At 41.9% G+C, this 60,000-nt stretch overlaps 1 protein-coding gene across 2 annotated transcripts; it reads left to right on the forward strand.

The window, feature by feature from the left end:
• Positions 1-10,665: 10,665 nt before the first annotated feature.
• b3gnt2b (UDP-GlcNAc:betaGal beta-1,3-N-acetylglucosaminyltransferase 2b) lies at positions 10,666-49,918 on the forward strand. 2 transcript variants are annotated; one of them, XM_079512436.1, is made up of 4 exons: positions 10,666-11,139; positions 15,806-15,882; positions 30,548-30,694; positions 43,231-49,918. In XM_079512436.1, exon 4 carries the CDS (start codon positions 43,266-43,268, stop codon positions 44,460-44,462), a length of 1,197 nt encoding a protein of 398 aa, XP_079368562.1. In that variant the 5' UTR covers positions 10,666-11,139; positions 15,806-15,882; positions 30,548-30,694; positions 43,231-43,265; the 3' UTR covers positions 44,463-49,918. The 2 variants fall into 2 exon arrangements, with proteins under 2 accessions (XP_079368562.1, XP_079368563.1); XM_079512437.1 differs by lacking the exon at positions 15,806-15,882.
• Positions 49,919-60,000: the final 10,082 nt, after the last annotated feature.

The raw sequence follows: 60,000 nt of genomic DNA on the forward strand, positions 1-60,000 counted from the left end.
CTCAGTCTGTGTCTCATAGGAGAGCTGTGGGCAGTTCAGAAACCCATCCAACAGTGAAATCATCAATGGGGAATCCAAGCTAATAGAAACTGCTGGCTTTTTATTCCTGAAAAGTTGCAATGCGAAAATGGAAGCCATCGTTCTAACGATAATAAAAATCTAGAAATCTAAAAATCTTGTTTAAAACCAAATTGAAATGTTATCTATAGGCCTATATGGATGAAATTCAGCTTGGTTGCTAAAAGTTGCTAAAAGTTATACATGTTAATGGTATGGTCACATATTATGCTATAATTACTCAAATTGCTCAACGTGCAACTTTTAGCAACCAAGCTTAATCTCATCTGCTAAGCCTATAGATGACATTTGAATCATAACATTTTATACTAACCAACTTTTTAGTTTTTTACCGAATGGGTTCCCTTGTGTGACTTTTCTCAGGGCAGACACCTGAACAGTGTTGTTTGTGCCAAGTTTGGTCCCTTGGGCCCAGGCGGTGGCGTAACCGTCTGGGCACCCGACTGGTAATCCAGTCGCAGTGTGCCGCGGGTTCGACTCCCGAGCCCGACACGGCCTTTACTGCATGTCTTCCCCCATCTCTCTCCCGTTTCCTGTCAGCCTACTGTCTGTCCCTTAAAAAAAAAAAGGCGTAAGCCGCAAAAAAATATCTTAAAAAAAATAAAAAATAAATAAAAGTTTGGTCCCTTGGGGCCCCTGGTTTGACTATTGTCATGGCATACCCATGTACGTCTTAAAAAAGGATTATTACAGTCTCTTATCGTCCATATTTCTATACAGTCTATGGCAAAAACGTGAAGCAGTCTGTTATAGTGCCACCATGAGACCAATTTAAAGCATTTGGGGTGGAGGGGCAGTTCCAGCATGGCGCCATGCAGTTCCAGCATGGTGTAGAATGTAGATAACCTCTATTATGTTCTCATTGCTGGATTGCAAAAGTTGAGGCATTCTGTCGAAAATGTATCTATCACATGAGTCTATTTATCTTGCCAATGTCATCTATGAAGTAATAACAGAATGTCCTGCTCTACCCACCTGGAACTGTACGACCCGTAACACAATGAAAGTTAATAATAGAAATGTAACAAATGACTTGTAACAATTACAAAATGTACTGTGATGCCCAACATGACCCACCTGTTCACCGAAAAATAAAAATAAAAACAAAGTTTAAAAAAAAAAGAATGTCCTGCTCAACTTCTCTCTCCAATGTCCAATCCATTGGTGCAATTACCTGGACAGCTGAATGTATGCCTTGTCATTTTGACAGGTGGTCATTAGAGTAGCAGACTTGTGACCACACCATCAACTTTGAAAACATTGACATCCATCAATTTGTTTTACTTATGAACATACCGGTAACTACAATTATGTTCATTATATAAATTGTCAAATAGCATATATTGAATGAAACAAAATGAGAATGAACTGTACTATCTCCCTCGCTGATCTGTCTTTCACTTCCTGTTCTTACACACACACACACACACACACACACACACACACACACACACACACACACACACACACACACACACACACACACACACACACACACACACACACACACACACACACACACACATTGTTGTGAGGTTTCGTTGTTTGGAAAAAGAAAACTACTTTTATAAAGTATGCATATCAGAAAACGTAATCATTTTCAACTGATAGTGAGTGACTCAATGTCTTTGTCATTCAAAATCAAAAGACTTTTACAGACTATGATTCCAATTTAATACTTTGACAAAAGGGGGGAGGGGGGGGGGACTGATCCTTATAAATGTTGATGCAGTTTATATCAACACGTATCCTTAACAGGCATACATATTCATTATTACTGTTTACAGACTGTGCATACATTCATATGGTGTATATCCATTGATGTCAGACATATTCATTTATTCATTGTTGATGGACTGTTAATAAACAATGCATACATCCCTCCATACACCTATTGTAAATAGACTATATATATTATCTACACACTCTTTGGCTGTGCAGTATATTCATTTATATATTCACTGGAAACTATTATTGTATGTATGTTCAGGAACCCAGCGCCGATATCTAAGTCTATCTATATTATTTTATAATCGTTTATCTTTGGTGTGGCCTTTATTCTTTCTCACCTGTACCTGTGTAACGCCCGGGAATCGAACCCCGGTCTCCCATGTGGCAAGCCAACATCCTAACCCATTTTGGGCGGGAACCCCTTTTGGTGTTTTAACTAAGCATTATGTTATACTTTAGCTATTGAAAAATAGCAGATCTACAAGCTCATAGTCATATAGCGCGCCACCGAGTGGCGTGCTACGAGCTTGTATGTCTGCTATTTTTGAAAAATCGTAAAAATGAGGCACAAATCTTTGAATATATATTCTTTCAGAGCAAACTTTTTTTTTTCATTTCGACATCAGGCCTAAATGGATTGAGGTGAATTCCCCCAGCCAGGGGAGATATCAGGCTTTTGTTCATCTGGCAGAGGCTCAGAGCCACTACTGCTACTCTTATCTTATCTTTTTTTTTATATTTATTTTATTTGGAAAAAGCAGTACAATAACAGCATTTCTATGCATACATAGGACACAAGTGCAGTTCCCAGGATTTTCTTTTTCACCCCTCTTCCCTCCCTCCCCCATCCAAGTGACTCCATCTCCAGTGTCTCTGTAACATCCTTGCTTTCTTCAGGACTACATATGGCATCAAGTCAACACTTAACAGGGGCAAAGGGCAATATCGCTTCAGAGTGAACATTTCAGAAGGAGGAAAAGAAGAAAGAGTGGGCAGACAAAAGAAAAAGACAAAGACAAAAAAACAACAACAACCAAGAAACGAAAGTATTTACAATATTGCTGAGGGGGACAAAAACAAAACAGCTTTGGACTTCGACCATGAGAAGAGGAAGGGTGTCTTAAAAACATTTTCTACAAAGATCATAAAGCAGGCTATTAGGACCAGTGAGATCACACAAAGTCAGCTCTCAGAGGGGCAATGTGTACTATCCAGTTGTTCCAAATTTGGTATCTTATCTTATCTTATCTTATCTTATCTTATCTTATCTTATCTTATCTTGTGGAATTAATTGAGCTGAAAAGTAAGTACACAATCTCAACTTCGCACAGTTCAGTCCTCAGTGTTAATGTATCCAATTGAAACTCTCAGAGGTATACCGTACACGTCCATTTGGCATTTGGTTACGTTTACTCTCAGAGTTAAATTAATGCTCTTGATTTGACAGTATTATGTGGATCTGATCCCGTCTATGGTCAGATGACCTTGTGATCTGCCAACACTAATAAGTGCAGAGGAGGGCTTGCTTTGATTGTAGAGGATAAATAGACAGGCGGACAGAGTTGGGTGGACAGAAGACCAAGTCACCAGATTCGCGGACGTCGCTACCAGGATCTGGGCAAAGAGCTACAAAGCCTCCATTGTTACATCACGCGGAACTTAAAAGCGACAATTGACACAGAGAATTTCAAAACCTCATTTCATTCAGCTTGAGACATTTGCAGAGAAAGATTCCCTAAACTAATGTGTACTGTGCTTACATTTTAAAGTGTTGCTGATATTGAGCACCCTTTTATAAGCCTTTGTGTCTTCGGAATGTCCATGTCTGACATTGCCACTTCCCTCAAGGTCACAGACATGTGTATGTGTGTGTGTGTGTGTGTGTGTGTGTGTGTGTGTGTGTGTGTGTGTGTGTGTGTGTGTGTGTGTGTGTGTGTGTGTGTGTGTGTGTGTGTGTGCGTGCGTGCGTGCGTGCGTGCGTGCGTGCGTGCGTGCGTGCGTGCGTGCGTGCGTGCGTGCGTGCGTGCGTGTGTCAGACAGGAACTTCCTATCATAAACATGGATTCTCTGGACAGTCCACCTCTCTTTACGACTGCCTTTGTTCAAAAGAGAATTATTGTCTTTTGAGTAGAAACAGTAAAACAGGGTCGGCCGACTGGAACACATTTGTTGTTCTGGTTTGTTTAAAAAACCTCAGATAAGATTACACATGAACCCTGCTGGAGCAAACATTTGACTAAAATTGCAGATCTACAAGATCATGATCTTTATCTTAGGACATTGATATTGAATAGCTGTTTGCCTGTTTTGAATTGTCAGACATTAATACTAAAACATAGTATTAGAGGTTTGTCTGGCTTTCAACTGCAACCTTCGTGAAATTAGTTTCATTTCTCTGGTTTCAGGAAATGGGCCCAGACAATTTATCATGATGTCACGACTCACAACTCTCCTCGTGTCACGACTTCTCAGCATCCTATTTTAGGAACCCGAAAGTGAAGGAAATGACTGCTCTTGTCATCCAAGCCCCTGTGTTTAGAATTTCGTTTTGAGTAATGTCATAGTGCCCTGGGTTTAACATTTTACTTTGTTATCATATGTTTCCACAATAATGAAAGTTATTTTGTACACAGAAGGGGGAGTTTGAGCATCCAATTAAATGCACACTTGCACGAACGCACGCACACACGAACGCACGCACGCACGCACGCACGCACGCACGCACGCACGCACGCACGCACGCACGCACGCACGCACGCACACACTTAACATACACACCTTGAAGACCCTAACAGGAGCCCTCGTACAAGGTTTCTTCGACTATGCATGCACCTCTTGGTACCACAGCACCTCAAGCACCCTTAAAACAAGGCTCCAGGCCCAGGCGGTGGCGTAACCGTCTGGGCACCCGACTGGTAATCCAGTCGCAGTGTGCCGCGGGTTCGACTCCCGAGCCCGACACGGCCTTTACTGCATGTCTTCCCCCATCTCTCTCCCGTTTCCTGTCAGCCTACTGTATGTCCCTTCAAACACCAATAAAAGGCGTAAGCCGCAAAAAATATCTTAAAAAAATAAAAAATAAAACAAGGCTCCAGACTTCCCAAAACAAACTGGTCAGGCTACTACTTGGCCTCACATCCCGAACCCACCTCACCCCTGCCCACTTTGACAGGCTGCAATGGATTAGGGTTGATGACAGAGTACAGCATCTTGCAATGGGTCTGGTCCACAATATTTAATACACCACCAAGATACCCATGTGTACCTGTCTAAAATACTTCCTTAATGTCAGCGAAGTCCACATCCACACCAGAGGGAGTTCAACAAACCATGTGCAACCCAGATTTGGCACAAACAAATTAATTTAGCTCCTATGCCACCAAAATGTGGAACGCCCTACCAACAGTCAGCTTCTAGCACCCAGACACACTACCTCACTGGTTCCCAAACACTGGGTCGGGAACCATTTGTGCGTCGCGGACAGATTTGTATGCGTCCCTTTATTTTTTCCTACATTTTCTAAAAAATATTTCCAAAAAAGCTAAGAAGAAAGCAAAGAAAAATCTAAGAAATTCCATAAATTAGAAAAGAAATGTTTAAGAAGTAATGAAAATAATCTACAAGCTCGCAACACGGTCGCGAAGCGATGCGGTGTGAGCTTGTAGATCTGCTATTTTCAATAGTTTGGGTCCCGGGGAGACATCAAATTTCTCTTTTGGGTCACGGGCTAAAAAGTAGCTAAAAATAGCTGGTGTATGTGGGAATCAAACTTGCGACTATATCCATTATCCACGTACAGGACAGTAGACTACCTCTAACCATCACAAACACTTCCCCAACCCACCAATTTCTATAAATTGAGTTCATATTTTATACACCTATTAACTTTTATCTGTTATTTTATAATCTCCATTATATCTGCACTGCGTCCATATAATGCACCAGGATTATAGTGTGTATGCATGCTGTTTTATGGTGACATAATGCTCAGATGCCATTTTCCACTGCATGACTACCATCTGCTTCTGTCAGTCAAGTCTCTATTGAGTCCTCTGTATAGGTTGTGCGTGCGTGCGTGCGTGCGTGCGTGCGTGCGTGCGTGCGTATATGTATACCTTTTGATGGCAAAAGCTGCTTGTCCCATTGGTATGGGGACCAACTGCGAGGAGGAACTACAGTATATTTATTCTGCATTACTGCATCCTCTGCTATAGTCCATGTTTTTCTTTTCTTTCAAAATCTTTTTATTTCCGTTTTATAACAGTATAGTATGGGTGTCATCAAGTCACAGGTTCATAGAGAAAATAAAAATAAAATATCAGATTTTAGTATCAGTGACTGAGGTAAACAAACGTAGAGATCGTGGGCAGACATAATGAAAAGACTGTTATTGTGCAAAACATGCCCCTTCAAGACAAAAGAAAAAATTTTTCTCCCCTTCAAGTCCCAATTTAGTATAGCCAATTCCCAATTCCCCAGCCTCTCTACAAGTACTCCATCTCTGCTAACCCCCACAATCAGTCATTGGGATATAGTCCATGTTTTTAATGGACTATAATGGACTATACCGGCATGCCACACGGCACGTGTGGCATGCCGGTATACCGGTTAAGCCACTCCTCACCAGCATTACTCAATAGTACTCATGCATTTTATAACCTGTTGAAATCCAGTCTGAAAATGTCCTCCTAGCTGTGACCTACCTACTAAGAAAAAATACATAAAAAACATTTGGCGAGAGAGAAAAAAGAAAAACCAGAAACGGTGTTTCCCTATCAGATTTCTCACTGTCTGAATAAAGAAGATATCCCAGGCGGAAGGCCTGGAAGAAACTAAACTAAAGGGAGGCTCTCAGATTTTGTGTATAGCTACATCAAATGCTAGGTTTCCCTACACCTCATACTTTGGATGAATATCTTATTTTTTCTAAATGGACCACACAAGAAAACATAAAAGTTAGCCAGGGTCACATTAATGAACTGCTTCATTATTTCATTTCACCATGATTTGTCCTATATACTGATGAAGGCCGTAGTAGCCTAGCATAGTTACAATAACTTTTGTCCAATATTGATGAAAGCCATCTAAAACATGTGTGACCGTTGAACTAAGACACTGGGGAGCCCTCATTATATGTCAATCCTCTTGAACAGCTCACATCACCGCTCCCTGCCATATCCGATATCAGCAAAGCCAAGTAGACTTTTTGTCCCTCCCCTGCATCATGTGATGTAGGCAAACAACTCAATACCTCCAGGGGCAGTTGGGTGGCGAATGAGGCTACCTGTGCCAGCATGATCTCTGCAGACACCCTTGAGTGATTGCATACAAGGCCCACAACGCTTCACTGGCCATCTGAGACATCGAGAGGTGAGGGTTGGGAAGGAGAAGGGACGACACCTGAGCCCTGGCTCATCGTCTGTGCCTTCACACCCCGACGTGGGGAGATTGTCACCTAATCTCCTCCTCATATCCGTCTTGTTAGTGTGGTTAGCCAGGGTTTAGCACGGTCAGGTCATTGGTCTAGTGACAATCGGATCAGTGTCTTATCAATGCAAAGCAATGACCACACTGCAGGCTGTGGTCGTAATGGAGCTATATGAAGCATGAGTTCAAGTCCGTTGCTCTCCCCAGGTTGGCGGAGGGTGTGTAGAGCCCAGGATCACATTAGATAATTGACACAGGGGTGAAAAATGGGTTACAAAATCGTGGGATAAAAATTATAAAAGTAATGGAGCTATATTGCAGAGCACGTCACAGTACGGTTACAGAGATTAATAATGGGGGTAAGGTACTTGTTCAACCATTTTGTTCATACTGCTCATGATACTGGCACATAGCTAACCACAGCATCATGTGTCACTCTATACTCCAGTGATTCTCAATCGTTTTCATTTCAATGACCCCCAGTTTGATGGCTATCAGGTAAAAATAAGATGGTGGCCTGACGGCCCGGGTATCGAAGGAGACTCGAGGCTATCTTCACCCTCCCAATGACCTATTGTGGGCGTTAGCAGAGATGGAGTACTCGTAGAGAGCCTGGGGAACTGGGAATTGGCTTAATTATCAATTGGGATATAAAGGGGAGATTTATTTTCCTCTTTTGTCTGGGAGGGACGTGGTGTGCTCAGCAGCATAGTCCTTTTATCATTTGCCCGCCCCTGAGAATTCTGTCATTGAATTTTTTCAATAAAAATATTTTGAAAAGAAAGATATGCATTGAGGCCACACACAATAAAATCCTCAGTGCTTATTTAATGTCTAAATGGAACCCTTTGTACTCTCTCAGAGTTACAGGCCCGTAAGTGTCCATTTTGACCCTGCCGGACCCGACAATGAGAAACAGTGCTCTATTCTTTCCTATCATTCTTCATCATGCTATTACTCATCATACTTTATGAGGTAATTAGTCTAACAGGAGGATTAATGATTAAGGGAAAATATGAGCGTACTGTAAATTATGGTGCCGGCTATAATGAGCCATATGTGGTAATGTAATCTTGTGTAAGACAGTGGTGTTACAGGGATTAAATATGACATAATTACACTCTAGAGATAAGAGGTGGGTAGGAGATATGACCATCTGGAACCATTTCTAATGAGGAGAATAACATTGGAGAGTTGATAGAGCATCACAAAATCACCATCACAAAGTCTCTCTCTTAGAGAGAGTTACCGTTAGGCTAAGAGAGAGTGCTTGACTGCAGCATTAAAGGGGTACTAGTATGTAAACTGCAGTGCTTAATATAACGGTGTAAATACGAAAACCTTGCAGTTCTTTAAAGCTGCAAACAGTTTTCATGCAAAACTGCAAACAGTTTTCATCTGCGTCAAGAAAGCTTGACGCAGATTGACCCATCTCAGATTCCAGTGGAACCAAACTTGGAAACTTCCACTATAAAGGTGAAACCCCTGTTCAGTACTTACGTATACTATACATTAATAGTCTTACAGTCTTGTGTGAATGGGACAGACACGAGCCGTTTAATAATAATGTTTCCGGTGTTGAGTCTACTTCATGGTCCGCATTGTCCGTGTCGATCCTCACCTCGTCATACAGTAGTATCTCACCTCGTCATCATCACCCTGCGTTTTGTTTTTGAAAGCAGCATTATTGACTAACACACAAGTGGTGCCTATTCTTTCATTGCTCTCTAAACCACTTTGGGACAAATCTCAGAATGAAAATGAAAACAGGGACTCTCTTTTGTTAAAAGTGAAGTTGATTTGTACAACGTAAAGGCAGGTTTACCACAAAGTGCCACAAAAAACACAAACACACGCACGCACGCACGCACGCACGCACGCACGCACGCACGCACACCATACTATGCACACACACACACACACACACACACACACACACACACACACACACACACACACACACACACACACACGTGAGTGGATTGTGCATCAACCACATAATCACAACATCCCCGGGTCAATTTAGGCTGGATGGAGACTTGTGTTGTTCCCCACCCTGTCCTCAGGTCCTGTCTTTATACTATATGCTAAATCTAAATAAAGCAACAAAAAATCAAACAGATTAGCTATAATCTCTAAGGGATTAAAAATGGATTGATTGATTGATTGTGATGAACCAGATATGAGCCAGGTGCAGATTCTACCGAGTTCAGAGCTGAGGGCCTTTTCAACCTGCAGTTTGTTCCTGTCCGAGACCAGCAGTGCTGAGTCATCTGCGAACAGGAACTATAGCACTGGATGGGATTTTTAAAAACTTTAAAATATGGCCAGTGTTTGTCAGTTGCATTGTGCACTTCAAGTCTGAATAGAGAGTTCGAGCAGCCTAACTGCATGTACGCTGTACAGTAATCACATATGAAGGATAATATGATTATGTATGAGTGCGTGAATGCACATGCTGGGTTCTATTGTCTCCTTCGAGGGTTGCAGCTGTGGGTCTGTTAAACAGAAGGGTGCCAGAGACATCATTATGTGTGGATAGATTGGGAAAGGTCCCCTGCTGCTGTGAGACTCCCATTTCCCCCAATGTCCCAACTTTAAGTATGCAAATGCAGACATGTAGCCTACCACACACGCACGCATGCACGCGCACACACACACGCACGCACGCACGCACGCACGCACACACACACACTCCAAGCCAAGTTAGGCTAGAGGTTGCGTGAAGGTTGGTTAATGTGTGAGAAACTGGCTATTGACCAGAAGGCTGCAGATTGGATTAATTTAATTGAGTTTTAAGTTTTATTATTAATTTGCACAAGGAGGGGAACCTTCCCTCTGTAGGCTAGATAAGATAATGTTGCCGTGGCTACGTGTTAGCCATGGAACACACTGTGACTGGACCATCTGATACAGATATGATATATGAGTAGAGATTCAGTTAAGATTCAAGATATACAAAAGAATAAAGAAGTGTAAAAACTATTATATGGGAAACTGAAAGTCTTGGGTTGGCTGACCATCTGTTATGGAGTTATGGAAAGGCTGTAAGGCTGAGCCATTCATCTTAATTAAAGGTAGGGTACACACACGCACGCACGCGCGCACACCTGAATTTCCTGAAACCGTCGGGCCAGTTTGTGATGAACCAGATATCCGTCCTGGCAGGCCAGGCTGGCAGTGGCACCCTGTCTTGCACATTTTGGTGCTCAGAGTGAGAAAGGCAGAGAGAGAGAGAGAGAGAGAGAGAGAGAGAGAGAGAGAGAGAGAGAGAGAGAGAGAGAGAGAGAGAGAGAGAGAGAGAGAGAGAGAGAGAGAGAGAGAGAGAGAGAGAGAGAGAGAGAGAGACAAGGTGAGAGACGCGAGACATAACAAACGGGGGTTTGATGAAGAAAGACAGTGGTGGGGTTTAGACAGACAGACAGACAGACAGACAGACAGACAGACACTTAAAGAAGACGGCCGGGCTGTAATTTTAAGGTAGTGCCCCGCCCTGTTTTTTTCCTCCTCCTTGTGAACAACAAAAGCTGCGTCACCGTTTAGGAGGAGTCTGCTCTGCTCTTTTGCTTCAATCATAACCGCCGAGTCCATGAGGTAAGGAGAGAGCAGCAAGCATTCCAGTCAGTACAACATAAAGTCCATATTTATCCTCTGAGACCTATGGATTTATGGAGTCGTGCTCCGAAAGTGAGAGCGGAGCCCAGCGAAGTTTGGACGTGAGCGTTTGAAGTGAAAATAATAAGAAACTAGTATATTTTCTTTTCAACGCCGGTGGATGTTGGGGTTGGACTTTTCCTCAAGACGGACTGATCGAGACCAAAAGGAATACGTTTCTTAAACTGTTGAGTGTGCAATCCGTGTCGTGTCGTGGGAGCTAGGGGGAAATCAATTTTAAACTACAAGGTATGTTCTCGGTGTGTATATTTATGTGTCCCTTAATCGCCTACAATGACAGTCTTCTCTGGGAAATAATATGCTTTGGTGCGCTAATTAGATCGCCTAAACTTTTCTCGGAAACAAACAGCTGTTGATCCCATCTGATAAAAGTAGCCTGGCATTTGACGCACCGGTGACGGACCACTGAATAGTAGCTTTGTTTGTCTTTTATATATTTTTTCTAACCCATTTTGGGCAACAAACCTGCCCCCAGTGCCCAGTCCCTCCGCCTGTGTCTCTGCCTTTCACTTGGTGATGTCATGGGCTACCCCAAGATAAGTTTATTGGAATTCATTTGCGTAATAAAACCATAAAGTCATTGCGCAGGTGCGTAAACCTATCATGGCCTTTAAATTGAATCTTAACTGTACCGTAACCAAGAAACGTATAAACGAATTTAGTGTTCGTACACTGTATAGACTTCTGAGTTATGGGCAGTCCCCTTTACAACCTCGAGTGGAGACTATCTAGTCGATCAGAGTTGATCAGCTGTAGGCTAATATGAAGGTCAACTTTTTTTTAAGTTAAAAATATAGACCTAATTTTTTTTTAAATTATTATTATTATTGTATAATTTTCTTTTCATGCCCAAAGCTACATTGAACACATGTTAGGTGTATGAGTGAGTGAGCCTGAACATTTCTCATCAATGGCTCTATAGCTTGGTTAGCAGCAAACAAATCAAAACATTCAAAATTAAGGGGTTCATTCCAAAATAAAATACAATTGCTAAACCACCTTTGGACATGTCTACCTTTGGACATGTCTAGGATTGATCAAAAATAGATAACAACATGAAGTGAAACATGAATTGATGAGACCTAGGGGGTGAGATAAAGTAAAGTATGAGAGGTGAGTTATCAGACTGGTGGAAAATGGGCAGTGAGTCTGCTGTCCTGAGTCCTGACTGAGGGCGGGGGTGAGTTCATTCCACAGCTTGAGATCTAGATGCTTTGATCGATGTCCAGGGTGTCTTAGGAAAGGTAGTGACAGGCGTCCTGTGTTAGCTGATTATTAGATCAAATAGAACGGGATGTCTGACCAGGGTGTCATTGGGATGGGAGGGAATAGGGATAGACGTAGGGTGGCCAGGCCACCCTACGTCTGGCCAGGCCAGATCCCTGATTGCCTAGTACTTATTGAATTGGAAATTAATCTAATTTAGGGTTTTTTTTGTAGTACATTTGAACTAATCTTAAAATAAATGTTAGACCCAGTAATACTAGAGAACAAGAGTGTTGTGCAATGGCCCACTTGGAACGATGCAAGTTGAAATGCATGCCTCTCCCAGTTATTATGTCTGTGTCCCTTATATGCCCATATATGGAGTTATTTGTCAGGCATGCCCAAAATATGGAGTCTATGCAGATGTCAGAACATCATTGTGATGTCAGAACAGGCCAGCTCCATATATGGAGATCTAGGGGTGATCAGGTGTGATCAATTGGCTAATTTGTGCCCTGTCCAGAGCCTGGGCAGGGGCTTTTGTGGTGGTTCTGGACAACGGTGTCTCAACTCCCTGTGGTGGTGTGGAACGCGTGTGTCAAATTTGCAGTTGGTGGGGCAAACTGTTCTTGAGTTACGTGGATTACAGACGTACAGTATGTACACACAGACGTACAGTATGTACACACACACACGACACACGTACACTCGTACACTCGTACAGAGACTTGGTGCATTTATAGATAAGATAGATGTACAGAGAATGTGACGTTCAATTCTGATGCACTGAGATTGTTTAAATAACGTTTTATTAAGAGCTTATGCTAACAAAATGCTAGCTAATGTCACTCATTATCAATTATCAACATTGTGGTAATAATAACACAATGTGTAGCTATGCGTAGTTACTGTGAGCTTTAACTATACAAATATAAACCATTTTATTATATTATAATTTAATGAATACATACTGAATATCCCCTGTCACTGCTGCATCTGTCACATTTATTTGCACTAAAAACCTAGTAAGTCTTATTTGTTGCACTGAGCCTTTTGGGAGAAAGTTTTGTACTGCACTGCATATCGTTGGAATGAATACACTTGATTTGACTGCAGTAAATATTTATCTATCTTCTCTAGATTGAGATACGAGGTAGATACGATGAACTTTTTAAAGAATTCTCTCATTGAAGTTTGCTTGAGACAAAGATAACATTAGAGGGCCTGGGCCATGGCTCAGCGGTCTAGGCACCTTGGCCGGTAGTCCGAGTCTGGCAGTGTGCCGCGGGCTCGACTCCCGATCCCGACGGCCTTTACTGCATGTCACTCCCCCATCTCTCTCCCCCATTTCCTGTCAGCCTACTGTCTGTCCCTCTATAAAATAAAGGCGAAAGCCGCAAAAAAAAAGATAACATTAGAGGACAACATGCTTCAGCCAATGCCAGCAACATCATCTTCAGGCATTTTGGTTTGCTGTGGAGATTTGGGCCAAATGGAGATGAGGGGAGAGGAAAGGAGATAAGAGGAGACAAGGAAAGAAGGAAGGATGATGTACAGATGTAGGAAGAAATGGAGAGAGGCTGGGAGATTGGGGGACAGCACTCAGAGCAGATATGAGAAAAGACATAGGAGAGGAGAGAATTTTGATTTAATTTGTTGAATTATATTAGTAAATAATTCCAATTTTGTCTAATATTTGTATTCTTGTAATTCTCTAAAGACAATTTTGTAGACCAAAGAAGATTTATGGATGTAGTAAAAGAGGACATGAAGTTAGTTGGTGTGAGAGAAGATGAGGCAGATTGTGATAGGGTGAGATGGAGGCAGATTATTTGCTGTAGCGACACCTGAAGGGAACGGCTGAAAGGAAAAGCAGAAGTCTTTGTGTCGGGCGAATGCCCTTAGGTGTCACAATAACAATATGTCATGGCTGTCAATGTCACTGCTTTTATAAAAAAGTTATGGCAAAATATGACAACATTAAAAACATACATATCCCCATTAAAACAAAATTGGCAACGCAATTTTTTTGGGCATGTCATAATAGGCTAACATTTGGTGAAAATAGATGAACATTTGCTGAAAACAGAATATCTACATTAAGCTCCCAAGTGTTACAGAGCGATGTGACAGTTGCCACACATTGTGAGCTTGTAGATTGGCTATTTTTGGCGAAGTGTTTTGGGTGGATGGGCAAGTATAGACCCCTGTGGGACCCCAGTCAACAAAGTATGTTTATTTATTTTTATATACATTAGCCAATTATCTTCATCCCTTTTGTCTCCCAATTTAGTTGCCATACCAATTCATTCCAACCACTGATTGCCATCTGCCATTGCTGTTGTACTCTACTGGCTCACCTGTCAGTGAGGACTGAGGAGTCCCCAACGGCAGGACGTAGTGTCTCCATCCTAATCCCCACCCGTTCAACATTCCCTGCTGACAGGTGCTGCCTCAGACCATAGGGGTATATGCAGTGACAAAGATTTCCCTCCCCCAAACACGGCCAATTGTGGTCCTATAGATGCTCTCAGTATATACTGTAGGTAGGGTAAACTTTAAGTTCATTGAAGTGCAGTATGTATGTGAGCGAGCGGCAGTGAGCCTTACAGCCTAAATACATTTGCTGTACAATTAAACATACATGACAATATATGCTCAATTTACCAAACAGTCAGAATGAATATCTATACAACCTCCTTGTCAAGTCTTGGCATAATATAACCAAATGACTCATGAGATCATGTGCCTCTCTTCTGTATGCTGAGTTTTTAACACTGCTGTGGACCGGTGTCATGACCTACGGCAGAATATAAGGAACAATGTCTCATGACTGTCAGACTGATTGCGTCAGATAAAGTGTGTGTGTGTGTGTGTGTGTGTGTGTGTGTGTGTGTGTGTGTGTGTGTGTGTGTGTGTGTGTGTGTGTGTGTGTGTGTGTGTGTGTGTGTGTGTGTGTGTGTGTGTGTGTGTGTGTGTGTGTGTGTGTGTGTGTGTGTGTGTGTGTGTGTGTGTGTGTGTGTGTGTGTCTTTTAGAATTTACAAGTTAACTGTGGTATCCTGTTTCCTTCCTTGACTGTAGATCTAATGAAAGTGTCATAAGCGACAAAAGAGGGGAATGATTTGATCTGTACGTATTGTGAATATATCCAATTCCAAAAGTAATGGGTCCCGGGACCCAGGGGTGGTCTTTTAGATGGGTCCCAGGGACATTGTATGAGTCCTACTTCAACAACGTTAGAGTACAGTATTGCATCCCAGGACCCCCAGAGGGTGACATGATTGATTGTGTCCTTTCTCAATAGAGCACCGAAGTCTGACGTCAATATAGGTGGAGGGCGCAAATCCACAGGTTCATGGACTTTTTATTTGCATTGTAATCTCCATAGGGGGATTTTAGACCGCCTCATATAAGAACTGTTTGAAGAATAAACATGTCATCCCGGCCGTTACACTCATATGGATATGAAGAATCAACTGACTGAGAGAAAACGCTATTGTTACTGCTACTGAATTAGTTACATTTTCGCTAGAAACAGACATATATCTCATATATCATATATGAGTGACTGACTGTCGCAAAAGATACAGAGACACCTCCCTGACAACGCAGAGACAGCTTGGTTATTTTTGAACCACAATGCTTATACGAAACGATTTTAAGATGACCCCATGTTATTCTCCATAGAGAAATTACTTCCGTGAACCAGGCAGAACCAGGTGATGAGCGAGTGACGTCAGGAGTGGACTTCGGCGCTCTATTCAGTGAGTCCTAAGGATGCAGGCTATTTGCATTATTGTAATATGGCCTCTGATAATATTCACCCCCTTCTCCCACCCTTGCTTGCTATTTATCATGGTGTAGTCATGTGTTCTATGCATTCAGATTGACCACATGCCTGTTAAACAAAGTAAGTAGACTAACCATTCCATACTGTGGCCCAAAAGTAAGCTCTGCCTTCATGACATGTCATCTACACTGCATTTTGTAGTACGTATTTTACAATGTTAATTGTCTAATCATCGCAAAAACAACAACACTATGTGCAGGTTGGGGAAAAGGGTAGGGGGTTATAAAGAGGTGGGGGTGTTATGAAGAGGTGGGGAGCGGTCATTTCCTCTCTGTTTGGCCTGCTGTAATACCTGGCCTCCTCTGTTCTGTTCCGCCTTCGCAGAATGTTCGCACCAGAATAGGGACGCTAGGGTTCGTCACATAATGCATCAAATGTAAAATTATACATTTCTGTCCAAATAAGTTAACCCACCAACCCAATCTTTTCTACAATGTCTCACCCGTCCTGAGTTGTGCTTTTACCTTTACCTAATTTGTGACCGTCGTCCTTTTCAACCCCAAAAAGTATCATCTAATTATGGCAATGTACTGATCATTTCAATTACAATACCTATCCTGTATGTGTTTTTCCATGCCAGGGAAATAATCAGGTTAATTAATTACTTACTCTGTCTAGCACAGTTGAAGAAGCATGATTGTAAACTAGACATGGTAACGCCCCGCCTGGCGCCTGCCTCTGATTAGCCTACCGACACTGCCGGTCTTCACCAGCCTTTCCTCCGAGGTGGATAGCTATGGTGGATAGTCTGGTGACGCGAGGTTACTCCGTGGTGGGAAATAATACAAGTACGGTATAATAAATAATAATACAAGGGACAGAGAATGACAGCTTGGCACGTGTGACAGATGACGCTCCAGAATGTAGCCTTGTAACTTTTATTTTTGTAGAAGAGGCAAACTAATATTGTTTATGCTGTTTGCTTTGCTTGAATAATTGATTGAACATGTATGCCGTAATTTGAATTTGATTTGAAAAATAAATCAACACAAACAATGCAACATGACAGGAACAGTGTGATGTAAAATGTATTGTGGTTAGTCTCTGGTTGTTATTAAGCTATAAGCCCTGACATTGATCCTTAGGCTTAGTTGCAAGAATAGACCTTATTAAAAGTGACTTACTTGAGGTAATGTTACGCTAGCTTGTAGATACTACTGCTGTGTGACTAACACATTTTTCTAAAGTATTGGCATGTATCGTAAAGAAACATTTCTTGGTATGCATGTTCATTTAGCTATTTACTTAAATCGCCCCACGCTTTGGCATGGGGGGGTCAGATCAACATATGGAATGAATTCTGTACTGGCCATATATGGAGCGTGTCTTGAGTACTGAGGTCAGATCAACATGGAATGTCAGAACAGGTCAGCTCCATATATGGAGATCTACGGGTGGCAGCGGGGGCAGTGTCTTGAGTGTACAGGGTTTGATGATGGCCCAGGTAGGGCCAGGCCTTAATTTTCGGGCCGGGAGCTGCCGGGAGCGGCTGCACTAATAACTTTGGGGCAGGCCGGTCTAGAGTTTAAATGGACAGGTAAAATTGGGGCTTAAATTGGGGCTTAAATTGCTAACATTATAATCATGAATTAAGACAAATCTTACAACTCTCGTTCTAAAAAATAGAACAAATTAAATCTATGGTGGCCTGTGTTGAACTATTGCTACTTCCATTTAGTGGATGAGTTAATATTGATGACATCATGTGATGGTACGAGGCATGACCATATGGGGCGTGACCAACTGACTGACGGGACTGACAATTTTATAGTTAACTGTGACCTGTTGTCGCAATAATATAGCTGTAAGTAGCGATAAGACAGAGTCAAGCCATAAAAGCAATAAAGAAATAAAGAAACAAGAAATGGTGACAGTCATATTTGTCAGGTGAAACAAATGCTGTCTCTATTGTGCATCTTTCCTGCTAGCTCATAACATTAGCCGCGTTTCGATGCTGTGTGTGTATATGGGTGTTGGGTGAAATCAGCCCTTCCGTGGTAGGAGACAGGCAATCATGACTAGGTCGTTACTGCGGGATTGGCTGGCAGCATTTCCGGCTGGGTTTCAGAGTATGGGTCAGACTCCCATTGGCTTAGGGGGGGGGTTTCAGAGTATGGGGTCAGACTCCCATTGGCTTAGGCGGGGGTTTCAGAGTATGGGGCATGGGGGCATGGGGTGGGACTCCCATTGATGACTAGGTCGCTCCATTGATGACTAGGTCGCTTACATTTCATGAGCTGTCATTAGTCAGGTTTTTGTCACGCTACTTGGCTGAAGTGGAGCTGCAGCCAACCATACATTAGCTGGGTCCAGACTCCACACAAATGAATGGAAATGTGATTTCAAGGGGGAGTGGTTAACCAGGCTACGGAAATCTTTGACGTCGCTTTTTTGACATTAAGAGTGGATAGAGCAGATCATATAATTAATTCATTGGGAGATCTAAAGGTCAGAGGTCTTTTGACGAATGACTGAGCTTCAGTTCATGACCGATTCTCATGGCCCTCTACCATATTGCCGAATTTCGTGGAAAACGACAGCACAGAACTGCCAAAACTGCGAAAAATGGCGGAACCCGCACGAAAACAATAAAGTTGCGTTCAGTCTTGAATTTAAATATTCGCCTAGGTTCGTCCTGTTTGTGCTGCGCCAGGTCGCGTTGTGCCCGTTCACAGTACTCGTGCAACTTCTCGTCTTTGCATTGACTTTGTATATAATCGCGCCGCTCTAACCATCCTTAAGCCAATCCACACCTTAAGGGGGCTTCGCCCCTTTTGGCTTGACCCCTAATTAGTTTACACCAAAAAGTGTTTAATTTAGAAAATGTATACAAAGATGGTGCAAATTTCCATATAGATGAACGAATAAACAACTACTTGCATCCTTTATTTTGGTAGATATACCTTCCTTCAACACTTGGTGGTCGTGTAGTGACAGTAAATAGTTAAAGAGTTAGCTGCTCAGAAGTCACTACTCTTCCTCTCATCTCGCTGTTTCTTCCTGCCTTCTACCAAGGGAGTTGTAACATGCTTGTTTGGCCCTTTACAATTTATAACACAGACATAACCTACGTAGGCCTACTGTGTGTTTATATACCAGAACCAATTTGGCACTATTTCTTATTTTCTTTTCATGGAATTACATTTATTTTTATTGATTTATTATTGTGAAACGAAGATGAGGAATTAAGAATATTCCTTTTAATTATTGAGAGAGTAAGAAAGGTCAGAGCAGGAGAGAGGCTACACTTTGTTCAGCATCTTGATCCCTACACCATCAAAGCCACAGAACTCTTATTTATTTAATATTGGTGGTTATTTGCAGAAATTCATCATCGTAACCATTCATCATCATTGTGTCAGTAACGTGTGTTTGTTGTTATACGTTCTGTGTGCGTACCAGATGTCCTCACAAGGAGAAGAGGGGTAAAATCCTGGAAATTTAGGCCCTCACCGGTCCTCATTTTCCATAGGTCTGTGTTCGGGTTAGAACTTGATTGGAAATCAAGTTCAGGATTTCACTATTATATGATAGTGTGTGTGTTTAGCTTAAGCAATGGATTTGTGTTTTCGAGTTGTCAACAGCTCACTCACCACACTCCCTTATTTCCTAGTTTTCAGCAGGCTAATCATTTGGTGTTGCTGCGGTTCAGTGTTCGTGGGAGGATGTTGTCTGTCACTCTGTCTTAGCCTGAGGGTCTGTAATATATTCAATTAGAACCCACTTGCATCCTTGCAGTAGCTGCAACTGGTCAGACTTCATGTACACAACATTTTGTACCATAAAGGCTGCAACACTGGCACCATGTTTTTAAGCTAAGCTCCATTATTACTACCACAATTATTACTAGTTACTTTGTAGATTTTGATGATTATTACAAAACCTACATTAACCAATTCAACCCTATATATATACTTTGGCCATTTGAAAATTAGCCGATCTACAAGCTCACAATGCATCGCGATGCAATGCATTGTGATCTTGTAGATCTGCTATTTCCAAAAACTTGAAATGGGACATTCTGTGTAATAAGCCAGAGACAGAAACAGTTCCATTTTGTTTCTGCACTGGTTGAAGTGGATACCTGTAACTTTGAATTTGAGCACTGTGTGAACATGCAACCATACATGGTACTGTTTCTTCATTTTTGAGTAGAAAATATTTATATGAACTTCATCTACAATAGAGAAAAGGCATAATCACTTGATCACAATTATGTGAGCTAATCACAATTATGTTTGCAATAATATCATTATAATTGTTTCCATCAATTAAATAATGTCTTTCACAATTTTTAGATACATAAAACATCAAATTGCAGATCTACAAGCTTTGTCGGCCATTTCTTTGTGTATTTATAGTGCCCTGTGAAATTTGTTACAAAGCCTTGAAGGCAAACATAAATTTAGTTTAGTGCATACAATATGTTCCAGTGTTCAATAATGCCCCAAATCATTCATCACGATTTAGTGACAATCATTAACTGGAAGGTCATGATCGTGACAGCCATAGATGGCTAATTTTCTAACAATGTGCAAACCGTGTCACTTTGATGCCTAATCCTCTGATATCAATGTTCTCTCCTCCAGTATGATACGGTACTACTGTATGTGCTCAAATGGGGAATAATTCTGACTGTATGTTAGTTACACAAGCAAGCATTATTCATTCAGAATGACACCTGACTGACACACAGATTTTGACATGAGTCATTTACCAGATTTAGACTTGTTTTTTGTGTTACTGGGAACACGCCCAGCATCACCTAATGAGTGGTGAAATAAATCACTGGCTAGCTACTGTCTTCTACGATAACAAGCTGCCTATATCTCTCACTATCTGTCCCTCCCATATCCTCTCTACTCTTTACCGCACTCTCTCTCACATGCACAGAAGGCTGATGAAAGGTCTTAAGTTAGTACAATATGTCCCTTTGGCTAGAGCTGACATTAGCTACGTAAGTTACCAGAGGTCTTCGATAATTAATAATTCCATTCCAGGACATCAATCTTATCTGTGTGCAGGGGTGTTTGTCACAGTGTCTTGTACAGTGATATCGGCTATTTACTTGCCCAGACAGCCAGCCATTTGTCATTAACATTCAGCTCACCCTATTATTCAAATTATATCAGACCTGATAGTGAGTGCAATGAATCATAGGAGACACTTCACTTCCTATCATTACAAGCAACCAACAGTAATAATAGTCTTACACGTTAACCGCGCATACATACATACAACATAGCAACATAGAACATATATGTTCTTTATCTATTTTTCAATTCAAAGGAGCTTTATTGGCATGAGAAAACAAACGTTTACATTGCCAAAGCAAGTGTCAAATACAATACAACAAAAACAGTTGAAAATGGGGAAAGTATATACAGTTGGAGGAGGGGGTACAGCCTTTTGTAAACGGAGCTATGTCACATTGCATCGTTATATATACATGTTATGTGTTTGAAACAAATAGCAGCAATTCCTTGCAGTCACTTTGGGACAAATGGCAGCATTATTTTCTCAGGACTTTAAATGGTATACAGGAAAAACTTAGATTTAAGATCTGTTTAAAGGTAGCAGCTCTGTTTACATGTGCAAGGTCCAGCGGCCTACTTGGTACAGATAGTAGTCCTTAGGGTGGTTGTATTCCATTGGCTATCCTTCTTTTGTCACAGAAGTTCACAAATCTTGCTGCTGTGTTTGCACATTTGTTGTATTTCTCCCAATAGGTATGGGAGTTTTTGAGTGGTGCAACCACTCCCTTACGGACTTATGTGTGTGGGTGGGTGCCTGCCTGCCTGCCTGGCTGGCTGGCTGGCTGGCTGGGTATGAGCATGAAAACAGCATGGTTGTTTTTCACCACCTGTGCGCAACCTAACACACACACAAACACACACGCACATATTAACTGTATATATGATGATTTCGGGTGTGCCAGTACAGTAGAGGGACCGGCACACGGTAACTCATTTCTCAACCGTTTCGGACACGGGGCGGCACGCCGGAACCGGCCCGCCCCCCTGGGCGCGTTCCTGGGGGTCTGGAACCCACCCCCCACACGGAGTTGCACCACTCACTTCACACGGGTGTGATTTTTGTCAATAGTTTCGAACTCACGTTGTGTGTGAGTAATCTGTGGGAAGTATGTGTCTCTGATGTCTTGGTATAGTGGGCAGGTGGTTAGAAAGTGTAGCTCTGTGTCCATACATGTTGTGTGCAGTGGGTGCATAGTCTGTTTTCCCTTGGAAGCGGGGTCTGTCTGTGGCGGCCTTCTTCTATTGCAAGGCTGTGTTCACTGAGTCTGTACCTTTCCTGTCTTTCTCGCCCCCCTAGTGGCGAAAAATAAAACTTCTGGGAACTCGGATTAATGCTTTCCTAAGTTTTGGGTCTTTTACCGTGTTCAGGTATTCAGCCAATGTATATTTTGCTTTGGTTTTGGGTAGTCTCTTTCCAGTATGCCAGGTAGCTTTCTTTTTGTTTTCTTATAATCTGGTTGAGTCCAATGGGTTTTCCGTCTGCTGGTTGTGCTTGCGTTTGTGTATATAGTCCCTGGACCAGCTGACTAAGGGGGCATCCCTGTTGGTTTTCTCCGTGATTGAGGGCTATGTTATGGAGTGTGTCTGGGTTGCTTTCTTTTGGGTGGTCATGAAATTTAAGATGACGGCGGACGATGCATTACTCGTTTTAAACTTATACAGTACATGAATATATGTATCTGAAAACATTTGAGGTAAAAAATCAAGTTTGTCAACACAACAAACATGAGGAGGCATTGTTGCGGAATGTTTATTGACACTAGGATGCCTGCATGCCTTACTATATAGATTATAGTGATTGTAAAGTTGAAATGCTGTTTTCATGATTTGTGGCATTTTGTTCGAAACGGACCAATCCTGCAAGCTTTGGAAGGCAATCTTAGCCAATCGGGATGGAATATGGGAAATGAAATGAGACGGATCCATTTTCATCACATGCCTATAGAGATAGTGTATATACCGATTATGTGTACAAGTAACGTAATTAAATGTGTTTAGCGAAAATCGGCCTCATGGTGGCGCTATAACAGGCCGTTCTGAAGAATTTGGGGCAGATGTTAGTCGTTGGCATCCAGGGAGTGTGTGTGTGCAGAGTTTGGCCGATGGGCCTAGCGGTGCCAGAGATTAGCTGTACACAGACACACGGACAGTACGGACGGACGGAGTGCAAAACATACTCTCTCTGCAACTATGATAACTGTGATGATATGAGGTTTCTGTGAGAAGACGAAGCGTGTGTGTGACAGCAGCCCTCCCCTAGCCCATGTCAATACTGGTGCCCTGCCCACTTTAGATATTTGGAGTGCAGACAACAACTTGGACCGTGCCTCCCCTCCTCTCACGCCATGGGTTATTTGTGGCAATAGCTCTCTCTTCACATCATGTGTCTATTACTCCCACACGGCTTTCCCACTGTTTACAGAGCCTTATTTCTTGCCAGACCTGAGTTAAATTTCATGATATACAGTATATAGCCTGTGTGTGTATACAGTGTGTGTGTGTATGTATATATATATATATATATATATATATATATATATATATATATATATATATATATATATAAACTGTGGAATGCACTCCCCGTTGCAGTCAGAACTGCGGCATCACTCCCAATCTTCCGCCGTAGTCTGAAGACCCACCTTTTCAGACTCCATCATGGCCCATAGCACTTATCCTACCCCCTTAGATAGCACTTTTTAGACTTAGATAGCATTTGAAACAGACTTATAGCATGTCATGTAGACAGCACAATAATTGCATTGTATATATGTGTATGTTATAGTATATTCTTTGTATATTCAGTATATTCTTTGCACTGCTTGAAATGCAGTTTTTCTGGCACAATCAAGATTTCCCACCACACGGTAAACCCCACCCATGTATACAGTGTAGTCAAACATCAAACAAACAAATAATTAGGCCTATTATTGGTAAATATCATTACACCCAGTGTGGATAGATATTGTACCGGTACCCCCCATTAATGTGTTGAAATTGAAGGTAAATATTAAATAATATTGCCGCTGGATGACTGCAATATTTTGACACACCAGGATTCAACAATGCCTCACTTTAGTGATCGGTTGGTCTGAGTCATGTCTGTCTGTAAATTGATGTCTCTCCTCACCTGTGTGGAGGACTCAGACCATGCATGGTATTCCTGCTGTTTGTCTCCCTATCTGCTGTTGCCGCCACACATTTTGACAGACATTCAGAGACACCTAGACACAGAGTGTGTGTGTGTGTGTGTGTGTGTGTGTGTGTGCGTGTGCGTGCGCGCGCGCGCGCGCACAGACAGTATATATAGATTACACTGACAGAAACATATGCACTGCAGCACTCTCTGACATTTATATTTAGAATGACAGACATGCAGTGTAAACGCGCGCGTGCACACACAGCAATTATAGAACACACCCACAGCAATTATAGAACACACACACCCACACAGCAATTTTAGAACGCACACACATGGCATATTCTTAGGATGCATTGCACACACATCAGTTTATAGTAACATGCACAAAGACGCACACATACTGTAGCTGAGCTGTGTGCGTGTTTGTGTGTACAATACATTATGTGTGTCTGTGTACACACACACACATTTGCAGTGTATGCATGTGTTAGTTTCCCACGCTCTCCTCCAGTGACTTGCGTATCATGTAAATCTCTGGTTGGACCAATGAGAGTCTGACTCTGCCAGCTGACGGTCTCTGTTGACCAATGAGAGTCTGACTGGGCCAGCTGACGGTCTCTGTTGACCAATGCGAGTCTGACTGTGCCAGCTGACGGTCTCTGTTGACCAATGCGAGTCTGACTGTGCCAGCTGACGGTCTCTGTTGACCAATGAGAGTCTGACTCTGCCAGCTGACAGTCTTGGTCTGTGGACCGAGGAGGTGCACCTCCACTCAAACATACTCTTTGATAATGTTGCATACTGTACCTTTTTATTAATAATTACACTTGAGATTGGAAAAACTAGTTGATGCCCCACTCCAGTTCAGTTATTTGTGAAGTCATACTTATTTATACTTGCCTTTTGGGGGGGGGGGGGGGGGGGGGCTTTTGACACTTGACAGAACGAATGAGGTGTGCACCAATTAGCATTTTGCTGTCGCACAATTTGCACACATTCTAAAATAATATAAAACATGGAGGCCGAGGTGACAAATGCTGATTGTACTATAAATATACAGAGAGAACCATTATCTTCTAAAATTAAAACAATCCAAAAGGGGCCTATTAAGTATCAGCTTGAATAAAGGACCGATTACAGGCTACAGCTGAACGCGACTAGATAAATTACTGTAATGCATTTTCATTTTATGGGTTTAGCAAAAGTAGAGCCTAGTCATATTTTTAACCCTAGAAGACCTTGGTGATTTTCACCCGGACATTTATATTTTTGTAATGTTCATGATGTTGCTGATGTCTGAGGTGGGTGGGTCTTTCGGTACCTTCATGATGCTCAGTGACATCATAGAAGGTAAGTTTGTTTCCCTACAGTCCTGGTTGTTTCTACAGGCAGTGCCAGGTGTTCGGGTGAATTTCACCGTGTTTAGTGATAGAGGAAAACTCCCATACACCCACAATGGGCTTTTATTTCTCTTTCTTTCACTGTGACTGTATCATGCTCACGTGTCCCACATATTCCTAGCTCAATTTTTTAGGAATATTTTTTAAAGAATACCCACATTTTTCACAGATTTTGCCCTGTTATGATGGGGCCATTTTTTTGTGAAAAGTCATGATGAAATATTAAAGAAGAGTAGGTCAAGTTGCCATGTATTGCTGTACTTAGATATATTTTGATTAGAAATACTTTTTATGGAATATTGGGTAAAATATATCCGGGTTTATTGATGGTTTGACTTAACTTGAAAAGTTAAGTTTGGTGTTCTAAAAGTTAAGTTTAGTGTTCTAGGGTTAAATAAATGAGTTCAAGTGATGTTAGACAGTTGGTAAGGAATGCAAGATCAGAATCACAAAGCATTGATAATCAATGTATAGATCCCATGAATGAGATCCTTTATGGTGTAGTGGCGAAGTATAAGTAAGTTGTGAAAAATTGTTGGCATGTGAAGAAAACTGATTTCTGTTTGAAATGGGAAAGTGCAAACATAGAGGTCTGAAGTTCAAACAAGGGTTACCTAGACCAGGGGTTTTCAACTGATTGTGAACCAGGGACCACCACCCTGACTAAGAATCAAGCTAGGGACCACTGTTGTCTTGGGAGGGTATAATATACCCTGTTATGAAAGCGCTAAGCTTAGCCCATATTATGGGCTAAGCTTAGCGCTTTCATAACACTTGCTAATGCTGTGCAATATATACATACCACTGTTTCTCAACCGATGGTCCACGGACTACTAGTGGTCCATGGCATAATAGGCCTGCAGGTGGTCCATGGGAAAATGTTTTAAAATATAAATAAAATGTCTTTGTTAGATGTATTAAAATATGTTTAAATAATACAGTATAATCAAAACTCCATCAAATGTAAGAAAATATTTGAATTGATAGCTAATAAAAAGATTGAAATTAGACATCAAATGTAAGAAAATATTTGAATTGATAGCTAATAAAAAGATTGAAATTAAATCATGACTGTTAAGGGCTTGATTTCATTCATTGCACGATACTACGTGCAACAAATGATATCAATCCAAGGCAATATTTAACTGAAATATACGAGTGGTCCGGAGCCAAAAGATATATATCTTTTGAGAACCACTGATCTATTCCTATCCCACGGTTACACTTCTCTTACTTTATCCATCCTCCCATTAAACTCAGGTTAACTGATACAGTACTCATAGAGCAGACATATGGGCACATTTCCTAATAATGATGACTCAATCAGGTAAGCTGGTAGACTGCACCCTTCTTGAGAATTCAACTTTCTGTGGAATTTCTTCACCTCAGTAACTGATACATTGATGCACTTCCACGTCCGCCAAAAGTAGTGCATTGTTCCGTGGAAGAAAATACAACATTTGCTACAATACTAAATGCATGGTCAGGGACCACATGCAATACCTTCACGGACCACCAGTGGTCCACGGACCACCTGTTGAAAACCCCTGACCTAGACTGTGTGTGTGAGTGTGTGAGTGAGTGTGAGAGAGAGAGTGAGTCTATGAACACAGACAGCATGGTGTATGTGTGTGTTTAGTTAATCATTCCACACTGTTTGTACATTGACCCACTCACAGTGAGATCATGTCTCCTCAGTTTGTTGAGCCCCTGTGTTTGCTGTGACCAAAACACTGGCTTAATGATTAAGTAGCAAATGTGCTAAAAGGGAAACGCTGTCCAATATGGAGCCTCAGCTTAGAGGTTCCTACTTTCTACCCCCCCCCCCCCCCCCCCCCCCCCCCCCACACACACACACACACAGTGCACACACGCACTCCAAGCCATGTTGTGGGCTAGAGGTTGCGTGAAGGTTGGTTAATGTGTGAGAAACTGACTATTGACCAGAAGGCTGCAGATTGGAATCCCCAGGTAAAGTGCTTTACAGAGTTGAACGCAATCGACGCAGAAAGCGCCAACTCCGCCAAGCAACGGAGGGGGAGAGATATTTCTCGCGTCCAGGCAGTCATACGTCGTCCGTCAATCTGGGAACAACCCCCAATGCTACAACGCAACGCAGTCTGAGAATGGTACCCCTGGCGACCTTTGGCAGCAGAGAGCAGAAAGGCTTTCCTCCTCTGCTCCTAGCCCCAGGCCCAACTCTTTCTGAAAGAGGAAGCCACTTCGGTAAACCTAGACGTAAACACGGAACGGCATGGATAGAAGCACAGCTTTGCAAACTCGTCGGTGATTTGTCGGGCCTAGACTGGCCACTTGACTAAATGCCCAGTGGGCCGCCCAATGAATGGGCTCTCCCCCAACGCAAGTCAAAACGGTCTCTGTCGAGGCCTTAAGCTGGAGAGAACTGTAAATATCCCATCCCCCGGGGGAATGAGGAACACCAGAATATGTCTAGGAATATGTGATGTAATGAGCAAGGTTTGATAGTACGCATTGTCGACTTTATTGTATTTTTATTTTTTGTTTTTCATGTTTGTGCTGTGTTTGTCCTTTACTATTGTGTGTTTGTTCAAAAAATAAATAAAAATCTAAGTGATAAAAAAAAATATCCCATCCACCAATTAATTTAATTGAGTTTTAAGTTTTATTATTAATTTGCACAAGGAGGAGGGAAACCTTCCCTCTGTAGCCTAGGATGGAGTGTATATAAGATAATGTTGCCGTGGCTACGTGTTAGTCATGGAACACACTGTGACTGGACCGTCAGATACAGATATGATACGAGTAGAGATTCAGTTAATATTCAAGATATACAAAAGAATAAAGAAAAATATCATCTGTTAGCAAATGTATGGAAAGGCTGTAAGGCTCTGAGCAAGAATCTTAATTAAAGGCAGGGTAAGTGATTTTCTTTGGTTAAAATAGGTGTTAAAAAGCTCTATTGTGATAGTACTCATTGTTATAGAATGTTTGTTCAGTAACAGGAGTCTCCATCTCTCTCCAGCTTTTAATTAAACTGAAAATGCATTTTCAGGTCGGGATACCAATTTTATCCAATCAGCATAGAGAAAACGGTCAGGAATCTCAGGATACTGATTAAACAAATGGAATTTTAAGTGATGACACAAAGAAATAAGCAGACAAAATTGGAACGGGAACACTACAAATTAAGCAGATAAATGGCTATACTCTCCTGATTGGCTAAAATTGTGTCACCTACCTGAACATGTATTTTCTGTTTTATTAAAGGGCTGGAGAGACAGGGAGACCCCTGCTACTGAACAAACATAGTAATGATACAGAATATAGTGATTTAACATTTTAACAAACATTTTTGTTTTAACCCAAGAATATCACTTACCCCGGTCCCCTACCTTTTAAGGTAAAAACAATGAGTGTACTACACATATATACAGTTTTAACAGTAGATAGGTAGGTTTCACTTTCTTTTCTTAAGTTCTTTGTCATGTTTTTCTTTACCGTTATTGTCATGTGCTTACAGTACAGCTGTTGCAACAGGCTTTGGTTTGTCTGGCCCAGTAACTGAAACAATCACTTTGACTTCCCGCAAAGACAGTTCAATAAAAAGGAAGTTTGTTTTAAGTATTTCAAAGTTGCATCACACACACACACACACACACACACACACACACACACACACACACACACACACACACACACACACACACACACACACACACACACACACACACGCATGCGCACACACTCTCGTTCTCCACCAACCCCACTCTCTGTCTCTCTCTCTCTCTCTCTCTGTTAATCATTCTCACATTGTTCTTTTGCTTAATCTTTAATTCCCAACCGTATTTTCTCCCCTCTTGCTTTCTCTTTCTCTCTCGCTTTCTTTAGTTGGTGTACAGTATATACAGCTCCATTTCAATGAATTAGAATATTGTGTAAAAGTTCAACTTTTTTGTTTTAATCTTGATGATTATGGCGTACAGCTCATGAAAATCTAAAAATCCTATCTCAACAAATTAGAATATTTTATGAAACCACTAAAACTCTTTGACAATACAACCTAGATTCTCTGTGGGGTTCAGGTCAGGCCAGTTTGCTGTTCAGTTAAGCACAGTAATACCATGGTCAGTACACCAGTTACTAGTAGTTTTGGCACTGTGGGCAGGTGCCAAATCGAGCTGGAAAGGAAAATTAGCATCTCCATGAAGCTTGTCAACATACTGAAGCACAATATACTCTAAAAAGATGGCTGTGTTGAAACCTTTCTTAAGTTTTCACTGTCAGTGGATCAACACCAGCAGATAACATGGCCAAAATTACTGTGCTTAACTGACCAGCCAACTGGCCTGACCTGAACCCCACAGAGAATCTAGGTTGTATTGTCAAGAGGAAGGTGTGCTACAATACAAATTAATTTACGACTGTTATCAAACTTCCATAACACCTCAACAGTGCCACAGGCTGATCACCTCCATGCCACGCCACATTGATTAAATAATTTGTTCAAAAGTAGCCCAGACCAAGTATTGACTGCATACATTAATATACTTTTCAGATGGTCGACATTTCTTTTAGTGGTCTCGTAAAATATTCTAATTTGTTGAGATAGGATTTTTTTTATTTTCATGAGCTGTATGCCATAATCATCTAGATTAAAACAAATAAAGGTTTTAAATACTTCACTTTATGCACAATGAATTGAGAATATATGAAGGTTTCACTTTTTGAATTATATTATGGAAGAAAATGAACAATATTCTAATTCATTGAGATGGAGCTGTATATGCCCACCTATCAAGGGAAGAGTTAACTTACTCTAAGCATCTTTTTGTACTTATAGATCCTTAGTGATCCTTAAGGTATTTCCAAAGATTGGAACCAAATGGGACATTTGTACACTCTCTGGAGCTAAATACACTATGGGATTTTACTGTGTATAGTGAGTGTTGTTTACACTTTATGGCCAGTCTTATTGGCACCGTAAAACCGCTAACGCCTCGTCTGTCTTCCTGTCTACAGGTTTTTTCCTCTGGTCCCTTCCCATCCGTACTTCACCCCTGCGTCCCTATTGGCTGCGATTTCAGAGAGGGTGGAGCTCAGTATGGGGTAAGGGAGCCAAGAGGAGACACCTGAGCAACAATACCTGAAGACCCCTCACCTGCAAAGGTAATCTCTCGCATGCGCGCGCGCCTGCACACACACACACACACACACACACACACACACACCCACACACTAGGGCTGACCCTGAAGCCACTAGGGTTTGGACGTTCGGTGGTGTTTCCGAATGAATGGTCGAACCTTCGTTTTATGAATTTAATTATTTACTACATTATTACATTACATTATTAATGTATGTGTCCCTTTTTATGCCCATATACAGTATGGAGTTTCTTTTGTGCTGGTTCTGGACAACCAGAAATGCAGACTACCCGTTCCACCCATCTGTCTATGTCCCTTTTATGCCGATCTATGGAGATTTCTGTATGCGTCTCTCTGTGTCCCTTTATTCCTATATATGGAGTTCTGTGTCAGGCATGCCCAAATATGGAGTGTTGTGATGTCAGAACAGGCCAGCTTATGGAGTTCTTGTCAGGCATGCCCAAATATGGAGTGCTGTGATGTCAGAACAGGCCAGCTCCATATATGGACCATGGGCAGGGGCCTAAAAGAGCCCGGGCAGAGGCCTTTTGTGGCTATTCTGGACAACCGTGGGTCCGACCGACTCGACACCGGGCACTGCACTCCCTGTGGGGCTGTGGAACGTGTGTGTCGAATTTGAAGCCAGTGGGGGGAACGGTTATCGAGTTACATGCATTACAGCCATACACACGTACAGACAGACAGAGACGTGGTGCAATTATAGATAGATTGAGGGTGTGGCGTGTAGTGACGATGCCATAGAGGTAAATATGCATGTGTTGTTATGTACAGTACGCTCCCTCTGTGGACATATTGGTGCCGAGTCTGCTCAGCAGACAAGTCTATGTTCCTTGATGACGCAAATAGTTGACTATTGTTTCCTGCAGTGCTGCTACATCTTTTAATGTAGCCTACCTGTCCGGTCTGTGGAATGTGGAAAGGTTACAGTAATTTAGCAATTTTAGCAACAAATGTAAGGTCTGGCCTAAGAATTTGACTTGAAACCACAACTCGCAACACATGACCTTGAAAGTAATTGAAAAGAATATAAAATGAATATCTCAAATTCACAGACACGCATACCTTTAAAATTGTGACATTTCTGCTGTCTACCCTTTCACTCCACCCTCCCACTCTAAGGCTATAAAGCCTTACCTCATATGACCTTTTATAAGGTATCATAACATGCAGACTCATCAAACAGTTCCTGCCATTATCCAGTAGATTGCTGCTTTGATCTAATCAATGAGGTTTAGAAGGCCTGCGTTTTTCCACAATGATTGGTGACGGATAACATTCATGGCCCATCTTGACATTTTTATGCCACTGCTTGCAATCTGCAGTGTCCATTATCATCATTGGGTTATTAACCCATTCTGACCTGAGATCAGATTCTAAAAATGTCTTCTACATCCTGACAGTTATCTGAAAAAGCTTAAAAAAAAAAGCTAGTCGTTCTTCGATTTTTCAAAAATAGCAGACCTACAAGCTCGTAGCGCGCCAAGCATAACCTAATGCTAACACCAAAAGGGATTCCCGCCCAAAATGGGTTAAAAGAGAACATTGAGATACTGGCAATGCGCCATTTGTGAAACTCTGGTTTCGGTGATTGCGATGGGAATTGAGATGGCATGTGGACACTGGCTGTAATAAAAATAGTAAAACATTGTCTCCCAGATCAGAGGTTCAACACAGCACTGAGAATGACTCTGTGGGACAGAGGCTCTCTCGTTTTCATTTGAAGTGAAAAGCGGTAGTCATTATCTTGACCCTCTAATTGTGTAGCCAAACCGGAAGACGGCACGCACGTACTCTAGATGTTAGATGGAATAGACAATCTCCACCATCTGTCTGTTCCAGTTCCTCTGTATTCAGACTCTTTTATTCACAAATGTTTTGATTATTGTCATTATACTACTCCAAGAATACTTTCACATTGTCATTATACTACTCCAAGAATACTTTCACAATGTGTTTATGACTAAAACTGCAGCTAGGGCCTGGGCCGTGGCTCAGTGGTCCAGGCACCTTGGCTGGTAATCTAGTCTGGCAGTGTGCCGTGGGTTCGACTCCCGATCCCGACGGCCTTTACTGCATGTCTTCCCCCATCTCTCTCCCCATTTCCTGTCAGCCTACTGACAGGAAAGGGGGTCTGTCCCTCCATAAAAAATATAAAATAAAGGCGAAAGCCACAAAAACAAATTAAAACTAGAAAAAGTGCCCTTCTGGGCACAGGTCTCCACCAGGAGGATAGGACAGTTTTTGAGGCATTTTGTTCCAAAAATGTGTTTTGCAAAAATCAACCTGTTGGTGGCGCTATAACAGGCCAATGTGAAAAGGGTGGGATATATTCCTCAGCCTAGTAAGAAAATGTGTGAAAGATTTCACGTAAATTGCATGCTGCGTTCATGATTTGAGGCTTTTGTTCAAAACGGGGCAATCTTGCAAACTGTGAAAGCCAATTATAGCCAATTAGGATGGAATATGAAATATCGGACAGATCCGACTTGAGCACATGACCATAGAGATACTGTGTAACGATTTGTGAGATGTTTGGACAGAAATTGGAGGAGTAATATCAAAAAATGTGTTTTTACAAAAGTCGGCCTCCTGGTGGCGCTATAAAAGGCAGATGCGGAAAATGCAGGTCAACGGTTTGTCCTTGGCCTCTAGGGAGTGTGCATGCAACGTTTCACGCAGATCGGTGCAGTTTTAGGTACAAAATGTGAAAAGCTGCCTCATGGTGGCGCTATAACAGGCCGTTCTGGAAAATGTGGGGCAGAGGTTCATTGTTGGCATCCAGAGAGTGTGTGTGCAAAGTTTGGCATCGACCGGGTTAACGGTGCCGGAGATTAGCTGGTAACGGACGGACGGAAGGACGGACGGACACACACACACACACACACACACACACACACACACACACACACACACACGGACGGAGTGCAAAACATACTCTCTCCCCATGCCTTCGGCCTGGTGGAGACAATAAAAAATAATAATAATAAAAAAAAAATAAAAAAAACTTCAGCTAGAATAGCCACTACTACTTGTGTATCATGTGCCAAGTGCAAAGCATACAAGACGTTTACTGTAGGCATACAAAGTATTAAGTAATTGTGTTTATTTTGTGGTATGTCTATATTTGCCGTATGCCAAGTAATGTATTTGGTGTGTGCTACTGTAGGTGTGTATTTGATGTAGGATAGGCGTATATTTGGTGTAGCTATTGTAGGGAGGAAGGGAGGGAGTGACTGGGACACACTACCTGTAGAGTCCTGTAATATTAGCCTTTAAAACTGTAGTTCTTCTGACCATGCCTTGCGATTGGACAAGAGACATTCCCAGAGTTATAATTACGGTATTGCCAAATGGCCGCCCAGATACGTAGCTAGCTACAGTACTATATGGTGATAGCATAAGTGGTTATAAGAATGATTTCTACATTTTACCCGAGAACATAGCATTGTCTCTTAGCCTGGACACTTTACCACTGTTGTTCTGCCTTGTTTACATGTATTGTAATTAGCCTAATTCCTAATCGTAAAACTATTTTCTTAATGGTGGAACACAACATATACATTTAAATCGAAACAACAAAGCTTCTGTCTTTAGTTGGTTTTAGAACCATAACGGCATCAGTACATTGATTACACATATAAACATTGATCGTTTTGCCATACATTTTAGAATCATTTTGTTTATGTTTTGTCCAAACTTAACTGAGTAATTTAGTCTGCATTGGCCAAACATAATTGCATGGGGTTAATAGGACAATCTTGTTTTCTCCAGGGGCTATTTTAGGCTAGACATCTCAAATTAAACCATGCTTTTAAAATGCAACGATAACATGACTTGCCCAAAGAATAACCATACAGTTATATTTTTGGTGTAGAATTACCCATCTCAAGCAAGTTTTCAAGTTGTTTTTGATCATCTTTAGTTTTTCATTCCATACCGAAATGAACTGAAGACAGTGGCTTCCCCCGAAAATCAAACAAACCACAATATGCTATCATGCTTTGGAAAATGGTCGGCAGTACTGTCAAGTATACCATGAGTCATAGTCAGTGGGCCAAACATGCCAGACCACCCGCATGAGCCTGTAGTGCTGGAAACAATGATAAAAAACATTCTATAAAGGCAAAATGCATTACATTCTCAAGGTTGTGTTACCAAGATACTGTATCTGTACTCAGTATAGTGTACTGCTTTGATGACCTACAGCTGCATCTCCAGTGCCAGTATTTCACTGGATAGCACAACCTTTCATATGTTCATGCTTAAATATGTCGTGAATCTGCTTTATGTTACTCAATTTGCCATTGTTAATCTTACATGGTGGTGTTTGAGACGTATGCAAGGAGCATGAGAGGTTAGGAAAGGCTGAGTGAAGGAGGGAGGGAGGCATATGGAGGCCGCGGTGGCCGAACGGATTGCGGAGCGGTCTTGATACCGGAAGGTCGCCAGTTCGAATCAGCAGTCCGACACGTTAAAATTACCACCGCTGAAGTGCCCTTGAACAAGGCATTGAACCACTACGATGAAATGTTCTATGAGCAGGGCCTGGCTGGAAACAAGTTCTTGAGCTTAGCCCAGATACCCTGGGTAAATATAGTAATCATTTCATTTCATTTCATTTCATTTCAAGGAAAGTGATGGGAGCATTGTGCTGGGGTGATGGTAATTAAAAGGTATAGTGAAATAGAACAGTTCAGGAGAAGGGAAACAGAGAAGAGGAGAATGGGATAGCGTTAAAGAGAGAGGGGGAATAAGGGGAGGACAAACAGAAGGCAGCATGGCTGTGTTGCAGAGATGTTGCTAGGAGGCACACAAGCAGAAACCTAATACAGAGTCATTGAGGCAGTAAGAGGAAATGGCAACAGCGTGGCAGAGAGAGAACCCACCTCAACTCGCGTCACCAACCTTTTCACCTTTATTCACGCAATTCTTTTTTGGAGCTGATTGAGAAATCCACTGTGTATTATTATGATATGAAGTCGTATCAATTAAAGACAAGTCCTTGTCTTCCCTGGAATTAACCCATTAAAACCAGGAAAGCATCTGTCATTTTAGATGATTTCTTTGTGTTGGATATTCAAAAATAGCAGATATACAAGTTTGTGCTCTGCCATTTTTGAACAAGTTTCAAAATCTTGAAAGAACTACTTAGAAGGCATTTATAGAATCGGCCTCAGGTCTTAATGGATTAACCTCTATCGTGTACTCTGTGGCCCTGCACTAGAAAGCCTGGTGTAACAAATAACAAGCTGTTTAAGCAGCTGTTGAATGAGCTGTTGAAGCAGATTTTGGGGCTACTAGCTAATTTGAGCCAAAGTTGTGTTTGGTGTCATTTTCCTTTGATGCTCTGTGGCGTACCAGTTAAATGTTTTATTTTTTTCTTTACTCTCATATTACCTTTACACAGATTTTATCGCATTTCACATATTAATCACATTTTTTTTGTGGGAGGAAATGAATGAATGTACATACCTAATTCAGTATGACATTCCCACAAGGGTAGAGTGGAATGAATCCAGTTATTTGTTTAACAGAAGTCGAGAGCTCTCTGAGACTGCCACATGCAAATACATGTCTCAATATCAGACATTTGTTCCCTTTTATATACACTTGTAGATGGATTCTTGTTTAGTGGACAGAGCCATATCTTTCTACATGACCATGCTAGATTTACAAATAGTTACTCTGACAGACTGCTGACAGGTGAGAACATGGTTAGACCTGCCTAGTGACCAGATGTCCTCTTTAGTAAAGGCTCATAGGAGGCATAACCATAAGCACAGACAAAAGTTCAAAACGGTGTATCATATCTGACATTTCAATTTCGTAAAAAATAATTATAATGTCATGCCATCAATGTAACCCATTTCTTTGTCCTAGATTTTTACATTACGTGTCAAAGTTATAGGACACTCATGTACTGTGTAAATGAGGCCACTGTCGAGGTTCTCTGAGCAAAAAGCTTCAACGAGGAATTGAATATACCGGTAATACAGAAACTGACGGGCACGAGGATATAAAAAGAAGGAGAGGTAGAGAGAGGACAATGTTATCATGGCAGAACGTGCAAGTGTTCCAGTGGAGAAACCCGAGTCAGAACCACTTGTGGTGAAAGGCCGTATTGTTCTCTGTTTGCTTCGTCACATTTTTCTCTTTTTATTAAAATTCACCAGGCTGGAACAGGTACCAGTCAGGTGACGATAAAAAAAGCCCCAAAATATTTGGCTTCCTTAAATTCTTTTCATTGTTGTTGGCAAGGCCAGATTTCATCGTGCTTTCTAAACATGTCATACTAAACAATGTATGGGAAATTAACACGGGCAGCGAGGTCCACGTATCGAAAAGGTCACAGGTTCAGTCCCCATAAAGGACAGTGATATGTTCATCAACATCCAGTTTGTCTTGTCTACGTGTCCTTGAACTAGACACTGACTCTCTTACCTGCTCACTCATTGTGAGTAACTCAGGATGGAACGTGTCGGCTAAATGCCCTAATGGAACAGTGCTCAGTCTTTATTACCACACGTCCAGGGGCAGTGGAAACTGCTCTCTCTCTATAGCATGGTGAAATGGAACACCTCTGCTGCTCAGAGTACATAGAGCAAACAGAATAGAGCCTTTTATTGCTAAATGACCAGGGTCAGCTGAAATGGCTCTCAGGGTGTGTTTCTGTCTGTGTGTGTGTGTGTGTGTGTGTGTGTGTGTGTGTGTGTGTGTGTGTGTGTGTGTGTGTGTGTGTGTGTGTGTGTGTGTGTGTGTGTGTGTGTGTGTGTGTGTGTGTGTGTGTGTGTGTGTGTGTGTGTGTGTGTGTGTGTGTGTGTGTGTGTGTGTGTGTGTGTGTGTATATATATATATATATATATATATATATATATATATATATATATATATATATATATATATATATATATATATATATACATATATATATATATATATATATATACACACACACACACCTAGTCTGTATCACTTTCAGATTTACTGCTTTAATTAGTGCACTACACCGCTCCCAGCCAGAAAACTGGTGCTGTGGGAGCACTGGGAGTCAAGTCAGCCAACACACAGGGATCAATTGCGAGGGCATCCCACTCCAATGTATGCGTGGACGTACTAAGGTGCAGGGGCAGAAAGTGCTGGCGAGCTATAGCCAGATGCATGGAGGATCAAGCTGACTGAAAACACTGATGGAGGGCTTGTCCAAGGACAACCTACATAGACAAATTAAATGTTATATAATCAGTAATATTAGTAGTAGTATTATTATGGCAAGGAATAGCTCTCTTACTTTACTACATTAATAGAATATTAGAGAAATTGTATCCAGTACAGCATATATCTTTTAGTTTTAAATATGTAGGTAATTGGTATACTATATAGAGTGTTTGTTCAGTAACAGGGGTGTCCCCATCTCTCCACCTCTTTTGTAAACGGAATGCCAGTTGGGAACCCAGTGTACTTGTTGTCAGAGCACCCAATGCAGTACCTGCACCAGGGCACCACCATGTCAAGAGTACCCAGTGCAGTACCCACCATAGTACTTGTTGTTGTCAGAGTACCCAGTGCAGTACCCACCATAGTACTTGTTGTTGTCAGAGTACCCAGTGTAGTACCCACCATAGTACTTGTTGTTGTCCGAGTACCCAGTGTAGTACCCACCATAGTACTTGTTGTTGTCAGAGTACCCAGTGTAGTACCCACCAGGGTACTTTGAGGCTAGTCTATGATGTCGGCACTATTTTGGGGACGAGTCATAATGCCAAACACACACACATCCCGGTTGGTAGATTATCTAATTTATCTTGCATTATAAAACAAAGTAAATATCATGAACAGTTCTTGTCTCCACCAGGCCGAAGGCATGGGGAGAGTATCACATCACGCAAATCGGTATAGTCATCTGATCAACACGGATCTGTCCGCTTTCCCCCAATTGACTAAGATTGCCTTCCAAGTTCCAAAGTTTGCAGGATTGGTCCATTTTGAACACAATACATCTTGAACACATTCTCACTAGGCAGAGGAAGAAATGCGACTTAACGGTTTAACTGCTTGACGGAACGTTCCGCCCAGAAGGAATCCAACCGGCAACTGCTTCTGGCGTAATGTTCCGTCTGATAAGCTTTATTATTCTATTTTTTTAAATTATTTTTTTGGCTTGGCCTTATCTTCTTTAGCGATCCTAGACCGGGTTGCGCAACCGCGCTGCCGTCCACCTCCCATTATACAGGCTGACTAAAAAGCTGAATAACTCCTAATCTACGGAGCTCTCCATGGTTTGGATAAAATGCGCGATGTTCGGAGGTCTTTGCAGATTATCCGGTGGTTTAGATGGAAACATTGGCGCTTTCTAGAGCAAGGATGGCTTCATTTTAGCTCGCTAGCATTGACGCTATTTATGTAGCATTAAACATGGATGCCCAAAACAGGATGTCAGTGCAGTGTGTGCTGCATTGAAATAACCTCGGCAGTCTGCGGTCCAGAGCCAACCCAAATCATCCTCATGGTGGCGCTATAACAGGCCACAGGCCAATTCATGTTTTCACCTACAGTATATCTGCACCGATCTGTGTACAACTTTGTATGTGCACTCCTAGAGGCCAAGGAATAACCTTTGCCCTGTATTTTCCACATCTGCAGGTCATAGCGCCATCATAAGACCAATTCTTGCACACACATTTCTTTATATTACTCGTACAGATTTTATCCGTACATCACGCAAATCGGTATACACTACCTCTATAGTCATGTGTTCAACACAGATCTGTTTGATGGACATTTTGTACAAACATCACAAACGCTAATATCCTGGTGGAGACCGGGAGGCATCCTTTGGTTAGACATAGCATTGGTTAGACATAAGGTTGGTGAGGGGTGCGTTAGCCGAGGGGCACTTTTTCTAGTTTGTCACTGAGCTTACCGGTATTTATTTTTCAGCAATAAATATCCTACACCTTAACCTCAAGACCTATACCACTAAACTCTAGTATCTAGGACAGATAATTCTAAATGTTTATTATAGTGTCAGTAATAAGGGGTGGTAGTCTAAATTGAATAGACCTAGCATTGTCCTTGGCATGAGCCACAATGCAATTGGATTGTGAAAATCAATCAGTAAATGGAGGTCTGTTTGTTGGCTGTTGTTCTTTTACTGGGCTGGCTCTCATCATCAAGGTAGACCTACCCACAAGTCAGCCAACTCAGTTGACCAGACCCTTTTTGGCATAGAGAAATATTTACCAATGCCTTCGACACCAGCTGGATAATGGAGCCACAAACTAAGTTGCCACAAGGGGTGGCATTTCCTGTCTGAACCTCACTACTAGGCACATTTAATAGGAGGCGGTTTATCTAATTCTCCCTTCCTCTTCTTATGTTTATCTAGGCTAATCCTGCCAGTGAATTTCATTTTATAAGCTTTGTTGGGCAATGCAATAAACCAAGTTGACACCCCTTCAGTGAACTTTGTACAGTGCATGCTTATCTAAATGGTTTTATGGCATTTACTTTTGGGAAATGTCATATCGTCTAGTACTATAGTTTATGTTCGTCTTAATGGTTTTGATTGGCTAATTGTTAACATGCACTCTCTTGGACAGCGAGATAATGCTAAGCATAAAGGAATGTACCATTCACTCATTTGCCTGTGCCTGATGAGTGCATTTAGCTGCTGTGCAACCTACAGCATGAGCTTCATTCCACGGGTATATCACCAACATTATTTACACAAACAAAGATGCATAGGAGTCATTTCAGGAGTTAGCAGTCCACTTGACCTCTGATTTATTTACTTTTTCAGGTAGAAAAAGGTTAAGGGGGAGAATTACATTTTTCTCCTAGACCAAAAGGCATGCATGTGGATCTGGAGGATGATAATCTTAGAAAAGCACTCCGAGAGTTGCTACACCAACACCACATGCTCCGTTAGGGTCATAAATAAAATGTGACCTAAATATGACCTATGTATGTATGTATGTATGTATGTATATGCATATAGTTGAACTTTGAACAGTAGCGCTGGTTTTAACCTTAGGTACATATCTGCCAAGTTTGATCGAGATCCGATTAAAACTGATCTGGATTAAACTCTTGGGTGTGGCTGGCTTTCACTATTACGCCATTTGGGAGACTGTTCTTGTGAAGGGGGAGATAGGATCTCATGCTGTAGGTGTAGTATCAGTGTATTGTCAAAGTATAAAATGTATGTATGTGTGTATATATATATATATATATATATATATATATTGGGGCATTCATTAAAAAAGAAGAAAGAAAATTAAAAATATATGTTTTCAATTTCCACATATCATATTTTTGCTCTATGTGTGTGTGTGTGTGTGTGTGTGTGTGTGTGTGTGTGTGTGTACAGAATTCAAACTGTCAGAGAAGTAACAGATAGAAGCGCGCAAACTACATCCCCCCACCTCCATGCTGGAAATAAAACGTCTGGGTTTCCGAGGCTACAGCCGTGCTGACGCAATGACTGTCCTCAGTGTCCTGTTTCTGGTCTAGCTTTACGTGCGGGACGCATGAATCTCACCGTCTCCCGTCAGTGCGGGTTGTTGTTTATTCTACTGTGTTCTGAAGGTCGGGCTGCTGTACTGCCACTAGTGTTAATGTTTGCAAATTCCATATTCCATAGCCATTTACTATGTAACCCAGCAGAACATGTCTTGTCTGTGTGTCACGCTGTGACACCACCCGCCCGCCACCAGAGGGCACAGCTGTATCACACAAAAAAACACACGCACACACACGGTAGAAAACTTTTTTTAAAACAATTTACGAGCAGCGTTCGCTTCCCGCGTTCACGTCTTACTTGTATATTTTGTATTGTGTTCTCGGGCCGCTGCTGCGCTGCGCTGTGTGCCAATTATGCCCCCTCTCCTGTTGTGTTCTCTTTTCTGGTCTGTGTACCAGCTGCGACGCACACTTACGTTTTGATAATCGGCGCTTTGCCATATAGATGATACATACACTGTGCCATATTGGAGAGGCCACTGTGTGCCCAGTGCTTTGTTTGACATGCTCCGTAAAAAAAAACATATATAATATAGCCGTAACATATCTATATATATATATATAATATATATATATATATATATATATATATATATATATATATATATATATATATATACACACACACACACAAACGTTGCGCTATATGGATAGAAATAGGTCAACAATACAAATTATGCTAGTTTTGTGGATTCATTCATGTTTTTATGCGTGGCCCCCAGATCCCCACCAAATGACCGGAACAACTTCATATTCACCAAAACCAGACCAGTAACTCTCAACACTTAGGCAATCAATTAATACTTTTGCAACCACTAAGTATTTCCAACAGCTTTAGTAAAAAAATGTGAACTAACCATGCTAACTATGCTTGGTGGAAGTGCGAAAGGTGAGGTAGTAATGTGTCATGACAGATGAGTATGTCATTGTTGTGACATAAGGGAGTGGTATGTCGCTTGTCAAGTTTGCCTTTAGATCACATTTCCATTGGAATGCCGTCGAAGGAACTGTCTTCCTTACCACTGTTCTTAAAGGGATATTTCACTTTAAAAAAAACTGTTGACCATTATTTCATCATTTACTCAGGCTTATGTGAACACCCAAGACAGTTTTTTAATTGCTCGATTCAGTATTTAGATATTTGATATTAATGTAGGCTGCCCCGCCGCCTTCCTATACAAACCCATTGTAACATCAACCAACATTTTAACCATGTTAGAATCATCAAAAACACATATCCTTTTTTCTGGTGACTGATACTGCCCTCCTAATACGTGTTGTTATTATTACTTTTTTCATTAATTTTTAATTCTTTTAGATTATTTTATGGAGCTTTGATGCTGCCTGATGCTTTTCCTTTTCCAAAATAAATATTATCTTCATGGTGTTGTATGACTGTTGTTATAATCTCCCTTTCTTTGGGAACAGTTCTGAGCTTGCCCCCAAAAAATGTTAATTTGTATAATTTTAATTTTAGGACACTGGAAAGTTTAATTCCCTGTCTTTTTCAGGCACGACTGACCCACATATTCTAAATTAATTTGATATGCATGCTACATTTATACTTTTCTCCTCTGTGTATACCCTATCTTTCCACTGTGAAAGATAATAGACATATAAAATACTCCTGTGACCCTAGAGTTAGAATGAACAACCAGTTTAGTTAGAATGATAATTATTGTAGACATAAGGCAAGGCAAGTTTATTTGTATAACACACTTGCACTTGCACTCGCGACGTGCAATTTGAAGTGCTTTACACAAAACATAAACATTAAGAGATTAAAACGGAGCATTAAGACACAAAATAAACACATTATAAATAATACATTTAAAATAACAAGAAGTTAAAATAAAAATTACAGTGCAGAATAAATTATTTAAAAAAAGAAAATCATTAAAATGCTGTGACTTGAGCTTCAGCTTTGACATAAAATAACTGAGTGTTGTAGCAGACCTGCAGTTTTCTATAACATAACAGAGCATTTTATACTCACTTTTTGTTTTTTCTCAATCCAGGTGGTGAGCGGCGGAGGTGGGCCTTCATCGCTGCCATGGCATTGCTGCGGCGAAGGTTAAAGGTGGTGGTGATGGTGATGATGTTCAACCTGTTCATCTTCATCCTGATCTCGCGCAACAGCAGCCAAGACAAGAGTGGCCGCAACAAGGTGCGCGTGCCCACCAAGCGCTTCTGGGCCAAAATTAAGCCAAACAACGCTTTCTGGAATCGCAGGCAGCAGGTTCTAGACCTCCAACAAAACCCCATCCTCATCTTCAATGACAGCACCGCCGAAAGGCCAGACTGGCTTAACGACACAGGGTTGAACTCTGACCCCTGCCAGCCTGACCTCAGGGTCACCACCCAGGTGAAGGACTACAACTCCCTACCTGGCCGCTTCAAGGACTTCCTGCTTTACATGCGCTGCCGTTCGTATCCACTATTGGTGGACCAGCCTCATGTCTGCCAGGAGGACCCGCCTTTTCTGCTGCTGGCCGTCAAATCCCTGGCCTCGCACTTTGACCGCCGGCAGGCCATTCGTCAGTCGTGGGGACGGGCGGGCACGCTGGCCAATCGGACAGTGGCTACGGTTTTCCTCCTCGGCAACGCCACCCCATTCGACCACCACCCGGACCTATCGGAGATGCTACGCTACGAGAGCAAGCGACACAGGGACATCGTCCAGTGGGACTACAGGGACTCCTTCTTTAACCTGACCGTCAAAGAGGTGCTATTCCAGGAGTGGGTGCAGACTCGCTGCCCGGGGGCACGCTACATCTTCAAAGGGGACGACGACGTCTTCGTCAATACCCACCGCATCCTGGATTTCCTCAAGGGTCTCTCGGGACCTAAGGCCAGGGACCTGTTTGTGGGTGATGTGATTACTAACGCGGGGCCTCACCGGGACAAGAAGGTCAAGTACTTCATCCCAGACACCATGTACGTTGGCACGTATCCTCCGTATGCTGGGGGAGGAGGGTACCTGTACTCTGGTGATATGGCCGCGCGTCTGTACAATGTATCAGAGCAGGTGCCGCTCTACCCCATAGATGATGTCTACACAGGCATGTGCCTCAGGAAACTAGGTCTGGCGCCAGAAAAGCACAAGGGCTTCAGGACCTTTGACATAGAGGAGAAGTACAGGTCAAACCCCTGTGCCTATAAGAGTCTGATGCTCGTGCACCCCAGGACTCCACAGGAGATGATACAGATCTGGACTTGGCTCAGTGACCCTGACTTAAACTGCCAGTAATAATTTCAACGGTAGCCATTTTGGATATGACTAACTGGGTACATTGTCCAGTGGTATTCGTTTGGTGTCCAGTGGCTGAGATTGCACAGCTGCCAACATTTGGGGTTCCAACGTCCGGCCATTTGGGATTAACAGTTCACAGACATTGTTTTTGTCAAACTGAAATGGTGAAGATTGCCAATATGCATTCATTTTTTGTTAGTTCGAAATGGGCAGTATTGCCCAGTAGGAGTCATTTTGTGTCTGATGGAAATGGATATACCTAAGATAACAAATGTTAAGCTTGCCCTGCACTAGTCATTTGGCATCTGACGTGTTGGCACCTGTGTGGTACTGGCCTATATCGGCTATTGTTGAATGGCCACCATTATTTTATTTTGTGGATACATTTGGCAGCTTTATGTCATTTAAGATATATTTTATGGTGATTTGGGTCACCTGTCTTCTGAGTGCAGGCAAATTAATGCATTGCACCCCTTAAAATAAGGATTGCCTTGCGCATTGTTGTTGCACAAAAAGAGGCCATCATAGTATTTTCACATAATGTCAGACTTTGGTAGACCCAACTGCTGTCCTTTATTGTTAATGTAGAACGAGCTTCATCCAAAGTGAGCGTGTCTGTCATTTGCGTGCACATATTTATATTACATCTATTTATATGGCCTTTGTGATGCTTTAACACTGTGTATTGGCTCCCCTGTAGAGCCTCTCAATGCTGTATTACAATGAGACTTCGACTTAGGCTTGATTCATACTGAAAATAGCCGATCAACAAGCTCACGACGCATAGCACTGCAACGCTTTGTGAGCTTGTGGATCGGCTATTTTTGTTGCAGACACATGCGCGCAACTAAATCGGGCATTGAGCTATGTGTCCATTGGAGACTTTTTTTTTACAGTGATGGTTTCCTTTTCTCATCATTGAAATGCATTTAGAACTTTAGTTTTAGTCGTCTCAATGGATTAGCATATTGTAGCACTCTGTCTTCCTGCTGTTGGTCGTCAAAACTTTTTCAGAGCTTTAACAAAAGGCGATTGGGCTTCAAACCTGTTTTGATTAGTCTCATGGCGACAGCAGGAGCCAGCTCTTACCAAAAGGCCTTCCGCTGAATGCTGAGAAAAAGAGGGTTCCCAGTGGACACTGGCTTAATGGTTGCTTGTGGCTACGCATGTGCTCCTATTCCCATCCACACTCCCTTAAGTATTTAGTCTTTCTTCTCTCTGCCCTAGTCCCTCACGCCACCTCCTAAGAAAGAAAGATGAAAAAAATGTTTCATTGACCGTGTGTTTCAAATTTAGTGAAGAGTTTCTTTCCAAACATTTTCAGGATAATCTCTTAGATATTGAAATTCCAGTGTATAAAGCATCGCCATTTGGTCAACCAAGAAGAACCAAAGTTAATTTAGTTAATGTGCTAACGTTTAAAAGTAAAGTAGCATAACATCTTTCCCATACAAATCCTACACATCAAAATGAAGTGGCGTTTTTGCATCTTGGAATGATTCTCTTCACATTTTTACAATATTTGAAACTGTACACCATTTTGCTCTTCACATTTTTACAATAATTGAAACTGTACATCATTTTCTTTTTCAAATGATTGATGTCCCTCTTGGAAATGAAACTAATTACATATGATTTTTTTTTAAAGCATGTGGTCGATGAAGGGAGTATTTGCTTCAGGGAGGGAAAAGGAGAGTAGGAGCCATGCCTAGCTAAACCCAGCAGGTCTGGGCTTGGTTTGGGATTGGTACGGAAATCTATATGCTGTCTATTTGCTTGAATATCTTGTCAAAGCCATTTTCCCCCACATGCAAAATGCCAGTATACATGTTTAAAATACATATTTTCCACAAAGTGGTGATTTTTTTTTAATTTATTTTAACCTACCACACAAAAACCCTCGCTATAGGCTACATATCCCGTGGATTTTTTAAATCATTTGAATCTGTTGGTGATTTTTACACTTTTACTTCCTTACCTTATCAGTGAGGGGGAAGGGTTTGGGTTTTTAATCATTGAACACAGCTTCAGATCCCAAGCTTATAACTCCCGCTTCCATAATCTTCCCATAGAAAATGCCCAAGATGCTTTTTGCCTGACTGTTTTGCATTTTGGGGATCTGGCAATTTTGCTGTTAATGTGGTTGTAAAAAATAGTATTGTGGAGGTATCGTGTTGTCAGGTTAAGCTCTTTGCTGTTTGGCTTTTGTCGCACATTTGTTTTAGTTTTTGTGATATGTCACAAGATGCTGCATTTATAAGTTATATATATAATACTGTAATATATATGGTGGTGTATGTGTGTATGTGTATATATATATGTGTGTGTGTGTGTGTATATATATATATATACATACACTGTATCGACATACATACTGTATCGACATGGAATGATTTGTTCACTTCTTCACATCCAACAATTGACTTCACTTTTTGAACTGCACCCTGATACACAGTGCACTGTCATATATATCATTGAGAACATTTTAGAATACACTGGTGTGTTTTTCTTTTTTTAGGGTTGTCAATAATTCACTTTTAACTAAAACGTGACATGACCTATGTTCTTGTTCTCCATTCAAAATTGCTATTGTTTTTAAGTCGGTTTGAAAAGCTTTGACTGAGTGAACGTAAAGTGAGATGACCCCTGCCATGACCCCCAATGGTGGCCTTGACATAGAATGTTGGTTTATACTCCTAAAACCCGGAAGTGCGTTTGCAATGGGTTCCCATGGCAGATTTCATATGCTTTTTATTTAGGATTTTGCTTTTATGCTGAAAATTTCGTTTATTGTAATTTATCCCAAACCCAGTGGAAATCTACAGAGCTCATTTCAGGGTTGGCCTACAAAAGGACATCTTCCCTGTAACATGTGGACAAGGGACTGTTGTTAGGCTGCCACCTGCTGGTCAGGTTGGTTAACTAACTACAAATGGTAACAGTTGATGCATGTTATTTCTTGAACAGCTCCAATAACCAACAGTTTTAATGCCAGTACGTCTTCCCAGTACTTTTCTTTTTTAACCGTGTCTCTTCATTTTTTTTTCTTTTTTTTTCAAAATATACAATCTACTGATATGGTCGATTGACAGCTGGTTTCTTCATAAATTACATATGCCATATGGCAGCTGGTTTCGTCATAAATTACATATGCCATATGGCAGCTGGTTTCTTTGTAATATAACATGTACTAAGTTTTAAAAGAGACAGGCCTGGGTTTATTATTTGCAAAATAAATGGCATCCTTCTTTTTGTAAACTCAAAAAGTACAGTCTACACCCCATTCCTCCATTCTGCTAAGGAAATTATCATTTGGAAAATGGAGATTACATTGAGGATCCTTGTTAATGGTAGGGTAAGTGATAATTATTATTATTATTTTTTGAATGTTCTAGCTCTATATTCTGATAGTAATCGCTATAGAGTGTTTGTTCAGTAACAGGTGTCTCCCTATCACTCCAGCTCTTTTAATTGAATATACATTGTCATGTGGGTTGCACATTTTCAGCCAATCAGGAGAGACTACCAATTTATCAGCTTAAATTCTATAGTGTTCCAAATTCAAAATGAGTTTGGTCATTTATTTGTCTCAGCAGTTCCAAATTCACTTAAGTTGTTTATCCTGTAGCCTGTGTGAGTTCTCTCTCCTGATTGAATAAAATTGGATCCCGACCTGAAAATGTGTTTTCCGTTTACCAAAGAGCTGCGAGACATGGAAACTCCCGTTACTGAACTGTCTATTCTATAGCAATGAGTACTATCAGAATATAGAACTATGTAACACTTATTCTATGACCTATCACTTGCATTACCTTTTAAATATTTAACTTGAGCCTGATTTATACTTTGTCGTTCACAACGTGTTGTGAGTTTGTAGATCTGCTATTTTCGACAAGCAAAACCGTTGTGAAGCACTACTGTTGTGCTGCAGGTTCTGTCAGCTTCCACTGTTCTGTTTGTCTGCAGGTCAACCAACCAAAAACGCCATTATAAATTCTAGCCTCTTTACAACATGCTGTATGGTAGGCGACGAGCTGAAATGTTTACAAGTTGAAAAGTAGTTCACTGCATATTATCATTACTTCAACCTCCACTTCACTTGAAATCCAACCTCTAATCCCCAGCATGTTTATCCAGACATTTCAGCAGAAAAGTCAAGTGGAGGGCAATGGTGCCTTGCACAGAATCTTTGGACAATGATTACAAGGGACACTTTGGTATTTCACGGGAGTGACAACAAATGGGATGATCTGAAGGTGCTCACATCTTTCACTCTGATGTATTCCACTCCCTTTTTCATTGTGTGATTTTGAAAGCCCTTTTGCTGTGCATAAATGAGTGGTTTTCATTATTTAATCAGGGAGGAAATGTGATGGCATTGAAATATTATTCCTTTTGCTGGCAATTCTCCAACATGGTGGCATACCCCAAGTTGTAACCAATGGCAACCATTGTCCAGACATTACATGACATTTTCATTGTTATCCCTGATAGCCTGGGATTACAGCCTTCTCTTTACCTTTTTGTAAAATTATGATTTCACTTCACTGTTTTGACAAGGAATGTACTATTTTCGAACATTTATCAGTCATGTTAAACTGATACAGATATTCAGCTTTTCAACTTCTACACAGTAGATTGTCATTTACAAATTAACACTGAGGCTTTTACTGTGCGTACTCTTGAATGGCATTTGAGACAGAGCAACACAATGGCACAGTACAGAGCTTTCTCCTATTGACTTGACAAGAAAAAAAATTTACTCAGTCAAGAGTCAATTCTGTCCAAAAGGGTATAAGACTTTGAAAATTGTATGTCGGCACACCAAAACTTTTTTGCAACATCAATTGAGACTAGACAGGAGTACGTTGACCATGTCATTTAGTAAGTGAATAATTTTGCGACGCAATCCTAGAATGTTAAAGCTTTTCTTGACTGTTTCGCATAAAAATAGCCAGCCATATCTGATGAATATCATTCCTTTGCAACACAGAGACATATATGGTCCTTAATTGCTGACTGACTCAGAGAATGTTTAACTCTTAAAGCCCAAACCATACCAGTTGCAAGGAGTTGCAACTCCTTGCAACAAAACAGTTCTAAGGCCAAAAACACCAATGCAACTCCTTGCAACTGCCATTGGGGAATAATGGTTGCAAGGAGTTGCGTGATGAATAATTGGTGTGGTTTGGGCTTTAAACTAGCTGTTGGATCCACAAACCATGATCCCATATTTAGAACTATATATTTATAGTCATGTCATTCACCTTCATGCCTGTTGTAATTTCTGTTGTAAGATTTTGGACATTCTCTGCACTAAAGAAATGGTAGTGTGTATACCAAAAATGTGTATGTGTTTAAGAGATTCTCAAACCTTGTCACGTGTGATTCCTTTTCTATAACTTTGAGTGTCGTTGATTATTTCAATAAAGTATATTTTGCTGTTTTTGTAAGTTCTGTTTAATTGTTTTTCATGGTTCATGGTGGTGTGACATTTTGAAACGACTTGGAACCCCCTTGGCCTTGCTGCTCCCCACCTCCCATACACAGTAAAGTCCTCCCTTTATTTGTTTGTGACTCCAGACTGCACCAATGTAACCAAAATGGACACTTAAGCAGCCGGGACACAGGAACAAGGATTTGATAACCGAAGGACCCACATTGTATTTCGTTTTTGAGCGGTGCCTAACCTCTCCATTAAGTAGCAATGTGTGCATGCATGTCTGTCCCCGTGTCTGTCCCTGGGTCTGTATGTCCGAGCACGGAAAGCTCCAACACAGTAACTCTGTCATTTCTCGACCATTTCGCACGCGGGAAGGATTGATTGATTGATTGAAGAATTTATTAACAGTATTGTAACAGAATTACAGTACATTTCAAGCACAAACTCAATACAAAGGCTGTTAACTGTGAGTGGACGACCCAATTAAGCATTACACTTGTTTCCAATAGGGTCCACCAGGCTCGCCGGAACCGCCTGCAATCCTCATACATGCACATTGAAACCACTGAAGGTCCATCTAATTCATAATATACAAAAACATGTTTTGTAAGAACAAATGACCACATTGGATAAAAGGCAGAACATACAGTAATACCCTATTAATCACATCACATGGCCTTGAACTAATGGTTTTCAACTCTGATCTTTAGGTCCCAGAGTGTACTGTTAGTTTTCTAATTGCTTTAAGTGGTTTGCAGTCTTGCTTCTTGCACTCTTTCTGGTTCCCGGTTGGACTACTTTAATGACAACCAGCTGTATACTGGATTATTGGGACAATAGTTGAGAATCTCTGTATAGAGAGACAGAAAAGACTGGCCTTCATTGTTGCATACAAACATACTGCATTGCTATGCAGTGGTCAGTGCAGTGGACAGTTTCCCAAATAGTAGGTCGGGACCCACCATTTGTGGGTTTATGATTTATGAGTCACGACTTGAGTAACGATCCTAGTTTCTTTTCCTACATTTAAAAAAAAACGAGATTTAAAAAAAAAAAAATTATAAAATGAAAAACAAACGCATATTATTGAATTTCCATTGAAACTCTAAACAAATATTAATTATTAATTAGCCGCTTGTGGCGCTGCAAACGTCTAATCTCTTGGACCTGAAACGAAAGGTTTGGGAACCACTGCATCATGGTTGAACTATTGTGGCAGCGGTGGCCGAACGGATTGCGGAGCGGTCTTGATACCGGAAGGTCGCCAGTTCGAATCAGCGGTCCGACACGTTAGAATTACCACCGCTGAAGTGCCCTTGAACAAGGCATTGAACCACTACGATGAAATGTTCTATGAGCAGGGCCTGGCTGGAAACCAGTTCTTGAGCTTAGCCCAGATACCCTGGGTAAATATAGTAATCATTTCATTTAATTTTGAACCGCCTGGGTTCTTTGTTCAGTGTTGTTGTTGCAACCTTACACCAGAAGAGGGCAGCAGTAGTGTAGGCTACAGACTGCAGACAGGATCCTCACACTCACAGCTTGCACAGGGGATGCGAGTGAAAATCAACCATTCGAAGCGGTGGCTTGCATGACTTTTACTCTAGTAGAGACACTGCCAATCACTTAGGGACAGTAAAGAACTGAACTTGATGGCAAATACGGAATATATTATAATCAACACCTGACACTCATGTGTACACACACACACACACGTCTCTAGCCAATCAACAGATCGAGGCAACCTCTTTCAGCTTTAGGCTACCTCCTGAGGTTTGACCCCCTCTCATCAGAGTCATCACAGAACCACAGGGATGGTGGGATCTGGTTGCCATGACAACCTAGTAGTTCCCGGGGCACTAACAGGCATCTGTGGTTTAAGCCCAGGAAGTAAGTGTGTGTGTGTGTGTGTGTGTGTGTGTGTGTTGTCCATACTACATGTGCACTTTACATTACTGTATGTACATTATGTCTGAATGGCATGTGAGCTCATAAAGTTAGCCTCATAGCAAGTAGTTATTTTGGACAAATTGTCTGCCTGACTCCACTCTCCTAACACTGCTGATTCATTGTGCCTTATTGCCTATATGTCCTCCATCAGAATGCTTATTGTTACATTCCAAGATCACTATCTGCTTAAGTCATTTCAATTCAACTTTTTGACTAATGTTGCGTTCACATAGGCAGATGCAAAGACGCAAGTGTGGAGCAGCTACATACATCATTGTGTCTTTGCATCGTCATGTCGCTGGCTTCCATTGACAATGAATGGTAGACTGTATCTTTGCGTCTGAGCATGTGCACGCACCATTAGGCAGATACTATTTTTGAATGTAACAAGCATTCTGATAGGCTGAGAACATTGGCATTAAGGCATGATGGATCAGCAGTGTTAGGAGAGTAATGTACTAATGTTAGGCAGATATAAATAAAGACAGATAAACGTGACTTAGGCAAAATTAGTTTTTGAGGGGCACAATCATGAGCAATCATGATCGTGTCAGAAAATGTGTTTGTTTTTTTTGGTCTTTGTTGACATTTTTGCTCGTATCGTTTTCTTTTCAGGCCTATGACGGGGTGGGTTGGGAGGGATTAATTTATTGTTCTTTATTTACAATTTGTTTTGATATATGTTTATGTTGCATTTAATTGTTATCATTACTATATTTTTTCTTTTATAACGGTGGTTGGTGCAGGGGTTGGGGGTAGGATTTAAAAAAATGAGGCAAGGGGCAAGCCACTGATAATAATTTGAATTACACTTTGTGTGCACTTTCTTTGTATGCCTGTACCTGTGCCTTTCATCCAAAAAATGAAATAAAAATATATCCAAAAAAAAAAAGAAAATGTGTTTTTGAAAGTCAATTCCTACTGACCGAGATGACTTAAGGCCTATTAATTCTCGGAGGAGATGGCTGTGGAGGTGTTCAAACGCCTGTACACACTGCACCGCAAACAGATTCTGTCTGAGTGCAGGTCTGGTTTATATAGAGTAGTAGGTTTATAAAACCCTGGCGTACGAGATACCAATCAATGCGTCATTTTGGCTTTTACAAGCTAGAGAAATTGAGTTCACATGTGCAAGATATCAAACTATCATATTCACGTTAAGTGCTTTAAGGAGAGCTTTCTCCTGGTAGGGATCATATTGTTCCTATCCCTCAATTTCTCTTTCTCTTTCTGTTTCTACCCTTTTTTGGAAACACTGTAGTGCTCCAGATTAGAAGGTGCTCCAGATGAGACCAGACCTGTGCCAAATGGTATTCCCAAGTAATATTTCTGTTTCTTTTCATTCTACTGAAGTAAGTGCCAGGTGGGCATGGTTTACTGCTGGTCAATGTATGTATGTGCCAGAGGCTTTAAACAATCAGGAAAGTAAAGATAGGTTTATTCCACTGTGATTGACAATTTAGAGAAAGTGAAAGAATGTTGAAAGAAACCCTGTGGCTCACTCACTAAAACACATGCATCATGGCGCATTGTGAGCTTGTCGATGAGCTATTTAGGAAAATTACAATCCCCCAAAAAGTCAAAGCATTTGAAATCATAACACACATGTACCTAATGACCTAATCATAATGATAACCCTGCATCAAAAGACACTAAGTCAGTCAGTTGGTAGCCTCGGAAACCACAGGCGTTAACTTTGACAGTTGACACTATGATTTGTGGCAGCGGTGGCCGAACGGATTGCGGAGCGGTCTTGATACCGGAAGGTCGCCAGTTCGAATCAGCGGTCCGACACGTTAAAATTACCACCGCTGAAGTGCCCTTGAACAAGGCATTGAACCACTACGATGAAATGTTCTATGAGCAGGGCCTGGCTGGAAACAAGTTCTTGAGCTTAACCCAGATACCCTGGGTAAATATAGTAATCATTTCATTTCATTTCATTTAACTCAAAATGAGAAGTATTTGCATCAGAATTGGACAGATTGTGTAGTGTTTTTCGGGCAATGCAAAATGCTAAAAATATCTTAGTGAAACATCCTATTTTGTAAAAGTAGTGGTGTTGGTTCCAATGTAGAGACTGAGTCACAGTGGTGGTACAGTCATTCTGTCCACTGACTGTACTCTTCCACTGGGCTTTCCAACAGCCTGCTCTTTTGTTTATTTTGCAGAAGATTGAACTTGCCACACGTTCCTGAAGTTTGGAATTTGTTTTGGGTCTGCTCAAATACTCTTTATCATAGAGATTTGGTAGACTTTGCCTCTCTCTCTCTCTCTCTCTCTGTCTATCTGTCTATCTGTCTATCTGTCTATATGTCTATATGTCTATCTGTCTATCTGTCTATCTGTCTCTCTGTCTCTCTCTTTCTCTCTCTGGTAATGGACCTTCCATTACTGCATCAAGTGATTGGCACGATGCATTTCACCATGAGCTTTGTCAGGTGCTATATTATACTGTAGCTATAATTTTGATATTGATATACATATGTTTGTTTCTTCGACTCACTTTCGAATTGGCTCTATCCATCAGTTGGCGTTCTTCTCCCATGGCCTGCATGCAAGAAATGGCACCAAAATATTTTACATAAAATATTTACTTTTGGTTCACAAGGTGTGTGTGTGTGTGTGTGTGTGTGTGTGTGTGTGTGTGTGTGTGTGTGTGTCTGTGTGTGTCTGTGTGTGTCTGTCTGTCTGTCTGTCTGTCTGTCTGTCTGTCTGTCTGTCTGTCTGTCTGTCTGTCTGTCTGTCTGTCTGTCTGTCTGTCTGTCTGTCTGTCTGTCTGTCTGTGTGTGTGTGTGTGTGTGTGTGTGTGTGTGTGTGTCATTCCATCCATGTTTCAACTCTGTGATAACCCAGACATCTTTGACAGCTAAACACCAGATGTTGTGGTTGATGAAGAGTCCAGGGAAGTGTCGTTATTGGAGATAGCCTGCACCTTTGACCACAGCCTAGAGGAAGCCTTTATGACCAAGGTCTCACGGTCGCAGAGACAAGGAGATAAACAGCTACACAGCTGTTTAAACTTTGAATCCCTGCATACACACACACAGGTAGAGGAACACACTCTGTTCTTTTTGCACTTATTCTATTCTAACCACTTAAAAACTATCTCTCTCATTCGCACTCCTTTTCTTACCACTCTGCCTCTCTGTGTTTTTGTTATAGCTTGTTTCTGTTTGTCTGCATTGTTTTTTACCCTCTCTGCTAATATTCTGTCATCTTGTATTTTCTCTGTTTGTCTTTCTATACTCTGTGGGTAGTTTAAGTCCTTGTGGGAGTGACCCTTTTGATCTGAATTTTGAATCAGCCATCAGACAGAATCAAACAGACCACTCACTGAGTGATCTACTTGAGTCCCTCTGCTGGCCAGATCAAGGCTTTAATTAAAGGCCTCAGGCAGTATATATCTGCTCTCAAATCACTCAGTCACTCACTCACGGTCGCAGAGACAAGGAGATAAACAGCTACACAGCTGTTTAAACTTTGAATCCCTGCATACACACACACAGGTAGAGGAACACACTCTGTTCTTTTTGCACTTATTCTATTCTAACCACTTAAAAACTATCTCTCTCATTCGCACTCCTTTTCTTACCACTCTGCCTCTCTGTGTTTTTGTTATAGCTTGTTTCTGTTTGTCTGCATTGTTTTTTACCCTCTCTGCTAATATTCTGTCATCTTGTATTTTCTCTGTTTGTCTTTCTATACTCTGTGGGTAGTTTAAGTCCTTGTGGGAGTGACCCTTTTGATCTGAATTTTGAATCAGCCATCAGACAGAATCAAACAGACCACTCACTGAGTGATCTACTTGAGTCCCTCTGCTGGCCAGATCAAGGCTTTAATTAAAGGCCTCAGGCAGTATATATCTGCTCTCAAATCACTCAGTCACTCACTCACGGTCGCAGAGACAAGGAGATAAACAGCTACACAGCTGTTTAAACTTTGAATCCCTGCATACACACACACAGGTAGAGGAACACACTCTGTTCTTTTTGCACTTATTCTATTCTAACCACTTAAAAACTATCTCTCTCATTCGCACTCCTTTTCTTACCACTCTGCCTCTCTGTGTTTTTGTTATAGCTTGTTTCTGTTTGTCTGCATTGTTTTTTACCCTCTCTGCTAATATTCTGTCATCTTGTATTTTCTCTGTTTGTCTTTCTATACTCTGTGGGTAGTTTAAGTCCTTGTGGGAGTGACCCTTTTGATCTGAATTTTGAATCAGCCATCAGACAGAATCAAACAGACCACTCACTGAGTGATCTACTTGAGTCCCTCTGCTGGCCAGATCAAGGCTTTAATTAAAGGCCTCAGGCAGTATATATCTGCTCTCAAATCACTCAGTCACTCACTCACGGTCGCAGAGACAAGGAGATAAACAGCTACACAGCTGTTTAAACTTTGAATCCCTGCATACACACACACAGGTAGAGGAACACACTCTGTTCTTTTTGCACTTATTCTATTCTAACCACTTAAAAACTATCTCTCTCATTCGCACTCCTTTTCTTACCACTCTGCCTCTCTGTGTTTTTGTTATAGCTTGTTTCTGTTTGTCTGCATTGTTTTTTACCCTCTCTGCTAATATTCTGTCATCTTGTATTTTCTCTGTTTGTCTTTCTATACTCTGTGGGTAGTTTAAGTCCTTGTGGGAGTGACCCTTTTGATCTGAATTTTGAATCAGCCATCAGACAGAATCAAACAGACCACTCACTGAGTGATCTACTTGAGTCCCTCTGCTGGCCAGATCAAGGCTTTAATTAAAGGCCTCAGGCAGTATATATCTGCTCTCAAATCACTCAGTCACTCACTCACGGTCGCAGAGACAAGGAGATAAACAGCTACACAGCTGTTTAAACTTTGAATCCCTGCATACACACACACAGGTAGAGGAACACACTCTGTTCTTTTTGCACTTATTCTATTCTAACCACTTAAAAACTATCTCTCTCATTCTCACTCCTTTTCTTACCACTCTGCCTCTCTGTGTTTTTGTTATAGCTTGTTTCTGTTTGTCTGCATAAACAGCTACACAGCTGTTTAAACTTTGAATCCCTGCATACACACACACAGGTAGAGGAACACACTCTGTTCTTTTTGCACTTTTTGCACTTATTCTATTCTAACCCCTATAAACTATCCATTAAAGCTACCCCTCTACTCTTCAACCATCTCTGCGGTTGGTTCTTTTACTTCCTCCCTTTCTTCCATACATACTGCCCTAGTACGCGCGTGAATGAACCTTGATCCGTAGCTCATTCCGGCTAACCAACGACCACTTTAGCCTGGTGCCCAAGCCAAAGACCCGGACATCCAGACACATCTAACGAAGGAGGCAGCCTCCCAGGGTTTTGTATCAATCTTCTTCTTCTTCTTCTTCTTACTATTATTATTATTATTTTTTACTATTATTACGCTTATTTCTTATTTTTATTTATCTGTGTACTATGTGTTTTCCCACCATCCCTATCCTGCCCTTTTCATGTCGCCCTAGACACTACTTCCCCCGCCACAGAAATCCCTCAAATCTCATATACCCAGCTCGTTCACCCAGTCACCACATTGTGGTGGAGGGAGGCCTTTGGAACTGCCACGCAGCTACCAAAGAGGAAATGCCTGAATTTATCTCAGCCCACGCCACCCTCAAGTCTCTGCATTTCCTTGCTCTAACCGAAACCTGGATTACCCCTGATAACACAGCTACCCCCGCCGCCCTCTCTGTTTCACACAAATTCACACACACCCCTCGCTCAACAGGTAGGGGGGGTGGTACAGGGATACTCATGTCCCCGAAATGGAATTTCCGTGTCTTAAATCTCTCTCACCTTTCTCTCACCACATGTGAATTTCATGCTATCTCAATATCACAACCAGTCCCCCTCACCCTCATTGTGCTCTATCGCCCCCCAGGAACCCTTGGGAACTTCCTGGAAGAACTAGACTCTCTGATCAGCTCGTTTCCGGAGGATGGCACCCCCCTGATTCTACTGGGTGACTTTAACCTACCTACGGCAGAGAAGTATCTTCCCGTTACGTCCCTCCTATCCTCGTTTGACCTCTCCCTTTCTCCCTCCCCTCCCACTCACAAGGCTGGTAATGTTTTGGACCTCGTGTTCTGCAGAGCCTGCTCCCCCTCCACACTCTCTGTTACTCCCTTAATTAGGTCTGACCACCACTTCATAACCTTCTCCCTCTCTCTCTCTACTCTCCCACCTAAACCTACTCACCCTCCGTCCGTCACCACCCGACGCAATCTCAAGTCCCTAAACCCCTCCTCCCTCTCATCCTCTATTCTCTCCTCTCTACCCTCCCTAGAGTCCTTCCTCTCTCTCTCACCCGACCCCGCAACCACATCCTTCCTCTCCTCTATCTCATCTGCATTTGACCAACACTGCCCTCTCTCGACCAGGCCAGCTCGCTCATCCCCACCGGCCCCCTGGTTATCTGAAACCCTCAGATCTGAACGAACACCTCTCAGGGCAGCTGAAAGGAAGTGGCACAAGACAAAGCTACCAGATGATCTCTCCCACTTTCACTCACTCCTCTCTGCCTTCTCCCTCTCACTAACCACCGCTAAAACCTCCTTCTACCACACCAAAATCCAATCCTGCACTTCTAACCCAAGGAAACTCTTCTCCACTTTCTCCTCCCTCCTTAAACCCCCTCCCCCCACTCAACCCTCATCCCTCACCGCGGAGGCCTTTGCCAACTACTTCGAAAAGAAGGTTGATGATATCAGTAGCTCCTTTACCCCCCTCCCCCATAAAGAAGCACTCGACTCAACCAATGCTAACCATAACATACCATGCATGTCCTCCTTCTCTCCTCTATCCCCAGATGAGGTCCTGAAACTAGTCACATCCACTAGACCTACCACCTGTCCTCTCGACCCCGCCCCGTCTCCAATCTTCCAGACCATCGCACCTGACCTGCTCCCCTTCATCACTTCCATTATCAACACCTCAGTAACCTCAGGCTGCGTCCCATCTGCCTTCAAGTCAGCCAGGGTATCACCACTCCTCAAAAAAACAACTCTTGACCCCTCAGATGTCAAGAACTACAGACCGGTATCACTCCTTTCCTTTCTTTCCAAAACCCTTGAACGTGTTGTCTCTAACCAGCTTTCTCTCCATCTCTCAGAGAACAACCTGCTGGATCCCAACCAGTCAGGATTCAAGAAGGCACACTCCACGGAAACTGCACTCCTCGCAGTCACAGAAGCACTACATGCTGCCCAGGCTGCTTCCCACTCTGCAGTCCTGATTCTCCTAGACCTATCGGCGGCATTTGACACAGTGAACCACCAGCTGCTCCTAGGCACCCTAGCTGATCTAGGCATAGGCGGGACGGCGCTGAAGTGGTTCTCCTCCTACCTCTCTGACCGGACTTACCAGGTTTCTTGGAAAGGTTTGCTATCACCCCCCCGCACCCTCCAAACTGGGGTCCCACAGGGATCTGTACTTGGTCCCCTCCTCTTCTCACTGTACACTAAATCCCTTGGCACCATCATCTCTGCTCACAATATATCCTATCACTGCTATGCCGATGACACACAACTGTTTCTATCCTTCCCCCCCTCTGCCACCCAGGTAGAAGAGCGCATCACTGCATGCCTGGCTGACATCTCACAGTGGATGTCTTCCAACCACCTCAAGCTGAACCCAGACAAGACTGAGCTTCTGTTCTTCCCAGCTAAGTCCTGCCCTATGCGGGAGCTAACTATCTCCGTAGACAACGCCCTGGTAAAGTCTGTCCCGACAGCCAGGAACCTTGGTGTTGTCCTGGACAGTCAGCTCTCGTTCAAAACACACATCACAGCTGTCACTAGATCCTGTAGGTTTACACTCTACAACATACGACGAATTAGACCGTTCCTCACCCAGGAGTCAGCCCAGCTCCTAATCCAGACAACAGTCTTGTCAAAACTTGACTATTGCAACTCCCTCCTTACTGGCCTACCGGCATGTGCACTTAAGCCCCTCCAACTGATCCAAAATGCCGCAGCACGCTTGGTCTTCAACCAACCTAAATTCTCACACGTCTCCCCCCTTCTCCGCTCGCTCCATTGGCTCCCGGTCGCTGCCCGCACAGAATACAAAACTCTGATGCTGGCATTCAAAGCAACCAAAGGCATGGCCCCCC

This window comes from Electrona antarctica (genome assembly GCF_951216825.1).
Source record: "Electrona antarctica genome assembly, chromosome: 10".
NCBI classification, from domain to species: domain Eukaryota; kingdom Metazoa; phylum Chordata; class Actinopteri; order Myctophiformes; family Myctophidae; genus Electrona; species Electrona antarctica.

What these genes read in the sequence shown, in the direction of transcription:
- b3gnt2b (XM_079512436.1), top strand. Translation starts at nt 43,266, where the DNA reads ATGGCATTGCTGCGGCGAAGGTTAAAGGTGGTGGTGATGGTGATGATG.